Source organism: Triticum urartu, chromosome 5, assembly GCF_003073215.2.
Source record: "Triticum urartu cultivar G1812 chromosome 5, Tu2.1, whole genome shotgun sequence".
NCBI lineage: Eukaryota > Viridiplantae > Streptophyta > Magnoliopsida > Poales > Poaceae > Triticum > Triticum urartu.
Window position 1 is genome coordinate 632,641,752 of NC_053026.1, and position 72,089 is coordinate 632,713,840.

The 72,089-nt window shown below is 46.6% G+C and overlaps 1 protein-coding gene across 1 annotated transcript; it reads right to left on the reverse strand.

Moving 5' to 3' along the window:
* Positions 1 to 27,411: 27,411 nt before the first annotated feature.
* On the reverse strand, positions 27,412 to 28,527 carry LOC125506393. The gene is made up of 2 exons (XM_048671213.1): positions 27,764 to 28,527; positions 27,412 to 27,637 (listed from the first exon to the last, which is right to left on the reverse strand). The coding sequence occupies exons 1-2, from the start codon at positions 28,481 to 28,483 to the stop codon at positions 27,596 to 27,598; spliced, it is 762 nt and encodes a 253-aa protein (XP_048527170.1). The 5' UTR covers positions 28,484 to 28,527; the 3' UTR covers positions 27,412 to 27,595.
* Between the last annotated feature and the right edge of the window lie 43,562 nt (positions 28,528 to 72,089).

Below are 72,089 nucleotides of genomic sequence, written 5' to 3' on the forward strand. Positions count from 1 at the left end.
TTTATTTAAAACCTTTCAGATCTAAGTATTTTATTAAAACAGCAAGCAAAATGAAAATAAAATGACATTCTAAGAATAGCACAACTCATGTGAAGAAGCAAAAACTTACGCTCAACCGATACTAACCGATAATTGTTGAAGAAGAAAGGTGGGATGCCTACCGGGGCATCCCCAAGCTTAGATCCTTGAGACTTATTGAAATATTATCTTGGATGCCTTGGGCATCCCCAAGCTTGAGCTTTTATGTCTCCTTAATTCTTCTCATATCACGGTTTTCCTAAATCTCAAAAGCTTCATCCACACAAAACTCAACAAGGACTCGTGAGATAAGTTATTATAAACCAATGCAAAAACCTTATCATTCTCTATTGTAGCAAATCACTAAAATTATTATTCAACATTGCACACTAAATGCCTCTGCATATTTAATACTCCTATCCTCAAATAGAATCATTAAACAAGCAAACATATGCAAACAATGCAAACATAACAGCAATCTGCCAAAATAGTATAGTCTGTAAAGAAGGCAAGAGTATCAATACTTCTTTAACTCCAAAAATAATGAAAATTTACCACACTGTAGAAATTTATCAGATATCATTATGCAAAAAAATGCAACATGTTATCACATTATGACTTCTCTAGGGAATTTTTGCAACATCGATAAACTTTCTGTTTTGAAACAGCAACTCATATACTTGCAAGATAAGCATGGTAAAGGCTATCCTTGACACTTTTATTGAAATAAAAGATTAAAAACATTATTCTAACTAACATCAAGCAAATCCTAAAAAAATTAAATGACGCTCCAAGTAAAAATCATATCATGTGACGAATGAAAACATGGCTCCAAGTGAGGTTACCGATAATGTTGGAGACGAAAGAGGGGATGCCTTCCGGGGCATCCCCAAACTTAGTTTCTTGGATGTTTCTTGAATATTACCTTGGGGTGCCTTGGTAATACCCAAGCTTAGGGTCTTGTCAATCCTTATTCTCCTCATATCGACATCTCACCCAAAACTTGAAAACTTCAATCACACAAAACTTAACGAAACTTTGTGAGATAGGTTAGTATGATAAAGAGCAAACCATTTCACTTTTGGTACTGTAAAAGGCAAGATTCATAATTGTTCTCACCCAATTCCTACTGTAGCATATCATTTCCACAATTTATATTGAGCAATATAAGCCATGGAAACTAGAAAACAAGCAAACTATGCATTGAAAACAGAATCTGTTAAAAACAGAACAGTCCGTAGTAATCTGTACTCCAACCATACTTATTCTACTCCAAAAATTCTGAAAAAATAGGAAAGCCTGGGAAATTTGTCTATTAATCTTCTGTAAAAAGAATCAGCATTTTATCGTGCTTCTGTTAAAAATGAGAATTGTTTTCCTGAGCGCAAAAGTTTCTGTTTTTCAGCAAGATCAAATCAACTATCACCGTAAGCCATCCCAAGGTCTTACTTGGCACTTTATTGAAAGGAAAGCAATAAAACATGATTACTACAGTATCCTAATCATGTTAACACACAAAAATAGTAGGTAAAAGTGTTGGGTTGTCTCCCAACAAGCGATTTTCTTTAATGCCTTTTAGCTAGGCATGATGATTTCAATGATGCTCGCATAAAAGATAAGAATTGAAACACAAAGAGAGCATCATGAAGCATATGACTAGAACATTTAAGTCTAACCCACTTCCTATGCATAGGGATTTTGTGATCAAACAACTTATGGGAACAAGAATCAACTAGCATAGGAAGGCAAAACAAGCATAACTTCAAAATTTTCAACACATAGAGAGGCAACTTGATATTATTGAAATATATATGAGCATATCTTCCCCTCTCATAATAATTTTCAGTAGCATCATGAATGAATTCAACAAAATAGATATCACATAAAGCATTCTTTTCATGATACATAAGCATAGAAATTTTCTCACTCTCCACATAAACAAATTTATTCTCATGAATAGTAGTGGGAGCAAACTCAACAAAATAACTATCATGGGATTGAAAATTAAAATCATGATGACAAGTTTCATGGTTATCATTATTCAATATAACATACATGTCATCACCATAATTATCATAAATAGCAACTTTGTTATCATACATGTCATCCTCCAAAATAGGGGATTCATCACTAAATAAAGGCATGACCTCTCCAAATCCGCTTTCATCAATATAATCATAATAAATAGGAGGCATGCAATCATTATAACTAATTTGCACATCAAATCTTGGGGGACTAAAAATATCATCTTCATCAAACATAGCATCCCCAAGCTTATGGCATTGCATGTCATTAGCAACATGGATATTCAAAGAATTCATACTATCAACATTGTAATCATGCTCATCATTAATACCAAACATTCTATTGAATTCTTCTTATATCAATTGAGCACAATTTTCCTTTCCATCATTTTCATGAAAGACATTATAAAGATGAATAATATGATGCAACCTCAATTACATTTTTTGTAGTTTTTTTTTACGAACCAAACTAGTGATAAAACAAGAAACTAAAAGATTCAATTGCAAGATCTAAAGATATACCTTCAAGCACCCAGCTCCCCGGCAACGGCGCCAAAAAAGAGCTTGATGTCTACTACGCAACTTTATTCTTGTAGACACGTGTTGGGCCTCCAAGCGCAGAGTATTGTAGGACAGTAGCAATTTTCCCTCAAGTGGATGACCTAAGGTTTATCAATCCGTGAGAGGTGTAGGATGAAGATGGTCTCTCTCAAACGACCCTGCAATCAAATACAAAAAATCTCTTGTGTCCCGAACACACCCAATACAATGGCAATTGTATAGGTGCACTATCGGCAAAGAGATGGTGATACAAGTGTAATATGGATGGTAGAAATATATTTTTATAATCTGAATAAATAAAAACAGTAAGGTAGCAAATAGTAAACGGGCACAAAACGGTATTGCAATGCTTGAAAATGAGGCCTTGGGTCCATACTTTCACTAGTGCAATCTCTCAATAGTGCTAATATAATTGGATCATATAACCACCCCTCAAAGTGCGATAAAGAATCACTCCAAAGTTCCTATCTAGCAGAGAAAATAAGACAGAATTGTTTGTAGGGTACGAAACCACCTCAAAGCTATTCTTTCCGATCAATCTATCCTAGAGTTCATACTAAAAATAACACGAAGCTATTCTTTCCTATCGATCTAACCAAGAGTTCGTACTAAAATAACACCAAAGCAAATTCAGATTCATAATATTCAATCCAACACAAAGAACTTCAAAGAGTGCCCCAAGATTTCTACTAGAGAAACAAAGACAAGAACGTGCATCAACCCCTATGCATAGATTACCCCAATGTCACCTCGGGAATCCGCGAATTGAGTGCCAAAGAATATACAAGTGAATCAATACGATACCCCATTGTCACCACGAGTATTTAATTGCAATACATATATCAAGTGTTCTCAAATCCATAAAAGTATTCAATCCGATAACAACAAAATCTCAAAGGGAAAAACTCAATTCATCACAACAAGATAGAGAGGGGAAAACACCATATGATCTGACTATATTTACAAAGCCCACGATACATCAAGATCGTGACATCTCAAGAACACGAGAGAGCGAGAGAGAGATTAAACACATATCTTTTGGTACAAACCCTCAGCCCCGAGGGTGGACTACTCCCTCCTCATCGCGGTGGCCGCCGGGATGATGAAGATGGCCACCGGAGATGATTCCCCCCTCCGGCAGGGTGCTAAAAAGGGTCTACATTGGTTTTCGGTGGCTACAGAGCCTTGCGGCGGTGGAACTTCTGATCTAGGTTGATACGTCTCCAACGTATCTATAATTTTTGATTGTTTCATGCTATTATATTATCTGTTTTGGATGTTTAATGGGCTTTAATATGCAGTTTTATATTATTTTTGGGACTAACCTATTAACCGAAGTCTCAGTGCAAATTGCTGTTTTTTTTTGCCTATTTCGGTGTTTTGCAGAAAAGGAATATCAAACGGAACGAAACCTTCACGAGGATCTTTCTTGGAACAAACGCAACCCAAGAGACTTGGAGTACAAGTCTCGAAGTCCGCGAAGCTTCCACGAGGCAGGGGGGCGCTCCCAGGGGGTAGGCGTGCCCCCCACCCTCGTGGGCCCCACGGAGCTCCACCGACGTACTTCTTTCGCCTATATATACCCATGTACCCTAAAAACATCCAGGGGAGCCACGAAACTACTTTTCCACTGCCGCAACCTTCTGTACCCATGAGATCCCATCTGGGGCCTACTCCGGCGATCTGCCGGAGGGGGATTCGATCACGGAGGGCTTCTACATCAACACATTAGCCTCTCCGATGATGTGTGAGTAGTTTATCACAGACCTTCGGGTCCATACTTATTAGCTAGATGGCTTCTTCTCTCTCTTTGGTTCTCAATACAAAGTTCTCCTCAATGTTCTTGGAAATCTATTCGATGTAATACTCTTTTGCGGTGTGTTTGCCGAGATCCGATGAGTTGTGGGTTTATGAATTTGATTATCTATGAATATTATTTGGTTCTTCTCTCAATTCTTATATGCATGATTTGATATCTTTGCAAGTCTCTTTGATTAATCGGTTTAGTTTGTCCTACTAGATTGATATTTCTTGCAATGGGACAAGTGCTTAGCTTTGGGTTCAATCTTGCGGTGTCCTTTCCCAGTGACAGCAGGGGCAGCAAGGCACATATTGTATTGTTGCCATCGAGGATAAAAATATGGGGTTTATATCATATTTCTTGAGTTTATCCCTCTACATCATCTCATCTTGCTTAATGCGTTACTCCGTTCTTATGAACTTAATACTCTAGATGCATGCTGGATAGCGGTCGATGTGTGGAGTAATAGTAGTAGATGCAGAATCGTTTCGGTCTACTTGACACAGACGTGATGCCTATATTCATGATCATTGCCCTAGATATCATCATAACTATGCACTTTTCTATCAATTGCTCGGCAGTAATTTGTTCAACCACCGTAATACATGCTATCTTGAGAGAAGCCACTAGTGAAACCTATGGCCCCTGGGTCTACTTTACATCATATAAGTTTCTGATCTATAATTCTAGTTTACTATTTATTTTGCGATCTTTATTTTCCAATCTATACAACAAAAATACCAAAAATATTTATCTTATTATCTTTATCATATCTCATTTTTGCAAGTGGCCATGAAGGGATTGACAACCCCTTTATCGCATTGGTTGCAAGGTTCTTGATTGTTTGTGCAGGTACTAGGCGATTTGCGTGTAGTCTCCTACTGGATTGATACCTTGGTTCTCAAAAACTGAGGGAAATACTTATGCTACTTTGCTGCATCACCCTTTCCTCTTCAAGGAAAAACCATGCATGCTCAAGAGGTAGCATAGGTTAACCCTGAGGGTTTTCAGAATATTTGTGAATTTATAGGGTAAAGAGGGGGTGTGGGAGGCCACCAAGGTGGGCACAGCCCACCTGGGCACGCCTGGGCCCCCAGGCGCACCTGGTGGGTTGTGCCCCCCTCGGGGCACCCCCCAGGTGCTGCTCTGGCCCTTCCTGGGTGTTCTTGTCCATCAAAAATCTCCAAACAGTTTCACAGTGTTTGGACTCTGTTTGATATTGATTTCCTCGATGTAAAAAACAAGCAAAAACAGCAACTCGCACAAGGCACTAGGTCAATAGGTTAGTCCCAAAAATGATATAAAGTTTCTATAAAATGATTGTAAAACACCCAAGAATGATAATATAACAGCATGAATACTTCATAAATAGATACATTAGAGACGTATCAATAATAGGGATCAAACGCTAACAAAACTAACTCAATTACATGATAAATCTCATCCAACCCATCACGGTCCAGCAAGCCTGCAATGAGATTACTCACGCACGGTGGTGAGCATCATGACATTGGTGATGGAGGATGGTTGATGATTACGATGGCGACGAATTCCCCACTTCGGAGCCCCGAACGGACTCCAGGTCTGTCGTCCCAAGGAAGAACAGGACTTGGCGGGGGCTCCGTATCGTAAAACGCGATGAATCCTTCTCTATGATTTTTTTCTCCCTGAAAGTGAATATATGGAGTTGAAGTTGAGGTTGTTGGAGGTCCAGGGGGCACAAGGTTGGGTGGCGCGCCCCCCACCCTTGTAGCCAAGGTGTGCCCCCCTTCACTTGATTCTTTCACCAATATTTTTTATTAATTCCAAAAATGGTCTCCCTGAATTTTCAGGTCATTCTGAGAACTTTTATTTCTGCACAAAAATAACACCATGGTGATTCTGCTAAAAACATCGTCAGTCCGGGTTAGTTCCATTCAAATACTACAACTTAGAGTCCAAAACAAGGGCAAAAGAGTATGGAAAGGTAGATATGACGGAGACGTATTACCATGGAAGACGCCCACTGGATGCTCTAGCTGAGGACCTGGCTGGGCAAGCACTACTACTATTGTTGCTTCTACTGGTGGCGACGGCGAGCATGATCCTCGACGGTGATGGCGATGGCGACAAGGACGACGATGACGACGTATATTTTTGTAGTTAGGGCTTGAAAACAATCTTATGGTCTGTATAATTTGGTGAGGTGGTATATACTAACCCCTCATGATGATCCTCGTGGTGATCACGAACTTGCGGTGGTAGGATTACACCCTCTTTTGGATGTGGTGGTAAGATGACACCAAAGTACTGGTAGGTTGAACTTGTTATGCGGTATGATCATGCATGCTTACTAATGTTCTTCTGCTCCATTGCTTTTGTGCTTCATTGCTTTCTCCTAGAGTGCTTCATTGCTTGTTGTTTGTGTGTTCCAATGCTTGTTGCTTTAACTTACTGCTCATTTGCACTGCTAGGGAAAGTGGTAGGTGCTCGAAGGGAGGGTTCTAGAGGTTTACAGTTCATGGGAAGCTTGCAACCAACAAGTTTCAGGGTACAGCGACAACAGCCATATAGGGTTTAAGACTAGGCAGGCGGCAGAAGATGCTTACCCTAAGTATGTGCGAGAGCAGTCATGCAGCAAGGTTGAGGTTGGCAAGGTGGATCGTCCGTTAGGGCTGAAGAACTTCATCATCTTCGTCAAGTTCATCATCATAGAGTTGTGGCATTGGTGTGCTCGGTGTGATCATGTGTAAGGTGTGGTAGTATTGGTAAGCTCACCAAGCAGGGTACAAGGTGAGCATAACTCTATGCTCATATGCAACCAAACAGCATGCACTCATCTGAACACATACAATGCAAGCAACCAAACGCGATGCACAGAGACAGAGGCGTCGTGACGATGTTAAGGAGAGGATATGCGGGCAATTAATCAACATACAAATGTTGGTTTTTTGGCTGCATATGCTCAACCAGACCCAACTGGCACAAGTATGCAAATGGGCAAAAAATGATATGAGCAACCAAATGCATCCTAATATCATATGCATGATTCTAATATATCATACTTCCCACTACGACCAGCCTTATTTTCCTGCAGCTAAATTTCGGAACGGCCGTAGCAGCGGCACACCCTGGGTTGCATGATGCGTGCATCTAAAAGTCTTTGACTTGTGCTGCAATGATGCATGTGAGATTTGATGGCTTCTGAAGCTGTGTCTAGTGTCTAGTGTGCAGTCAACTGTAAACCAAGTCATTTAAGGCATCTCCAGCCGGACGATACAAACATGGCTGCCGGTCACTAACCGGACACAAAATTGTCATCCAACCGGATATGACAATTCAATCCAAATGCCCGAGCTGACTGGAAACCTCTATATCCAGTCCATATCTGGAGCAGATATGGAACGCCAAGACGTGACCTCCACGTCGGATTCAACCCACTGTTGCCCACCCGACCCCATATATATTCAATCTTGTCCGCACTCCGAAGGAAATCCTAGTCGCATTCCATCCCCCCTCCATTCTTCTCCGGCCTTCTCCGGTATTGTGGGCAGCGGCTATGAGTCCTTCACCTCCCGATCTAGGGACTGGGAGATCATCCCATGCAGCCACGAGCAGGAGATGGATGTCCGCATTGCGCTCCGCCGCTCCCGGAAGGAGATGGTTGTCCGCATTGCGCTCCGCTGCTCCCGCGAGGAGATGGTTGTCCGCATTGCACTCCACCGCTCTTGGGAGGAGTCTACCCAATAGCGTCAGACTCCATCCGGCGGGAATCCATTGCATCTGCCCAAATGGAGCATCGATCCGGAGTGAGGTGCGTACACCGCGCAGCCCTTCGTTGGCGTGCCGAGTTGGAGGTGCACAACCACTTCGCGTCCAACGCAAATATGGCACGGCGTGCCCGCCGTGCAAAGGAGCACGCATAGGAGGCTGGGGCAGATGTCCGAAAGGCGGAGTTGCACTCTCCGGTGCCTCTATGGGTGACCGGCAACCCTTGATGCCGCCCAACCGCGTCATGGTGGACGTGTCGGGCTCTAACCACGATGGATCCATTGTCGGTCTCATGTCCACCGGCAACATGCAAGATCCAGGCTTTGACGAGGAAGAGTAGGGCATGGGAGACGTCGGCACCTCAAGTGTCATGAGTCAGTGCATGTTTCATGTCCTACTCTATCTCGCCGACGACCGCACCTCCACTCTGAGGAGGGCAGCTGGCCGCCGGCCATGGATACGGCCGGAATAGCAAAAATTTAGAGTTGTTTACATTGCATGTAATCGTATGGATTTAATGACTTATAAATGGGTATCCCGTCGTGAAAATAAATTTTTCTGTCCTGACCGGTCATTGTCCGCGAACGTGCCCAGACACATCTGCGGGCATTTGGAGGGTCAATTTTTGTGAGTTGTGGTCATAGATGCTCTTAGAGCATCTCCAACGGATGCTAGAAAACACTTCCATCAAGTAAAAGTAATCGTTTAGGGCTGAGCAAAATTTTTGCTTCAACAAATGATGTATATGCAAACGGAGGTGTAAATTTTATTGCGCACCCAAAATATAGTCCCCAACTATCGTATATTTGCAGCGCCCCTACCTGCTGCCGCAAAGCAAAATTGTAGCCACACAAAGTCAACTACCCTACGGAAGTTTTCCTGTCCCGCAACATGACGCAACTCAAATCCGATTCCGGGTGTATCTCGCCGCTCTGGCGAGTCCGTCATCCACCCCTGCCCAGCCGCCATCCCTCTCTCGCCCATTCCTGCCACTTCGGACGGCCATGACCACGATTCCAGGTCGATCTCATCACCATGGTGAGTCCATTATCTGCACTCGGCCTAGCCGCCGCTTGCTTCTCGACCATTCCCGCCTCTCCAGACATCTAAGATTGTCCTTGTGGCCGCCACCGGTCAATTTGCATCAATGCCGACAGCTTCTCGCCCCTTTGGTGCTTGATATGGTTGCTGTAGCACCTGGGCTCGCCCTTGATGTCGAATAGCCATTGCCCTCCCCCAAGTGACCGCCGTGGCCAACGCCAATCCGCTACTCTTCCAAGATCTCGGATGTCAGCCGAAGCGACGACAATCGCTCTAACCAAGATTCATGGCTTCTCAGCGGCAGCAGGAGTGCCACGACTGCATTCCTAGCCAGCACAGCGACCGCCTTGGCCCCACGTGCTATGGTGGCCATATTTCATCTTCCGTCGACTAGGTGTTCAGAAAAAAACCTTCTCTGATCATCACTCTTTGCACGATTAGAAAATGGGGAGGCACCACCCATAGAGTTTCAGGTTAACGGCCACGGATTCTCACACAGATCTTCAAAGAGATCTCATCGAGGAGTGGTGGATGTGCAATGGGCAACAAGATCAATAGCTGTGTTTCATGTCATTTGTGATGAACTTGAGCATGTCGATTGACGAACTATATAATAATTAGTACTATTTGTAATTAGTTTGTCTCGAATTCATTTGACATGAGTCTTAATGATCATATCATTTTTTGTTTCAAGATGTACACGATTGTGGAGTAAAATAAAAGAAGGACAAAGAAAATTAGAGCACCTGTTTTGTATCATCTGTTAAAGTAACAACCGTCACGGTGATGAAAAAAATTATGATCTTCCAAGAGACAATAGTCATGTTAAACCCGTAGATGAAGCACTACTACTCGCTCCTCTCTAGCCTGGTGTGTTTTTAAAAGAAAGAAATAAACTACAGCCCTCACTATGCAAAACTTTAGCACGGGAGCAACTCATGCCATGTGTTTCTTTGCAAACCACCAAACCGTGGAGGTGTGGTGGCTGCTCTATATAGAGCCAATCGCGTCTCCCAAATTCCTCAATTTCCTTCTCCAATATCTAAGGGCATTCCAACTCCGACTCTTAAACTGCCTGCATCCATTCAGATCGCGTTATCCAAACAGCAGAAGTGTCGGGGTACTGATCCACGGGCACCTATGGGACCGGCGGACCGGGTCCCTTTCGGTTCGGCGGGGGCGGAGATCGTGCAAAGAGCGGATCGAGGCGAAGCACGCGAGCGATTTACCCAGGTTCGGGCCGCACGGATGCATAAAACCCTACTCCTGCTTTGTGGATTGTATTGAGTTCTTGCTCGGGAGCGCGGAGTGCTACAGTACACACCAGCAGCTAACAAGACCGAGCATGAGAGTTCTCTGAACTAGCTAACTTCCGAACCGGAAACCCCCTCTACGTTGCACACGGGCCTCCTTTTATATGCTCAAGGGGTCACCGACAGATGGCAACGTAGACAAGGGTAACAATGTAAAAGGTGCTGCGGTTGGTACAGCTACCTGCTACAGTGTATCATACCTAACCCTGACGGCAGGGGACAAGGGCATTAAATGCCCGTCTGTGTCGCCTAAACAGTAAAGGGACCGTCAGGGACGCCACCGCTCGCCACGATGGCCAACTTGTCAGCGCCGCTTGCCACCGCGCGCCGCTGGCTGCACAGCCTCCCGCCACGTACGCCTGGAAGGGCCCCAGAGCGACACGTTGGTGGATGTGCTGGAGCGCGGGCCCAGAAAGGTGGCTTGACGCGGCAAGCGCCTTGCCGCTGTCGTTGTCTTGTCGCATCCGGAAGCTAGTCGCTCATCGGGCCTTGCCGGGACGCGTGGCGCGCCGCGGCAAGTTCCTTGAAGCGCCTTGGTAGGCCTTCCTGGCAAGCTCCTCTTGCCGGGGTCTTGAGATGCCTTGGTTTGGATACTTTGTTCTTGAATGGCTCCAAAGGAACCACGGAGGACCTTGGCGGTCACCCGGCAAGCCTTGCCGCGGGATGCTGCAACTGCCCGTGCACAAGTTCGGGATACTAGGGTACCCCTACTCTAGTACACCGACAGGAGCCCCCGGGCCTGGGCCATACACGGTGCCGAGCGCTGTTGGGCCAGGCCCAAAACAGGGCACGGGCACGCGCGGCCTAGGTTACGCCGTATCTCTCTCCGTATCCACCGCGCCCTCCCCGAATGGCACGCGTTGAATGCGGCATCGTGGGAGAGATCGTGGGTGGTTTCTTTATTCGGAAATGTGGAACGTCCGCCCCCTCCCTCTTTATAAGCAGGGGAAACAGGGGTAGTTCGCCCATTCGCCCATTGCTGCTTCCAATCTCAGAAATCTCCGCCGCTCCCTCATCTTCCCAAAGCTGAGAGAGAGAGAGAGCAGCGCTCCGCTCCCCATCGCCACCAGCACCACCAACGCCGTCGACCTCCTCCACCATTTCCGCCATGGCTCCAAAAGCCGACAAGGGGAAGGTCGTGAAGTCGACCGAGGCGCAGCGGCTGGCGGCGCTGCGAAAGGAGCGGGAAGTCTTCCCCCCAAAGCTTGCTGCGAAGGAGCTGAGGGAGAACTACTACCTCTTCTGGTCGACGGAGACACGAGCGCATCCGCGCACGAAGGTACTCCCCGCCGCCGCTTGGAAGAAGGCTCCAAACGGATACCCTTTCTTCGCCTTGTTCTTCTACTGTGGGCTCTGCCCGCCTTTCTCTGAATTCTTCTGCGACATCATGAATACCTACGAATTCCACCTCCTTAACTTCACCCCCAATGCCGTTCTGACCATGGCAGTTTTCGCACATCTCTGCGAAAACTTTGTCGGAGTCCATCCCAACGTAGCCCTCTTTCGCCACTTCTTTATACCCCGAGTAGAGAGAGGAGAACCTCTATCCAGCGGAATCGCCTGGATCTCAAGGGCCGGCAAGAAGGAAACGTATCTGGAGGGAGAATTCCGCGGCAAGTGGGAGGAGTGGAGAGCAGACTAGTGCTGGATTGACGAGGAGAACCCGCAGCCATTCACCACCAGGCGCCAAACCCCAGTAGCACGCGGCAGCGATTGGAGTGACGTGGCCCCGAAAGACGACAGGCTGAATATTGCTGTCACCCGGATCCTCCGCCTCAGGCTTGCCGGGCTTACTGTAGGCGCTGTTGGCGCAGACTTTCTTCGCCGCCGCATCGCCCCCCTGCAGGAACGGGGGAGGCCCACTTGGGAGTTCAAGAATGCGGCAGATATCATGAGGCTGCGGCCGGGCCTCAACTTCAACTTCACCGTTCTGGAGCTCAACGCGATGCTACAGGAGCTCTTCAAGTATGACCCCCAACATCCCGAAGTGTTCAGGTTGCCGGGGGGCGTCGTTCCGTTGTGCGACAATTCCGCGCTCGACCGCATCCGTGCAATGATGCCGCTGTGCAACTCGCATGGAATTGTGCCAACTTGGCAGGAGCCTGCAGACGACGTCGTGCAGCAGTTCTTCGATGACTTGGTGGAAGTGCCGATCCGCTCCGACGAGAAGGACAGCCTCACCCGCGACACCATGGATGCGGAGATGGCACTCATCGCCACTAGGCTGGAAGAGGCGGCGGCAGTCGCAGCCGCGGGCGAGTTTGGATTCACCGTGGAGGAGGCAGATGCGGCAGAAGCGGCAAGCCGTGCCAAGCGAGGGGAGCCCACCGGCAAGAAGGAGCTTGCCAGGCGTGACGCCGAACCGAGCGAGCCCGCCAAGGACACGAGCAGCTCGTTGGAAATCAACTCCTCTTCCTCCTCATCTTCGGGTAGCTCGCCGCAAGCAGAGCCTCCATCCCCACCAAGAAGGCGTCTCCGCAAGGCCGGTGACATGGCGGAGCGGCAAGCGGGTCAACAGTCGCCACGCCGCGTGACACGCTCCACCGCGGCAAACACCGTTGCTGCGGGAGCGCCTCATGCTGCGACGGCAACTAGAGCGGAGTCTAGCCGGACCATCGCTTCAGTTCCTGCCGCTGCTCACGCCGCGCCGGCAGCCGAAGCGGGGTCGTCTCAGACCACCGCCACTGCTCCCGCCAAGCGGCCAAGGGAAGCTTCTCCTCCGCCTCCTCGCGTCGGGCGCGCGCTGGACTTCGACTTCTCCGCGTTCAGCTCCGACGAGGAAGAAGAAGAAGAGTAAGCTTCTCTTGCTGTACTTGCATTTCTTCAATCCTTGCTGTTTGTCTTGTTTCTCACTTGCTTTTCTCTGAACTTGTTCCTCTTTAGGACTCTGGCCCAGAGAGCAGCAAAGAGGGCCAAGGTCCCGGTGATCGTCATCAAGGACGAACCCACCGCGACGGCGGGGGGCGCGCCCGAGACAACCTTGCCGGACCCGGCAACCCTTCTCCAGAGCAGCCCCCAGCGTAAGTATATGATTTGCTCTCCGCTTGTGAGGTGTGCATGGATACTCTGTCTTTGCTGACATTTGATTGCTGATTTGTGTAGGAGCAGAGCAGCCCCACCAGGAGCCAAGGGAGAATCCCCCGACAAGGGAAAACTCTCCGACAAGGGAGGGCTTTCCGGTAAGGGAGAAGTCTCCGGCAAGGGACAGCACCAGCAGCCCCCCGACGGCGGAGACCACAGCAACAGAACCCGGTACAGGTAACCCTTTTGCTTCAAAACCTCCCTTGGGTTCTTCTTCTCTTGATCTTCTTTTTGTTGGATTTTTGCTTGACTCTTCCCCCTTTTCCGGCCGTCAGACCCATCCGCTGCGGAGCAGATGGAGACCGAGGTTGCCGCCGAAGAAGCGGCCGGTGCTGACGATCCCGCCGGCGTAGAGGCCGCCAAGGCTGCCGCCGCGGCAACTGGCGAGGGGTCTGGCGATCGTACTGACGGCCCTGAGGCTGCAGGAGCGCCAGGCGCTACACCGACCGCCGACCTGTCCGCCGCTGCCGCAGCGCCAGGCTCCAAAGAGCCCCAGCCAGGCGTATACTTGAAGGCCGGCGAAGGCGTCTTCATCAACCTCCCCTGGGCGTCAAGCTCCAGGGCGCCGGTCGAGGGAGAGATCTTCGGCGGGGAAGTGCTTGCCTCCGCGGGACTGACGCTGGTCGACGCGCCGAGCAGCAGCAGCAACGAGCCTGAAGAGGAGCGACTGCTGCGGAAGCTGTTGTCGCTCTACCGCGCGCGGCAAGCCAAGCTGGAATCCCGCGAGGCGCTTCTCGCGAAGGCGGGAGCAAATATCGAGAAGCGCGCGGAAGAGCTCGGGGGTTTCCACCGGGAAGCCCTCCGGTCCCTGGCGGAGGAGCGGGAGCAGCTTGCCGAAGCGCAGAAGGTCTTCTTCCTCAAGAAGGCCGAAGTCGAAGAGCAACAGCGGCTTGCCGCTGTGAAGGTATCCGCGGAGGAGGGCGAGCTGGTGCAGCGGAAGGTCAATCTTGACGCCCACGAGGAGGAGCTCGCCGTGCGCGAGGAAAAACTCGGCGGAGCCCTCAAGCAAGCAGAGGATGCCGCCGCCGCCGCTGAGGCCGCCAAGAAGGAGTTGGAGACGAAGGTGGTGCAGCTAGAAGCCGATCTTGCTGAGAAGGGCAAAGAGCTCAGCGCCGCCAAGGACTCCAACACGGGTCTTGAATTAAAGTTGACCGCTTTGACCAAGACGCTGGACAGCGCCAAGAAGCAGGAGGCGGCCTTGAAGGAGGAGATCAAGGCCGACAAGGCGCTGCTAGAGAGTGTTGCCGCCACCCAAACGCCTTCAGGGAGACTGTGGAACATTGGATGGAGAGTCTTGTAAATGCTGCCACAGACATTGACAGGGAGCTGGCGCAGCTGGGGATGGAGGACCTTGGGTATCCCTTCGACGAGAACCTCCAACCCAGCGCCAAGCTCGTCCTGTTCTTCAAGGGCGTGGCGACGGCCCTTCAGCGGCTCTGGGAGAAGATCCCAAGGCAGCTAGCCGACGAGTCGCGCAAGATTTGCGCGGGAGCTCTCCAGAAAGTGTTGATGAAGGTGGCCTTCCGCAATCCGGGCCTCAACCTCACCAACGTCCTCAAGACCCTGCCGCCGGATGCTGATCTGGAGGCGCTCAAGACCCTTGTCGCACCCATTGTGGACAAGGTGAGCGGGATCAAGAGGATCGAGGGCGATCGCGTAGATTAGGCCGCCCGTTTCTTCTTTTCTTGTCGCTGCTTGTCATGTTATGGAAACAATCTGTTAGAGCCGCGACAAGCTATCTTTGTAATATAACTTTATTCTGGGTAATGATTGCCATGTTATTCCCTTTACTTGATTCCTCCCTTTGTATGTCTTTTTACCCTACGCTTTTAGGGAACTTGCCGGTGCAGGCACCTGAGCCGCGAGCGCTGAGTGCGGGACATCAGCAGCCTGCTGGCGGTGCCGCTACTGACAAGAAACCTTGTCGCAACTAGTTGCAGCTCACTTAAATTGTTGAGCGGACTCAAAACAAAGTAAGGGCGCAACTAGCTACGAGTTGGTTCCTCCGCGCACAGGTTTTCCATACAAAGTGCGGTCGTTCAAGCGAGATAACTTAAAAATTTTAAAAATCTGATTGCTCAAACTTTGGCAACTTAGCTTTTCTGTTGTTTGCTTCCCGGCAAGACGAAACTTTCTTGAACGACGCCTGGTCCATACCATTATCTTCTCCTTCCCCCCCCCCCCCCCCCCCCCGGCAAACTTGTGGGCGAGGGAACCTTCCTTTCCTTGAGCAAAAAAGAAAGAAGAGAAAACAAAGATATGGAGCCTTACGGCTCGTTATTGCTTACCAGGGCGTAGGTGCTGCACAAAGTGTCAGATAACACATGCATAAAATAGAAAGCATGAAATTGACAAAATGTGCGGAGCACATGAGATTTACTTATGCACGGGGTCTGCGCCCAGCTTTGTACAAAGGATTACATGCAACAGCGGCAAGACTTGTACAAAAGGTGGTTGCCGGAACAGGTTCCGGCAACCGCGCCTTACGGGTAAAACTTACGAAGATGCTCAATGTTCCAGGAGTTGCTCACCGGAATGCCATCTTCGGTCTCAAGGCGGACAGCGCCAGGCCTAGTGACTCGTTTCACCCGGTAAGGGCCTTCCCACTTCGGCGTCAACTTGTTGGAATTCTTGGCGGACTGAACACGCCGAAGAACAAGGTCGCCTTCCTCGAGACTTCTGGCGTTAACTTTGCGGCTATGGTAGCGGCGCAAAACTTGCTGGTAGCGAGCAGCTCGCACAGCAGCCTGAAGACGGTCTTCCTCAAGGAGCAGCGCGTCATCTTGTCGCAGCTGCTCTTGCTCAAGCTCATCATAAGCGAGCACTCGAGGTGACCCGTATACGAGTTCCGTGGGGATAACTGCCTCTGCTCCATAGACTAGAGCGAAAGGTGTCTGTCCAGTGGCTCGATTTGGCGTCGTCCTGATCGACCAAAGAACCACCGGCAGCTCCTCGATCCAGTTTCTTCCGCACTTGTGCAGCCTGTCGAAAGTTCTGGTCTTGAGCCCGCGCAGCACTTCAGCATTTGCCCTCTCCGCTTGACCGTTGCTTCTCGGGTGAGCAACAGAAGCGAAGCAGACCTTGGCGCCAAGATCTTGGACGTACTGCATGAAGGTGCGGCTCGTGAAATGTGTACCGTTGTCGGTGATTATCCTGTTAGGGATCCCGAAGCGGCAAACAATCGACCTGAAGAACTTGACTGTTGACTGTGCTGTCACCTTCCTCACTGGTTCCATTTCCGGCCACTTTGTGACCTTGTCGATTGCTACGTACAAGTACTCAAAGCCCCCGTCTGCTCGGGGAAAGGGGCCGAGGATGTCGAGCCCCCAGACCGAAAATGGCCAGGATAAAGGGATCGTCTGGAGAGCTTGAGCTGGTTGGTGTATCTGCTTGGAATGGAACTGGCACGCTTCACACTTGGTTACTTGTGCAGTTGCATCCTGGAGGGCTGTTGGCCAAAAGAAACCTTGCCGGAATGCTTTGCCGACAAGTGCTCTTGCGCCAATGTGGTGACCACATATGCCTCCATGTATCTCTGCCAACAGCTTTTGTCCGTCTTCCCGGTGAATACACTTCAATTTCACACCATTGAGTCTTCTTCTGTACAGTGTCTTGTCGACAAACTGGTACATACTTGACTGCCGGGCTACTCTTTCCGCTTCTTCTTGATCTTCGGGAAGTTCTCCTGTCTGAAGGAAACGGACAATCTGCTGCGCCCATGCTGGAGCTTGTGGCTCGACAACAAGGACTAAAGGCAAATCTGCTGCTGCGGGAACATCCGCTTCTACGGCGAGAACCTGCGGCTCTGCCGGAGCTTGACGTTCCCCGGCAAGCTTGCCGGAGCAAAACTTGTCGGGAGCTTCTGCTTCAACGGAACAAACCCTAGGGCTTGCCGGAGCAGACTGCTCCTCAGCGCTCTTGGCGTTGATCTTGGGGACCTTCTTGGCGGCGGCTTCGGGAAGCTCTGCCAGAAAATAGTCACCAGAAATCAACTTCCTCTTCTTGCTCTGTCCAGTTGATGGCGTTACGGACGGTTGAGTCAGCTTGAGCACAAAGATCTCTGGTTCCACAGGTAACTTAAGTGCAACGCACTTTGACAGGCCATCGGCAATGGCGTTCTGAGCTCTTGGAACATGCTCCATCTGTAGGCCGTCAAAGTGCTCTTCTAGCTTTCTCACTTCGTCGACGTAAGCTTCCATCAACAGACTCTGATAACTCTTGTTCACTTGGCGGACAACAAGCTGCGAGTCACCCCTGACAATGAGCTTCTTGATCCCAAGGTCTGCCGCGATCCTGAGACCGGCAAGCAAGCCTTCATACTCTGCAGTATTGTTCGTTGCTTGCTCCTTGGGAAAGTGCATCAGGACTACGTACTTGAGGTGCTCTCTGGTGGGTGCGACAAGCAGCACGCCAGCACCGGCGCCTTGCAGCGAAAAGGCACCATCAAAGTACATCATCCACTCTTTGCTTGCTTCCTTGACGGGGATGCTCGTTTCTGGAATTTCTTCATCTGTTGTTGGCGTCCATTCTGCTATGAATTCTGCCAATGCTCTGCTTTGGATAGTTGAAGTACTCTCAAACTTAAGGCCAAATCTTGACAGTTCCAGTGCCCACTCAACAATCCTGCCTGTCGCTTCTGGATTCTGTAGTATCCTCTTCAGCGGAAAGCGAGTGACAACTGTGATCTCATGTGCTTGGAAGTAATGGCGCAGCTTTCTCGAGGCCATGAGAAGGCCGAAAAGCAATTTCTGCACACCAGAGTACCTTGACCTAGCCCCCTGCAGAAGGGAACTGACAAAGTAAACTGGGCGCTGCACCATTTTCTTCTGTATCTCCTCGCGCGTCTGCGCAGATCCATCCTTGTCGGGACCAAAGCTTGTCGGAGAAGCCCCCTGCTTGTCGCTGGATGCGCTTGCCGTGGTTGCTGGCTCGTCTAAATCTTGGATCAGAGTTGCCTTGTCCTTGCTCTTGACCACTATATCATCCATGTAGGCTTCCACATTTCTATGCATTTGCAGCTCAAGAGCGATATGGACTACTCTTGCAAATGTTGAACCAGCATTTTTTAATCCGAAAGGCATCCGTATGAAACAGTACGTGCCACATGGAGTAATAAATGCAGTCTTCTCCTCATCCTCTTCTGCCATGAAGATCTGATGATATCCTGAGTATGCGTCAAGAAATGAAAGCAAATCACATCCGGCTGCTGAGTCAACAATCTGGTCAATGCGCGGCAAAGGAAATGGGTCTTTGGGACAAGCTTTGTTAACATCGGTAAAATCGATACAAAGTCTCCATTTCCCGTTTGCATTGCGCACGACTACAGGATTGGCCAACCACGTAGGATGGAGCACTCCTCGGACAAGGCCTGCTGCTTCCAACTTCTTGATCTCTTCTGCGATGAATTCTTGGCGCTCCACTGCTTGCTTCCTGACCTTCTGCTTGACGGGCCGCGCATGAGGACAAATGGCAAGGTGGTGCTCAATTACTTTCCTGGGAACATCGGGGATGTCAGACGGTTGCCACGCAAACACGTCGACATTCGCCCGCAGGAAAGCAATGAGCGCGCTTTCCTATTTAGGGTCGAGAGTGGCACTGATGGTGAAGGTACCACCAGTGCTGTCCTCCTTGGCGAACACCTTTTTCGTCTCTGGCGGAGCTGCCATCGTCTTCTTACACTTGCCGGTGGAGCTCGATGGTGCGTCCTCGACGGCAGCGCAGCACTCCGAAGAGGTGCGCTTGCCGGAGTGGGCATCAAAACTCTTGCCGGACTTGGTCTTCTTTCCCCCGGGAGCTTCAGCGGCAAGTGACTCGCGATCTGCTGCGGCTGCTACTTCCCGGTAGATCTTGTCGGCGCGATAAGAGCATCCTTCTTGTCACCGGGGACAGAGATGACGCTTATCGGGCCTGGCATCTTCATCATGTTGTATGCGTAGTGAGAGGCTGCCATGAACTTGGCGAGTGCTGGATGGCCAAGTATCCCATTGTAAGGTAATGGAATATCGGCAACGTCAAAAGTGACCCTCTCAGTCCTGAAGTTTAGCTCGCTGCCAAATGTAACTGGCAACGTGACCTTCCCCTTCGGCTTGCTCCTTCCCGGATTGATACCTTGGAATGTGTCGGTCTCTTCAAGCTCGCTGTCAGGGATCTGGAGTTTTTGGAGTACAGCGGAGGAGATCAGGTTCAAGCCGGCCCCGCCGTCAACTAACATCTTGGTGACCTTGAGGTTGCGGATAGTTGGTGAAACCAACATCGGCAAACACCCGACCGCAGTTGTGCAATCAGGGTGGTCCTCAATATCAAAGATGATAGGCGTGCTGGACCATTTCAGAAGCTTGCGTGATTCGACGGGTGGTTCTGCTGCATTGACTTCCCGCACCCACTGCTTGAGCTGGCGGTGCGAAGTATGCAGAGAAGCACCACCGTCAACGCACAAGACCTCTGTGGCTTTCTGGAACTCCTGCTCACTGGTCTCGACATCATCCATGTCTTCGTCGTCGTCATCGTCTTCATCATTGTCGCGGCCGCGGGGAGGTCTATCTCCTTGTCACTGCTTGGCCTTGCCGCGGCGTCCTCCCCGGCCGGCGCGCTTCTTGCCGGATTCTCCAGCACCTCCTTGGGCCCTCTCCTTGTCGCGTCGCTCGTATTTAGCCTTTTGCTGCTGAACAAGCTGCTCGACTTTCTTGCAGCTCTGGAGGTCATGGCCCTTGGTGCGGTGAATCTTGCAGTACTGCTTGTCGGTGTCGTCCTACTTGTCGGCGACCGCCACAGCCTGGCAGTTGGCGCATGCGGCAATCTCCTTGCCGGAGCTACCAACTTTGGCTTTCTTGGCGCCACCTTCGTTGCCGGACTGCTCAACGACTAGCACGTCTTTGCCTTTCTTCTTCCTGTTCTGCCGCCGGTTTCTCTTTGCCGGGGCGGCATCCTCGCTGTCAGATCCTTCTGCTCCGGTCTTTTCTCCGGGGAGTTTCCTCCCTTCCTCAGCACGTGCACACTTATCAGCCAGGGCATACAGCTCACTGACGTCTCTGACCCTGCACATCGCCATCTCCTCCCGCATCCTGCGGTTACGCACGTTCTGATGGAACGTGACCGCGGCGGGGTGGACGTCTGGGATGTTGTACTGTACACGGCTGAACCTCTGAATGTACTTGCGCAGGGGCTCTCCTTCCTTCTGGGCGAGCAGATGAAGGTCACTCTCTTGGCCATGAGGTTTGTGGCTGCCTGTAAAGGCGCCGACAAACTGATGGCATAGGTCTGCCCAGGAGGATATGGAGTTGTCCGGCAAGTACATGAGTCAGGACCTGACGTTGGGCTTGAGCACCAGCGGGAAGTAGTTGGCAAGGATCTTGTCATCCTGCCCCCCGGCAGCCTGCACCGCGATGGTGTAGATGCTGAGGAACTCCGACGGATGCGTCTTGCCGTCGTACTTCTCTGGCACATCTGGTTTGAAATTCTTCGTGCTGGGCCACTGGACTTGCCGCAGCTCACGAGTGAACGCAGGACAACCTACCGCGTACGGCAAGTCGCCTGGTTCCCCTGGCGCATGCATGTCGACAGAGGGCCCAGCGCGCTGGTCTGATTGACGCCGCGCTTCTCTTCGGCGCTCGATGCGAGTACGAGCGTCCTCTTGTTGTCGTTCTTGAAGAACTTGGCGCTGATCGCGACGAGCTCGCGGATCTGATGACGCGGTGGAGTCGCTGTCGAGGTGAATCCGGCGAGTCGGCGATCTTGGCCTTCGGGGCGAAGAGTGCACAGAGGTTGCACCCCCACCGGTCTTGTCACCACCGGCTCGTGCCTGGCTGACTGGCTGCGGCTGCGACGTGCTCAGCTGCCGTTGAGTGTCGCCGTTGGCGAAGCCGATGAGACTCTGAATGGTGGCCCTCCAGTCGTCGATCTTGTCTGCTGTTGGAGGGTAGTCTAGGAGCAGTTGAGCTCGCGCCAAAGCTTCTGCTGCAGTGGCGGGTGGTGGTGGCGAACGGTGCGAGGAGCGGGATATGCTCGGACTTCTAACTACGTTAGAAGGAGCAGTATCCCGTCCAGGCGACCATGTCTCGCTCGCGCCAGCATGTTGGCGTGCATGGTGGTCCTGAGCGCTCCGAGATCCACCAGCTCGATCTTGGTCTAGCAAACGCATGGTACCGTGAGTACCATGACGCTGCCGGTCCCGCGCCTCCTGAGATGGGCGCGGTGCATGTACTGACGCCGAGGTCTTGGAGTGAGCCCGGTCGTTGTGGGAGCCGGCTACGCCGCCGATGGGCAGCGCAGCCTTGTCCTTGGACCTGGCAGCACCGTGAGCTCCCTCGTCGACGCGCGTTCTTCCGCCGGCGCCTGCCCCATCAGCCGTTTGCTCCGGCGAAGGTGGGTTCGGCGCGGACGGAGCAGCCACCTCCGAAACCTTCTTCTTCGGCGGCATGTCGATGAAGATGATGAAGATCTAGCTCGCGAGAACGCCGGATCTGGTTCACACAACCTCGACGCCCCCCTACCTGGCGCGCCAAAGATGCCGGTGTACTGATCCATGGGCACCTATGGGACCGGCGGACCGGGTCCCTTTCGGTTCGGCGGGGGCGGAGATCGTGCAAAGAGCGGATCGAGGCGAAGCACGCGAGCGATCTACCCAGGTTCGGGCCGCACGGATGCATAAAACCCTACTCCTGCTTTGTGGATTGTATTGAGTTCTTGCTCGGGAGCGCGGAGTGCTACAGTACACACCAGCAGCTAACAAGACCGAGCGTGAGAGTTCTCTGAACTAGCTAACTTCTGAACCGGAAACCCCCTCTATGTTGCACACGGGCCTCCTTTTATATGCTTAAGGGGTCACCGACAGGTGGCAACATAGACAAGGGTAACAATGTAAAAGGTGCTGCGGTTGGTACAGCTACCTGCTACAGTGTATCATACCTAACCCTGACGGCAGGGGACAAGGGCATTAAATGCCCGTCTGTGTCGCCTAAACAGTGCAAAAGGGACCGTCAGGGACGCCACCACTCGCCACGATGGCCAACTTGTCAGCGCCGCTTGCCACCGCGCGCCACTGGCTGCACAGCCTCCCGCCACGTACGCCTGGAAGGGCCCCAGAGCGACACGTTGGTGGATGTGCTGGAGCGCGGGCCCAGAGAGGTGGCTTGCCGCGGCAAGCGCCTTGCCGCTGTCGTTGTCTTGTCGCATCCGGAAGCTTGTCGCTCACCGGGCCTTACCGGGACGCGTGGCGCGCCGCGGCAAGTTCCTTGAAGCGCCTTGGTAGGCCTTCCCGGCAAGCTCCTCTTGCCGGGGTCTTGAGATGCCTTGGTTTGGATACTTTGTTCTTGAATGGCTCCAAAGGAACCACGGAGGACCTTGGCGGTCACCCGGCAAGCCTTGCCGCGGGATGCTGCAACTGCCCGTGCACAAGTTCGGGATACTAGGGTACCCCTACTCTAGTACACCGACAAGAAGCCATCCGGGCGTACTTTCTTCCGTAAACCGGAGACAAATATGGGGGTTTTGCGAGTGTCCGGACACCACCCACGCATGTTTCTGACCACACTGGCCCATTCAAACCCCGTCCTCCCTCGCCCGTGTGCGTTCCTGCTTGGTGCCAGCTGCCCGCATTCATACTACTGTAGAGTGCGCTGTTGTACATTGAAGACGGCTCAGGATGGACGCGACCTCTCACTGCCTCCGCCATTGAAGCGGTGCGTCAGCCGAGGGCGCGGCTCGCGACGCGTCTTCGGTGCCCGCACCTATTCAATGTCGGAGATGCGTTACTGGACGGGACGGATATCTACCATGCCCGTTGAATGCCCCACCCATCCGTATGCCGCCATTAAGCAGGCTCGCCAGCTGAGAAGCCAACTCCGGCGCCACGCATTGACGCACCCGGACGTCTGGCCTCACTGGAATCCACTATTTAAAGGCGGCCATACCCGACTAACTCCACTCCACAACACAAGACGCTCCTCATCCTCCTCCCTTGCACTGTATCTGCAATGACTGCAGGCGACGAAGCTCTGTGGAAGAGTCTTTCCACTGAGATGAAGCACGTGGTGACCGCCCTTGCCGCTGCCTGGCAGAGCCGCCGTGCCGGCTAGCTCGCTTGAGGTCTCCGACGACGAGGACGGCACCATGATGGAGATGGGCTCCGACGACACCGCCCCGGCTCCCACGCCTCCTGTGCACGCTGGCTTGACCATGAAACACGCAGACGCACTACAACGCCTCCATGGTGGAGGTGCAGTCTGTGCCACCTTTGTCGGAGTTCCAGCAGGCGCAGGAGGAACATTGGTACAACCTGTTCCTCCTGGAGCAGCACCGGTTGGCGGAGGGCTAGATCTACAGTGAGCGCGCGAGCGAGGAGTCCGTGGCGGCTATGGCCGCGGTGAACCCCATCTTCGTCATGGAACAGGATGCCATCTATAATGTCATCCGCGCTCAAGCCACCACTCGCCAGGAAGTGGCTGCCGCCGAGGCGCAACTCCAGGCGATCTTGGAGGAGAACAACGCTAGTTGCGTTTCCTACGCGCCGCCAACAAACTATCCGGTGGCTTGATGAGACGACGATAGTGCGGGCGCCATCATTTCCATCATGAACCTCACGTCCACCTGCCACAAACAAGGCGCAGACTCCTCCGAGGATGAGTAGGGCACGGGAGACGGCAGGGCCTTGTGTCCCATGTGGGCCGGTACGTCTCATGTGTTCTACTCTTCCTCGCCGGAGACCGCAGCTTCACTTCATCGGTCTTATCGCCGGTGCCCATGAAGATGGCGGATGGAGGACGAAACAGGTTTGGACGTCGGGCGTCGTCGTTGAAGGATAGGTTTAGGGTCGGGTCATTTTTTGTTCTAAATGTTCAAAATTTAATAAAAATCTGTATTTGCATGAATGTTGTACGGTTTGTATGAAATCCTCTCATGTTTGCATAAATTTTATCCGATTTGTTAAAAAAGAGTTTGCAATATATGCGGGCAGCGTTGGATGACGGCCTCTCACGTTTATCTCCATGGACTGGTTTCCTCTGTCCGTGGATGAATGCGGAAGAAAATTTGCGGGTTGCCGTTGGAGATGCCTAGCCCTTATATACTCTTGTTCGTATACCGAGTTTCCCCAATTCCTACTCCTTTGTCCATGTTGTTCTCCGTCAGTGATGGCCACCGAAGCTTGTGGCCTGAGCTCGAGCCCGATCCTTGCCCTTGTTATGTACTACATCATCATTCCGCGTGGCTCCCCTTGTTTACATCCATGCATCATCATTCCTAGGATAAGCAGGCGTTTATTACTCGCTTGGCGTCTTGCAGACTTGGAACAACTTGACCTTCTTCCTCGGTTTGCAGAAGTCGGTGTCGTCTCGTCTCGCCGTTGTTCGCCACACATGTTCCTCTCACCACCCTGTTTACGATAACGCGGCTTAGATGTCAGAGCTCACCCTGACGCGATCCATTCGAGCTAGCCACAGCACGCGACGACAGCCTCCTCATTCACCCTGTCGACCCCCCTGTGCTCTGTCTTTTTTCTATGTCCTGTAAGTGGCTGTGTAGTTTTACATTATTATTACTATTATCATGACAACGTGTAGAGTGTTGTTTGGCCTCCGCCTTCCGGAGAAGCTGTTGTGTTATATATGAACGGCGCTGATGGGCTGTTTAGTAAACTTCGTGATTTGGCTGACTATAAGTGTATTTTGTTGTTGTTCCCATGGATATTGGTGTTTAGCATTTCGACATGATCCTAGTGACCCCACCGAGCTTCATTTCATATGAAAATTGTCACTGACTCCAGCTCCAGTTTAGTTAGAGTACTAAACCTCCAACTGAACACTTATTTGTAAACTATCTCAGCCTAACCAACCAAAACACAAGGGCGTAATTAAACGTGTCCATCTCCGGCATGCAGTGGCCCATGCAACATGCAACGTCTCTCATGCATGCACATAATGTGCAATATTTCATGTGATGTAACAACGGATGAGCCAGCGCACCTAACTAGAGAGAATTAGACTCAAAAAGAATATAGAGAGAATTAGAGCAAGGCTAATATTAGATCCAGCAACCAGCTATATATATTAGACTTTCATGTCATTAAGAGAGCATTATTATAATGTTGTATATCGAGTTGATCGTTGTTTTGCTCGCTTCAGCTTTTCCTTTTTTCCTCCCTCCGCATGGCATAGCTTCAGTCTTCTATGACTTTGTTCTCTGCCCGCGTGATTTTTTGCATATGTGCATTGTTGTTGGCTATATGCATTTTAATTATGCAGAGGCCTGATGTGCTCATTATGGTTGTATCACCGTGATCCTTCATTATCAATCAATAAAAGACAACCTTTATAGGAAAAAATAGGTTAGTTATATTTTTTTTCTATTTTCTCTTTCTCTTTCTCTCGTTACCCTTTTACCTTGGACCACATGTAGAGATTAGCTCTCTTATGACAGCCCACTCTTTTCCTTTTCTTTGTCCCTCCCCTCCACATAGACAAACATGTCATATAAATAGCCCTATAGTGCCTTATTATAATTACTCATAAAGAGTTGGTGGAATATAGGCGTAAATTTTTGGATTTTTTAACCCTAGTTTTTGGATTTTTCAGACTTACAATGGGGTCTAGGCCTAATATATCATCTCATTCAATGCCAACTAGGAATATAACTGACAATCATATCATGATACTATATATACCATAATAAATTAAGTGCTACTATGAGTCATACAAAATAATAGATGATGGCATCTAAAATACCAATATATGATATTGTGCGGTGTATAGATGGTATAATACACTAATATCATATGCATGATCCCATACCCGTCTATGATTATACTAAACAACTCTTTCAAATAACCGTACCCAATCATGTATACATGGAGAGCGTTTTTTTCTACCATGCAAGCTATATATATAGATAGTGTGTGTTGATTCGTCACTCAATGTGTTGGAGATTCCTCTGGCTGGATTATTCTTATATAGTTATATATACATGAATAAACATCAAGATACAATGGAAAAATAATAAAAGATATCAAAGTATATAGAAAATTAAGAAATATGCTCTCCTTTTCGCTGGTACACAATAAATTACTCCGTCCATCCCGAAATGTAAGACGTTTTTGATACTATGGTAGTGTCAAAAAACATCTTACATTTTGGGACGGTGGGAGTAGAATTTAAAATAAAATAGTGTAATTTTTGAGAACAAGACAAACTTTTTTTTAACAAAAGAAGCAGTGATACGAAGAGCTAGGTGATGACAGTCGGTGGATGTGCTACAAAACCGTCTCTCCTCTGCATACATCATATATACCTTGTCTTACTGTCACATATATCTTTTCCGTACAACTCACTTAGAGGCGTCCAGTAATTATTAACAAAATATATTAAAATAATAAAAATGGTATAATTGATTCATAGTACTGTGGGGGAATGGGAGTACAGACTCACATAGTAACGAATCATTTCGTAACACACATGCACACGTACACACACGACCACTTAAAGAACACAATACAAAGACCATACCATACTCTTCCTTCGTATCACAAAGACATGACGTTTTGAATATGGCCTCGGTTAAAATTTTACAGAAGCATGCAAGCACTTTATTGCTGCCTTTGTGGCATCTGTCCCCTAAGTTTTTACAACTATAGGTTACAAGCATTTTATTTCTCTTTGACCCTACCCAAAGTGGTAGTAGTTGGCAAGCCTTGTAAATGTGTACATTGTTCTTTGATTCATTAATACATATTTTTCAATCAAGGCTTCCAATACCATTTTCATCAAAAATAAATAACATTTTGTTATACAGATTAGAAATTGAAAAAAAATCATATGTATAATCTTACCTCAAAAAAATATTGTTAGGATATTTTATTTTCCTTTTTTGTTACATGCTACCTCCATCTTAAAATATAAGATGTTTTTGTAGGCTAAAACATCGTGTTAATATTTTGAGACCGAGGTACAGTATAGAAACCTCCAAAACGTCGAGTTTTTGCGATACAGGAGAAGATAACCTGTCACGGATTTAGAAGATCATGTGGCTGACATGCGATTAGTCTCCTGCACACCTGATCCCTGAAACAGCGATGAAATTACTCATTAATCAGCAAGCGCGAATCCCCGCAAAAAAAGAAGAAAAAAATCAGCAAGCGCGAATGAGCGCGTGTGCACGTGCGCGCGCCACTGTTGAGATGCACTTACGCTGGACTTGTTGCAATAGAGGATGGCGTCATGGACGTCCGTGTCGGCCCTGCCGTGGTACCCGACGCTCGACGTGGCCCCGCTCGCCGGGCTCGCCGCCAACGTGAACCTGCTGTGCCTCCCCGCGATAGCCCTGACCTTCCGGTACAGGGGCATCAGGAAACGCAGCACCTTCCATGGCGACGACCCCGCGCGCCGCCTCCCGGCACACAACGCTGCCGGCCGCGGCCTGGCGTGCTTGCTCGTCGCGATAGAGCACGCACTCAGCGAGACTAGCGTGCTCCGCGCCGAGTGGGAGACCGGCGACGAGAAGGCTGACAACCACGGCGCGCTCGGGGCGTCCGCAGAGTGATGATACCGACTGGTGATCACCGACACCGACTCGTCGCCGTCTTCTTGCGCGCCGGAGCCGCCTCCGGGCTCGCAGGGGAGGAGGCGGCTCGCGCTGATCTGCGGCATCATCGGGGACGGCGCGGGATCGTCTACTACCGGCAGGTCGAAGTCGAAGTCACTCGCCGCCGTGGTTAAGTCGATGGAGAAGAGATCGTCGCGGGGGTACAAGTCGATGAAGGAGGACGACGTTGAGATTTGGAAGGAATGACCGACGCCGTGAACGAGGTGGTCCAAGGACGGCGGCGAGTGCCGTGCGCTGTCGTCGAGCCACCCGAAGAAGAAGTCATCGTACTCGGCGAGGTGCTGCAACGACCTGCTACTCTCCATGCGCTCAGGCTCAGCGTGGGAGCTTGACGAGTGGACGGGTGTGGTGGTGCATGATGCATCGGACTGGGGCTGAGCACGGGCATGACACGCATATATGGGCAGCGCAGCGCATGCAGGTGAGTCGTGTCGTCTGGTGAAAATCCACTTCTTTTTTTCTTTTTTGGATTGGAATCTACTACAGCGCGACGCCATGATCATGCATGCTCGTGGCCGCTAGCCAAATCGAGCGGCGCACACCACGTCGCGCCAGATGCATACATTTTTTTCTTTTGAGTAAAGCCAGAAGCATAGATTTTTTATTTTTTGAGACAAGCCAGAAGAATGGGGAAGTTCCATCGATAGAGGACCGGCCCAAGTACCTTCCTGCAAGATCGTTCGTTTTTCTTCTCTGCTTCTTCATTAGTTCCTTTTATTTGTTTTGCTATTTTCTTAATCACATTGAAATTATACTAAATACATATTTTCAGAATTTAATTTACATATAAATTTTAAAAGTGTTCCAAATGTATTAGAAAAATATTAACACAGCATAAAAGTCTTGCACACGAGACTTTTAGAAAATGTTGATAGCATTAAAACAATGTTCATGACATTTAAAAAATGAAATATGATATTTGGCACACGTGTGCCATATAAGCAAAATTGCCACACATCTACTTCTTTCATTTTAAAGTACCACACAATCCTCCGTCCTTTGACCTCGCCTCCTCCCAAATGACCCCGGAGGCTCGCCCGAGAAACTTGTTTCTCCCGCACATCTCGCGCGCCCACCTCCGAGAAAACTGTCACTTCTTCACGTCTACCACATGATTTCTCCTCAGGACAAAGTTACCATGATATTCGTATGCAAGTTATCAGGCCTGTGTTGCGTAACTTACCATACTATTTACATAGAACGTACCAGGTACTATGCTTCAACAACTACACCCCTTCAAAGTCACCACTGTATTTTATACACAAGTTAGAAGATTTTCGATGTGTAAAATACCGTGGTACTTACACATAAGTTATCAGGGTATATGTACATCAACCTCCCCCTGGTCAAAGTTACTATGGGGAATTGTACATGAGTTACCGGGTCTACAGTTCGTATATTATCATGTTACTTGCACCTAAAAACCTGGGTGTGTTTCGGTAGCATTTTCCATAGGTCAAAAATTACCACGATATTTTTGCGTAACTTATCACACCTATAGCACGTGTGCCCCTCATGACACTAAACATTATGTCACTTTCTCGTGGCACGCCATGTGTTGTGTTCATCCAAAAGGCCCACGCGCGAGGCGAGTGTATGTCTTTAACAAATTATTTTCCTTTGATAAAAAAAGTTACCATCATGTTTATATTGCAAGTTATCGGTTATGCGGTGCTTATATTATCATGTTATTTACACGAAAATTATTAGGGATGTTTTGAACAACTTTTTCCTGGGAGAAAAAGTTATCATGGTGATTTTAGGTAACTTATCAAGCCCGTAGTGCTTAAAATATCATGTTATTTACACAAAATTTATCAGGGGTATGTTTCAGCAAATTCACCCCCACGGGTCAGAAACTTATCATGGTGTTTAGTTATCGCATTGCATATATTTTCATACTATTTACATATAAAAATGTCAGGGAAGGGAGGTATACTACCGTGCTATTTACACAGAAAATATCGGAGTATCTTTTCAAAAAAAATCTCTACGGTCAAAGTTACCATGGTGTTTCTACCTCAGTTATCAGATGTGCGCTGCGTATATTACCATCTATTTACACATAAATTATCGGGTATCTTTTCACATTTATCTTCCCCAATGGTTAAAGTTACCACGATGTTTGTATCTAAATTATCAGGTCTATAGCGTGAATGTTATCGTGCTATTTACAGAAATTACCGGGGGGCGGGTTCAACAAATTTATTCCTAATGATCAAAGTTACCATGATGCTTGAAACAAAAAAAATTCAGTGCTAACATATTAAAGGCAAAAACATGTCAAAAACAGTATTTTTCTTAGCTTGTTCAACAATCAATGTCATAGGTGAGGTGGTTAGTTCCCTTTGTTGATTACCTGCAGATTAGAGATCAAATCCTAGTCCAAGCATTATTTTTGCCCGAAAATTGGGAAGTCGTGTGGGGCCATAATTGACGTGCAGGAAAGGAAAGAAATCGGGAGGGAGGTCGGGGAGGACGTGCGGGAAAGAAAGGAGATCGGGAGGCGTGTGACAGTTTCGCAATCTGGCACATGGTTGCCATATACATATTTCGTTAAAAAATAGTCATGTGTTTCAAAAGAATGTTCGTGCCAATTTTTTTAACGAAATTATCATGTAATTCAAAACTATATTTTACACCATTCAAAAATATATGTGGCATTTGAAACTAAACTTCACACGTTTAAAAAAATGTTTGGGACAATTTAAAAATATAGAAAATGTGAAAAATGTCGCATAGTTCAAATAATTAGCTTCATATCATTCAGAAAATATTCAATGTGTGTTTGAAAAAAATTTAACATGTATTTTTGAAAAACTTCATCATGTATTTAGAAAAAGTTCAATATGTATAACAAAAATCTTCTAGGTGTACAAAATTGGAAAACAAATGTATTGAAAAAAGTAGACATATACTAAAAAAAGGAAAACCAAGAAATCCCAAAGGACACTACTCCCTTCAATCCTAAATATAAGTCTTTCTAGAGATTTCAATAAGAACTACTACATACGAATATATATAGACATAGTTTAGACTGTAAATTCACTCATTTTGCTCAATATGTAGTTCATATTGATGAACTTCTTTGTAAAGACGAGCATTTCAAAATTGTATGAACATTTTCAAGTTTTTTTTGTGAAAAGGACTCGTATTATATTAAAAGTAAGTGGTGGTACAACACACTCCACAAGATAAGGAAATTACAACAAACACTCTGGAGATCCAATCCAGAAACATCGCCGACACGAGATGAGGGCGCGCCGCCGCCGCCATCGCCACCGCTCCCTCCCGGAGCCGGTGATAACCTTGGTCATGCACACGGACTGTTGACGACGAGAAGTCACCATCTTCCGCAGTAGGACCAGCACGCCAGAGAAGAACTGGATCGGCAAAGCGCCACCACTTGCGCCCGCATGAAGAGCGACGAGCACGTCGAGGCGCCCATGCCAGCGATAATGAACAAATCCGAAATCCACAAACCACGCATATACCCGCACGAACTTCCAAGCTTGACGGCAGCGCCGAAAGGGCCACCGTCGTGACGAAGGGGAAACTAGAAGAACAGAAGGCCTGGCAACACCGGCTCCTCTGTCTCACCGATGCAACCTGGCCAGCCGCACAACCCGACCGCCGGCTCCGAAGATGACGACGAGATGGAGACGGAGCCGGAGAACCCTTATTCGACACACCTCCGCCACCTCCATCAAGTCGGCTGCACGCGCAACTCTACCCCTACTAACCCTATATACACCAACCGAGCGCAGATCCAAATTCCCTACCCCCTCCAGCCGCCAATGGCGAGCGGAGGAGGCAGGGGCCTGCGACCTTGCCGGCAGGATCGGTGGAAAAGGGAGCGCTCCCTTCGCCTCCTTAGTTGCAAGAGAGAAGGGGCAAAAAGGGAACTACTGCCCCGGTAATATAGGCACTTGAACATTTTCAAGTTCATGAGCATTTTTTTTAAACATATTTAAATCTTCGAAAAATGTGTACCTGGTTTGTAAGTCTGACTAGCTGCCAGTTTTTTATCCAAAAGCGGGAGGGCTACTTGGGTTGCGCCATCCACGCGTTCGTCCACTATCCATCTCTAAGGATCGCTACGGTGAACAGGCCTCCCTGCCACGCGAGAGCTATATCCCGATCTGTTTCGCAGTTGCCGATCACTAGCTGGGCCGGCCCAATTTGTTTTTCCTGGGAGCGGGTTTTCGGAAGATTCTGTGATCTGTTCAAACGTGGCTTAGAAGCTTAGTATTTTTTTTTGCATGTTTTAGTTGCCAGTGTTTATTAGTTTTTCTTTTCATTTTTAAATTGCGGTACTACTCCCTCCATTCCTAAATATAGGTCTTTTTTATATACAAATGTTCATTAATTTTCAAATTGTTCAGAAATTAAAACAGAAAAATGGAAATAAACGCATACACTTAAAAATGATAAGGAAAATGAAACGAGAAAATAAAATAAAATCAACAAAAACCCATCAAAAACCGGTAAGAATTAAACAGAAAAAGGGGGAAACCACAAAAGACCGCAAACGAAAATCATTGGGAAGAGTTATGGTTTACAGATGAAGCTCCAAATGGCATCGTCCCATGGTGGGAGAGGTGCGCAATGTAGAGATTATTCATTGCTATGAACAATGAATAGCATTTCCCACATGGTTCCTTTAGGCTTTGTTCGGTTGCCTCATGGTAGAATCCACGTGTTTGATGATCCCCGCCTTGTCACCCAACCCCCACCATTCCCATCCATATGAAATCCCTGTGTGCATAACCTGTTCGGTTGCTCCCCTGCTAATCCATACACAAAGACAACACTGTTCCATAGAATTAAAAGACCACACAACCTACACGTTTTTTTGCAGTACAAAAATATGACAGAACATAAGAGAAGAAACTGTACAAGATATACGGATGTTACATAATTTATTTATCTCAAATAAACAGTAAAATCGGTGAAGATATAATACAGATGTTACATAATTTATCTCAAATAGACAGCAAAATAATTCTAAAAATTCTCAGTTGTCCCAAACTGGAATCGGTCACTTTCAGAATATGGTTTAGCATCTCTGCAAAATCATGCAAGACATAATACAGATGTTACATAATTTATCTTGCCGATGTCGCTTCTGTAGTGATTGATGCACTGCATTGGCAATAAAGGCAGTTAGTCCATATCAAAGGACTAATATGAGAGCAGTATACATGAACAAAGAAATAAATGAGATGTCTTACTTTTGGCAATCAACAATCAAGTGAGCAAAGAAATACTGACAAGATATATATTGACCAGCTAGCAAAAAAAGATCAAATGGACAGCAACATCGTATCCATATGCACCAAACAGATCACAACTATATGGTAAAAACTTAAAACACATGCATTGATCCAGGCACAGAAAATTGGAGTCTTTGCTTAGTTATCAAACAGCATCGGCACGATGAGAGGCATCAACAACCATAGTTAAAAGGAAGAATAGTTAACAAGTTGCAGTAGTTATAGAACTTTGTTTTATTATCATCAACAACCAGAATAAGAAATGGACCTTTTGATGTGAGCTAGTTGAACCATCAGCTTCAGGTTACTAGATGAACAAGGCAGGTTCATGTGAGCTAGATGAACATGCGAGTCCTAGTAGGGGTACCATGAAAACCAAGGTTGTACATCAAAACTACATGCTAGCAACGGGCATATTAAATAGAAGCAGAATTTGAGTACCTGACTTATTCCTTTTCAGCTCTCAGCCACATAAGAGTAGTCTCTGGTCTGGCACTCATGAAAATCTCTCGGTTCTTGGGGATCTTGAAGACTCGGAAAGCCTTGACTTCTTCCTCGGGTGTGATGTCCATTGTTTTCAGCAGATCGATGCAGTTTTTGATAGAGTACTCATCCACAACCCTTGGCTTATTCCTCTCATCCTCCACCTGCTCCGCCCTTATTTCCAAGTACTTCTCCATCATTGCAGCCACATCACCATTCGCTCCCCTCCGTCTCTTTGGTTCTTTCTCTTCTCCATTTCTTGAGGGTGCAGTAGCCAAATTTGGTTGAGTTTGCTGGGGCTCCACAGCAATGTTTTCTTGCACGTACACCTCCTCAACGTCTGAAGGAAATATGCCCTAGAGGCAATAATAAAGTTATTATTTATTTCCTTATATCATGATAAAAGTTTATTATTCATGCTAGAATTGTATTAACCGGAAACATAATACATGTGTGAATACATAGACAAACAGAGTGTCACTAGTATGCCTCTACTAGACTAGCTTGTTAATCAAAGATGGTTATGTTTCCTAACCATGGACAAAGAGTTGTCATTTGATTAACAGGGTCACATCATTAGTTGAATGATCTGATTGACATGACCCATTCCATTAGCTTAGCACCCGATCGTTTAGTATGTTGCTATTGCTTTCTTCATGACTTATACATGTTCCTATGACTATGAGATTATGCAACTCCCGTTTGCCAGAGGAACACTTTGTGTGCTACCAAACGTCACAACGTAACTGGGTGATTATAAAGGAGCTCTACAGGTGTCTCCAAAGGTACATGTTGAGTTGGCGTATTTCGAGATTAGGATTTGTCACTCTGATTGTCGGAGAGGTATCTCTGGGCCCTCTCGGTAATACACATCACTTAAGCCTTGCAAGCATTACAACTAATGAGTTAGTTGCGAGATGATGTATTACAGAACGAGTAAAGAGACTTGCCGGTAACGAGATTGAACTAGGTATAGGATACCGACGATCGAATCTCGGACAAGTAACATACCGATGACAAAGGGAACAACGTATGTTGTTATGTGGTCTGACCGATAAAAGATCTTCGTAGAATATGTAGGAGCCAATATGAGCATCCAGGTTCCGCTATTGGTTATTGACCGGAGACGTGTCTCGGTTATGTCTACATTGTTCTCGAACCCGTAGGGTCCGCACGCTTAAGGTTACGATGACAGTTATATTATGGGTTTATGCATTTTGATGTACCGAAGGTTGTTCGGAGTCCCGGATGTGATCACAGACATGACGAGGAGTCTCAAAATGGTCGAGACATAAAGATTGATATATTGGAAGCCTATGTTTGGATATCGGAAGTGTTCCGGGTGAAATCGGGATTTTACCGGAGTATCGGGAGGTTACCGGAACCCCCCGGGAGCTATATGGGCCTTAATGGGCCATAGTGGAAGAAGAGGAGAGGCAGCCAGGGCTGGGCCGCGCGCCCCTCCCCCCTAGTCCGAATAGGACAAGGAGAGAGGGGGCCGGCGCCCTCCTCCTTCTCTCTCTCTCTTTTCCACCTCACGAATCCTATTACAACTAGGATTGGGGGAGAAGTCCTACTACCGGAGGGAGTAGGACTCCTCCTGGCGCGCCTCTCCTGGCCGGCCGGCCTCCCCCCTTGAGCCTTTATATACGGAGGCAGGGGCACCCCCTAGAGACTCATGTTGATCCACGTGATCATATTCTTAGCCGTGTGCGGTGCCCCCTTCCACCATAGTCCTCGATAATATTGTAGCGGTGCTTAGGCGAAGCCCTGCGACAGTAGTACATCAAGATCGTCACCACGCCCTCGTGCTGACGGAACTCTTCCCCGACGCTTTGCTGGATCGGAGTCCGGGGATCGTCATCGAGCTGAACGTGTGCTAGAACTCGGAGGTGCCGTAGTTTCGGTGCTTGATCGGTCGGGCCGTGGAGACGTACGACTACATCAACCAAACGCTTCCATTGTCGATCTACCCTGGTACGTAGATCATACTCCCCCCTCTCGTTTCTATGCATCACCATGATCTTGCGTGAGCGTAGGAAATTTTTTGAAATTACTACGAAACCCATCAACATCTTCATCAATCTGCACCCTTTCTCCTCCAAGATTCTCACCATCAACTGATGTTTCTCCTTGATTCTCGCCAGCTCCTCCAAGATTCTCGAGATGTGGTTGGGTTGAGCAATGTGATGACTCGATAGAGGTGAAGTTATATGTCCCTTCAGCAGTTTGGCCTACAAGTTAAAGTGACAATCAAATATAAGATTTCAAACTAAAAGAGTAAACAAACATAAAACAATGACATGAGTATATGAATGAGCTCAAATTCTTCAACAACTACAATGTCTAGTAATGTCAGATATTAACATAGCTCTCAGCTTACCAAAAAAGAACAGTTTGTAGCACAGATCTATTGACCAAGCAATAATAATCTACAGTAATATGAATAAGGAGAAGATTAAAACAAGAGGATTAATCTACCTTGTCCTTCACGATGCTGCCCAATTCAGGGTCTTGCCGCAGCTGTGAGGCGACGAAGCTAGCCTCTAGAAAATGAAGACAAAATGCAGATTTAGCTATATTTTCGTTATGTACATACTGCACTATGTGTATTTAGATAATCAAGAACAAGAATCAAGAATAGATGATGATCACACCATGAAGAGAACAATTTATATAATATACCAATGATCATACCAAAAGTATCTTATGTTCAGACATCAAAACAATTTAGAAGTATGTGCTCTGGTGCTAACAGAGATTAGGTTCATATACTATATTTTGGGACGAACATCATACTGTACTATCAGCAGCAAGCAGCAAAAACTACATGCATTTTTGTTCCTTCGGATTAGTTAGTCCTTCTTTATACCAAGAAATAGACTAACGATTATACTAATTCTGTCGAGAAAAATAAAATAAACTGATGATAGTCTAGGAAAGTGCACTGGCTTTGCGTACAAGTCCAATCATGCAAATCGAGATGGTGACCCTAGTGACAATCCTCTCCATCTCTCTCGACCTGTCATCTGTCTGTCTAACCACAAAATTAACACTGAAGCTGGAGTACTACCCACAAATCACAACAGACATATACAAACAAATTACTGACACCAAATTGTACTACTGACTCCAATACAATTTACTAACAACGACATATCAGAATAGGTAATCTGGCTGACCTTCCTTTCTCATTTCTACCTATCTAAATAACAATTGATGGTAGTTCCTAGGAAACCCCAAGAAAGTCTCGACCTTGACGACCACATTCTGGAAGACAGATAAAGACCCGGCTAGGTTTTCATGGAGGGGGCGAATCAGTGCTGCTAGAGAGAAAGACAATGGGAGGGGGAGGAGGAGCGAGAGCGAGAACCAACCAGAGATCTCCTCGCCTACAGCAACCACTCCAGAGCTAGGGTTCCGGCCGCGGCAAGGGGGTGGCGGGGGAGATGGGACAATCGGAGGCAGGGTTCCGGCGGGCTTCGTGGCGGCTCGTCGAAGCAGGAGGGCGCCCGCTTCGTCCGGGCAGGTTGCGCCGCCGCTGTCCACTAGTGCCCGCCTCTACTTCTGTCGCCTCGCTCGGGGATTCCTTCCACGGGGTGCTGGTCGATGATTTTTTCCACGTGGGTTTGGGGAGGTTTGGGCCGAGGAAATACCACACGGGGCTTAACCGAACGAAAGAAAACTGGGTGGGCCGGGTTTATTCCCCGGCGGGGGTAATCCCTGCAGACCCGCGTGGATTGGACCCAAAACCTCGTGGGGTTGGGCATAACCGAACACAACCTTAAAGATAATGTTCCGGGGAAATTAAGTTGCGGTGGGAACTGGTAAACACGGAGGGAAAAAGTATGTTTTGAAGTTTCAGGCCATGCAGCAAGGCACGCCTAGGAATCACATGAAAACTTCCCGGATTTAGGTAGAAAATGGCAAAAAAAAAATTGTGATTTTTCAGAATCTGCTATTTCTACCCGTCTCAGGCCGGATTTAGGCCGGTTTTAGGCAGTTCGCTCAATCTGAGGCCAAACTTTGGTACTGCCTTGCTGGTACTCTCAATCTCAGGCATGCTTTCGTCTGCATGTTTTCTCCATCTTTTGATGCAAGTGCTGCTCGCTACAGCCATGTCTTTCCCACACTCGGCTCCGCCATTGCACCGTCGGCCTCCCCTCTAACAACACCGAGCTACTATAAAAACATGAACCGCGGCTATGGCTACCTCGACAACTCCTCGCCGTGGCTATGGCTATCTCGGCAACTTCTCGCCGCTGTCCGTCAGCGGCACGATACATGCAGCTTCCAGAGGCAAGAGCGTTCGCCAAGGCATGTTCGCAGAAGAAGCGACATACATAAATTGTGAGTCGACGTACGAAACGCCTCCTATCCTATTTGACGTTTGTGGCCATCAAAACGTCGCCGCTTCGCAGAAGGCAGCGTTTAGACGGACGGCTTTTTCAGACCTTTCGTTTAATTTCCTTTTCCTTTTCAATGCTTTTTTCCCTTTCGTTTTTTATGCTTTTTTTCCTTTCCTTTTTCTCTCTCTGTTTTTCATAAGTTTGAATTCTTAAAAATCAGAATTTCAAAATTACTCAAATTTTAGAAGATGTTTGCTTCTTTTCAGAAAAAGATTGAAATTCCAAATTTTATTCATGTTTTCAAAAATTGTTCGCGTAATCAAAAAAAGTTCACTGTATTGAAAAAAAAGTTCACCATACATTTGGAAATTCTTCACTGTATATAGAAATGTTCATCATGTATAGGAAATTTGTTTAGTGTGTATTCAAAAAAAACTCACCATATATTTATAAAGGTTCAGTGTGTATTTGAAAAATGTTCACCATATACTAAAGACAAATTCAATGTGTAGAGTGCCAACTATTGGGACCGGAACGAAAAGAATGCCATCTGTTATAGTGTATAAATATAATGTAGCAGACACGGAGTTTGTAAGCCCGAGCTCAAATGTGTTTGGGTGAACAGTAAAACAAAAAAAATCATAAAAAACTAAAAACAATTGTGGCAAACATTGACAAAAGTTTCAAATGCTTGCAAAAATTCGTCATGGAATCACATTTCTAGAAGGCGTGGCAAAAAAAATCAGCACTCTGAAAAAATTCTACTTTCAAAAGCATTTTGGAGCACTGAATTTGTTTTTTTTTCACGCCTTACAGGAATATGATTCCATGACGAATTTTTGTAAGCACTTGAAAAAATTTAGAATTGTTTTTATTTTACTGTTTACCGAGCTCATTTGAGCTCGGGAGGAGGACACTTTCGCGATCTAGCTCATTTTATACCATGAGAGTCGACTGGCGTAGTTGGTTAATCTGGTGGGATTTGCACCTCACATCGCCAACGCACATTTTTTGCTGCTTTTCCACACAAAAAAAAAGAAACTCCAGTAAGCTTAGGCCCATGAGACTAGAGCGTTCGCCAAGGCCTGTTCGCGGAAGGAACGACGTTCAGAAATTGTGACTCGACGTACGAAACGCCTTCGATCCTATTTGACATTTGTGACCGTCAAATATGGTCGCTTCGCTAAAGGCAACGTTTAGACTGCCGGCTTTTACTGACCTTGTGTTTCGTTTCCTTTTTCTTTTTTTTCTTCTTAGTTTTTCCTTTCCTTTTCTTCTTTCTATTTTTTCATAAATTCAAATTCTTCAAAAATGTTCAGAATTTCAAATTTTGTCCTTTTTACACAAAATGTTTGCTTATTTTCAGAAAAATGTCACAATTCCAAAATTTATTCATATTTTCAGAAATTGTTCACGTAATCAAAAAAGTTCACTGAACAGAAAATAAAAGATTCACAGTACAATTCAATACTCTACACTGTATATAAAAAATGTTCATCGTGTATAGGAAATTCGCTGAGTGTGCATTTTAATAATCACCGTATATTTAAAAATGTTCACCGTATACTAAAAAAATCTGCGTGTATTTTTAAATTCACCTTTTTCAAATGTTCTTCACATTTTGATAAAAATGTTCTGAAATTTGTTGCCAGTTAATTTTTTAAAATTTTATAAAATATTCGCCGTATACTACTTTATCGGTGTATACTTAGAAGTCAGCGCTACTTTCAGTCATCAAACCCCATCTGGTCGAGTGGCTAGTACATTCATTCGAAATCTGGAGGTCCCGTGTTTGATCCTCCCCCGCGCACCAACTTTTTTGCTTTAGAAAAAAACAGGAATGTAACGTTCAATGTATATTTATAAACCGGCGCAGCATCTAGTCACCAAACACCATCTGGTCGAGTTGCTACCACGTTCGCCCGAAACCAGAGGGTCATGTGTTCAATCCTTCCTCGCGCCCACACTTTTAGGCTGGTTTTTCAAATAAATAACTCAGGAACGACCTACGGAAATTATGACTCGACGTAAGAAACCTGATATAGATATAAATATGACCTGGATCTCATTTTCTCATTTTTACGCAGGTCCAAATGGTGGCATTATTGTATGACCAGTAAAGTGTTTGTGCGTTGCATTGAGTCTAAAATAGACTAATACATGTTCATAAACTTGGAAAAAAATCACCCTATTTTCGATATACTCTATCTATGCTTAAATATAAGTCTTTTTAGAGATTCCAATATAGATTACATACAGAGCAAAATGAGTGAATCTACACTTTAAAATATATCTATATACATCCGTATGTAGTTCATACTAAAATTTCTAAAAGAACTTATATTTAGAAACATAGGGAGTGTGTCACAATAAAGATGTCGGATTTCACCCAAAAATTATTCATCTTATTTGTTTGTATATGAGCTGCCGGAGTGATGGGCTGAATCTGAAGAAACCACAGGTTTTCAAAATCCTATTCTTACATAAAGTCTCTGCAAAATCTGTACGTGCTGTTGTATTTGGATCGGTAACTAGTACTTCCCTAATTATTTTTTAGCTAACTATCGTCAGAATGAACTAAGTACGTAAAACTTTTTGTGGAACCCGCATGTAGAAATAGCATCGCTCGTCTCCAAATGTGAAGCACAGTTGGGGGGAGGGGGGCGTCTTTTTGAAAAATACCATAGCTTACAACGACCCGGATCCAATGGAGAATGCCTGTATAGGCGCTAAGGAAATTGAACAAATATTGTAAAATCAGAAATCCATATGAGAGCCCATCGTTTCCAATGGCAGACGCCACAATAGACACTATGAAAACCGTCAGTTTGTCTCAAAAAAAAAAAAAGAAAACCGTCAGTTCCGCTGATTATTCTATCATGCGTAATGGGAAATACCGAAGCGCTCAGTTCCTAATCTTGTGCTGATGCCGTACCTGGCGCCAAGATTCTACGGCTAACGGCCGATCGAGAAGGAAATCAATCCTGGCGCTCTCTACAAGCGCCCCCCATTGTAGATGCTCATATACTCCAGTATTTTGTGTCCCTGCCCTTATTAATTTTTTATGTACAATCATCATTAATTCTGCGTCAATCCCCTTGTTTACATCCATCATCATTCCTAAATCTAAGATAAGCAGACGTTTATTTCTTGCTTGGCGTTTTGCAGACTTGGAACAACTTACTTTTCTTTCTCGGCTTGCAGAACACACACCCGTCGGCGTCGTCCGTTGTTGGCTATACACGTTCCTCTCACCACCTTATTTACGATAACGCACAACCTTGACACAATCGATTCGAGCTAGCCACAACAGGCGACGACAGCCACCTCACTCACCCTGTCGGCCTCCTGTGCTCTGTCTTCTTTTCTTTGTCCTGTAATTAAGTGGCTGTGTAGTCTTTCATTATTATTGCTGACAACGTGTAGGGTGTACTCGACATAACCTCATTGAAGGCAGGGACGACGCAGCTCACCATGGCTTCACCGCTATCATCGAGCTGTTGCGCCGGTGGTGACACACTCCATGATTTGGTTGACTGAGTGCATTGAGTATTGAACCTCAGTTCAAAGGTATGTGGAAACTAATCATGTTGGACAGAGTTCCAATGGCAAAGAAAGTTGACTAAGACATTTAGTAAGTACTCCCTTCATCCCGAACTAAGAAAAATTGAGACACTTATTTTGAAACAGAGCGAGTAACAAATTGGATAGTAAATGGAGAGATGCTCCATTAATTAGGCGCCAAAGCTGACTTAAATCCTACTCTCGCGGCGCCATGACCATGAGACACGCGGCGCGATCATACGGTATCTTTCAGGAAATGCCCTCCTGCATTATCATCGCTGCTACTATCATAGTTAATCGGGATTCTCAATCATGTTCCCGTTGTAGAGTTGCTTTCTTACATAGGATCATGCTGATCGATCGATGGCGACGCTAGTTCTCATATCGTATGTATAGTCCCTCACTAGTCTTTTTGAGATGCTCCTGCGTAATTCAACCTGGACATTTTTATTTCTGATAAAGGGTATTTTTTATTGACTCATAATGTAGCATTGATGGATACGATAGCAAATGAAATGTAAGTCATATAAGACCGAAGCTATGCCAAGGTGATGAGGGGAAAAAACTGAAGTGATAAAAACAACGGTCTGAGTTGGGTTGGTGGGTATAATCTGAGTGACGTCCCAGCTAGTACTCAACCATGACCTTATTGGAGGCAGGGACGACGCAGCTCGCCATGGCTTCACCACTATCATCGAGCGGTTGCGCCAGTGGTGATGCACTCCGTGATTTGGTTGACCGAGTGCATTGAGTATTGAACCTTAGTTCAGAGGTATGTGAAAAATAAATAGGACTCTACCATGTTGGACAGAGTTCCAATGGCTAAGAAAGTTGACTAAGACATTTAGTAAGTACTCCCTCGATCCTAAAATAAGAAAAATTGAGACACTTATTTTGAGATAGATGAAGTAACAAATTGGATAATAAATGAAGAGATGCTCCATTAATTAGGCGCCAAAAGTGGCTTAAATAGTACTCTCGCACGCCATGATCCATGAGACACGTGATGCGACCAGCCGGTATCTTTTAGGAAACGGCCCTCCCGCCTTGTCACTACTGCTACTATCATAGTAAATCAGGATTCTCGATCGTGTTTCTGTTGTAGAGTTGCTTTCTTACGCAGGATCATGTTGATCAATCGATGGCGACGCTAGTCCTCATATCATATGTATAGTCCCTCACTAGTCCTTTGTTGAGACGCTCATGTGTAATTTGACCTGGACATTTTTTTCTAATATAGGTGTTTTTTATTGACTGGTAATGTAGCATCGATGGATACGATAGCAAAGAGCTAAGTCATATAAGACCGAAGTTATGCCAAGGTGACGAGGGAAAAAAACTGAAGCGATAGAAACAACGATCTTTTTTTTTGAGGATATAAAAACAACGACCTGAATTGGACTGGTGAGTATAATCTGAGTTCCCATCTAGTACTCAGCCATGACCTCATTGGAGGCAGGGACGACATACGCCATGGCTTCACCACTATCATCGAGCAGTTGCGCCAGTGGTGATACAATCCGTGATTTGGTTGACTGAGTGCATTGAGTATTGAACCTCAGTTCAGAGGTATGTGGAAAATAAATAGGACTCTACCATGTTGGTCAGAGTTTCAATGGCTAAGAAAGTTGACATTTTAGTAAGTACTCCCTCCATCCCGAAATAAGAAAAATTAAGACACTTATTTTGAAACAGAGGAAGTAACAAATTGGATAATAAATGGAGAGATGCACCATTATTAGACGCCAAAAGTGGCTTAAATCGTACTCCCGCGGCGCCATGACCATGAGACAAGCGACGCGATCAGCCGGTATCTTTCAGGAAACGGCCCTCCTGCCTTGTTACTACTGCTACTACCATAGTAAATCAGCAGTCTCGATCCGTGTTCCTGTTGTAGAGTTGCTTTCTTACACAGGATCATGCTGATCGATCGATAGCGACGCTAGTTCTCATATCAAATGTATAGTCCTTCACTAGTCTTTTTTGATATGCTCCTGTGTAATTCGACCTGGACATTTTTTCTGACATGTGGTGTTTTTTATTGACTCATAATGTAGCATCGAGGGATACGATAGCAAAGAGCTAAGTCATATAAGACCAAAGCTATGCCAAGGTGACGAGGGAAAAAAACTAAAGCGATGAAAACAACGATCTGAGTTGGGTTGGTGGGTGTAACCTGAGTGACTTGCTGTCAAAATAACATTCGTTCTAAAGGTCAGGACATACATGGTTGTTCCCATGCATATTTGGTGTTCAGTATTTTGACATAATCCTTTAGGAAATTTTCCTACTGACCCCACCGAGCTTCATTTCATATGAAAAATTGTCATTGACTCCAACTCCAATTTATTTACGGTACTAAACCTCACCCGCAAAAAAAAGTTCGAATACTAAATCTCCAACTGAGTATCATAGATTGCTATTTTAGATGCCATCATACACTAGTAGAAAAAGGGGCTTTCGTTCGGGCCTGTCCAGCCCATTAGTCCTGGTTCTTCCACGAACCGGGACCAATGGATGCATTTGTCCCGGTTCGTGAGCCTAGGGGTCGGCCGGGGCCTCGTGGGCATTGGTCCCGGTTCGTATGGACCCATTTGTCCTGTTTCTAGGCACGAACCGGGATCAATGGGCCTCGCTCCTGGCCCACAACCATTGGTCCCGATTCTTGGCTCAAACCGGGACAGAAGGCTGGGCTTTAGTCCCGGTTCCAGCCACGAATTGGGACAAATGACTTACCTATATATACCCCGTCGCCGCAGCAGAGCACTCCACAGTGCTATGTTTTTTCTGGCCGGCGAGGAGAGGGCATTTGGGTGCTCTAGCTCACCTCCTATGCACACGAGGTGTTCGATGAAATGCCCGAGCCACGCTAGTTAAGCTTTCTCCTCTCGAAGCTCGACCTCCAAGCTTCATTTCCCCCGAGATTTGTCTAGGTTTAGCGGTCCGTCACGTCCCGTCCCCGTCTTCACCACCGTCGATCGCCCGCGCTGATCTCGTCGCCTGCACCACCGTGGTGAGCCTCTTATCTTCTTCTGAAAGAAAAAAAATTCTTACTTTAGATAGATACTTGTCTAATTTTCTTACTTTTATTATTGCTTGTTATTATATAGTGTGATGGTTTTGGTATCTGCCCCCGTCGGCCCTCGTCCTGGCTATGATTCGGATGTGGTATATATTATCTTTTATAACTATTTGGTTCATTTATTGTTTATGACAATTATGCCCATCAAGTTGACATAGATTTTATTTATGTAGGAGGTAGTTGAACCGGAAATTCCAACCGACCCTATTGTCGAGAGGTTAAATTTAGTTGAAGAAGAAAACAATTACTTGAAGGAAAAAATAAAAAATTGAGGAGGAGAAGATGATATTGGAGTTGCATGTTGCGGATGTCGTCGATGATCACAAGATCAAGATGGATGCAATGCGGTTGAAGATAAGAAAGATTAGAAAATATGCCATTCATACCGAGGCTTGGTATCATTATGCCGTTGGATCAATTTTTACCTTGGTTGTGATTATGATCGCATTTATTGTTGCATCGAAAGGTTTCACATAGTTTCAATGTATGGTTTAACTAGATGCTCTGGAGAGCTATATGTTGTTCAGTGAGAACTATGTATGTACTTTGTTTTTAATGTGAATTGTAATGGTTTTTGACACACATAATGTGATGATGAACTTCTATTATTTGGTCACTTATCTACCCATGTGGCTTTGAATGGTGCATTTTGAACACACAAAAAGTCTGGAGTTCAAATAAGTTCAAAAAAATGAAATCCCTTTGTAACAGATGAGTTTTCGTCCGAACCCCCGATACTTCGAAAGAGATTATCCATTTTGTACACGAAGTGCATCCAGTTTTTGTCGTAACCCTCTCAACTTTTTAGTACATGCTATGTGGGTGAAATGATGATACCATGTCAACTTTCAACCTTTTTAGAGTTCATTTGTAGTGCTTTTCAATTTCAAGGTCATTCAGCTCAAAAAATCAGTAAATGCATGAAAAATAACAAATGAAGTCAGAAAGGGTTAAAAATTGATGATGTGGCTTTGAATGGTGCATTTTGAACACACAAAAAGTCTGGATTTCAAATAAGTTCAAGAAAATGAAATCCCTTTGTAACAGATGAGTTTCCGTATGAAACCCTTATACTTCGAAAGAGATTGTCTGTTTTGTACATGAAATGCATCTAGTTTTTTCTGTAACCCTCTCAAATTTTATGCACATGCTATGTGGGTGAAATGATGATACCATGCCAACTTTCAACATTTTCAGAGTTCATTTGAAATGCTTTTGAATTCCAGGGTCTTATATCTAAAAAAAAATCAGTAAATGCATGAAAAATAACAAATGAAGTCAGAAAGGGTTGAAAATTGATGATGTGGATTTGAATGGTGCATTTTGAACACACAAAAAGTCCGGAGTTGAAATAAGTTCAAAAAAATGAAATCCCTTTGTAACAGATGAGTTTTCGTCCGAACCCCTCATACTTCGAAAGAGATTGTCCATTTTGTACACGAAGTGCATCCAGTTTTTTGCCGTAACCCTCTCAACTATTTAGCACATGCTATGTGGGTGAAATGATGATACCATGCCAACTTTCAACCTTTTTAGAGTTCATTTGTAGTGCTTTTCAATTTCAAGGTCATTCAGCTCAAAAAATTAGTAAATGCATGAAAAATAACAAATGAAGTCAGAAAGGGTTGAAAATTGATGATGTGGCTTTGAATGGTGCATTTTGAACACACAAAAAGTCTGGAGTTCAAATAAGTTCAAGAAAATGAAATCCCTTTGTAACAGATGAGTTTCCGTATGAAACCCTTATACTTCGAAAGAGATTGTCTGTTTTGTACACGAAGTGCATCTAGTTTTTGCCGTAACCCTCTCAACTTGTATGCACATCCTATGTGGGTGAAATGATGATACCATGCCAACTTTTAACATTCTCAGAGTTCATTTATAGTGCTTTTCAATTTTAGGGTCATTTAGTGCAAAAAGAATGAACTAATAGCAAAAATAATGAACTTAAAATACTCAATTATAATATTATGTTATGATCAACTAAAACAAAACTATAATATTCTTCAATACAAAAAACAATAAACTAAAAAGTTTTTATAAACCTCTAGTATTTTTTAAACTAAAATTATATAAAATTTATGCAACTAAAATATCAAAGTATTTTCTGTTCAAAACATTAATGGCAAAAAGAATTTTCATAAAGAATTTTTTTTGTTAAAAACTTTAATAGAAAACTAAAATAACAAAATCTGTTCTTGACTAAAACAGAGATTTAAAATTACCTAAAAATTACCAAATTTAATATAATGATAAAACACAATAATGTCAAATAGCTGGAAAAAGAATCACTCAAAAATCTATTATTTTTAGTAAACTTATTCACAAACTAGTAATTTACACTAATTTAAAAGAATTCAAATTTGAAAATTAATGGCACTAATAGAAAGTCTATAATTTTAGTGACCCTACAGCAAAAAAAATTAAAGAAATAAAGCAAAAAAGAAAATAAAATAAATAATGCAAAAAACAAAACAAAAAACTAGGAAAAAACACCACCTACTAGGCAACAATGGCCTGAATACGACTAGAAACCCCATTGGGCCAGGATTCAGGCCCGCAGCTGGCCCAGCAGGCCCACACGCACAAGTGACAGATTAGGCCCGAAAGCCTGCAGTTGAGAGGAGCTCGAGAGGGTGGGCGCAGCAGCGCTTATAAACCACTCTCGAGCTCTTTCAACTAGCGAGGTGGGACTAAACTTTTGACGCCGGCAGCAACCGGGACTAAAGGGGGGCATTGGTACCACCGGTACCAATGCCCCTCCTTTAGTCCCGGTTGGTGCCACCAACCGGGACCAAAGGCCGCCGCTTCCCGCCCTTTGGGCTGCTGAAAAGAGGCCTTTGGTCCCGATTGGTGGCACCAACCGTTACTAAAGGTCGCATTCGTCCCGGTTGGTGTCACGAACCAGGATCAATGCTTCGTATATATAACTAGCACTTGTGAAATTCTTCATTCAGTTCGTCTTCCCCGCTGAAAGTGCTAGTGATCGACTAGAGGGGGGTGAATAGGCGATTTTTATGAAAGTCTTCAAAACATGGAAGTTTCGAAGACAAACGATAGAAATAAACCTATTACCATGCAGCGGAAGGTAGACTACACTAGGCAAACCATAGTCAAGTATTCAATGAAGTGAAGGCACAATGACTAATAGTAGCTAGGCAGTAAAGATTAGGTAGGAAGATACTGTGAAGCCAATCGGAAACAAGTAGTCACACAGTGAAGACAAAAGATAATGCAATCATACAATGACTTCACAAGGACCAACAGTAAGTAAAGGGAAGGGAAGGATGAAACCAGTGACTCGTTGAAGACAATGATTTGTTGGACCAGTTCCAGTTGCTGTGACAACTATACGTCTGGTTAGGGAGGCTGAGATTCAACTCAGAAGACCTCGTCTTCACCTTATTCCCCTTGAGCTAAGGACACCCAGTCCTCGCCCAATCACTCTAGTAAGTCTTCAAGGTAGACTTCCAAACCTTCACAGACTTCGTTCACCGGCGATCCACAATGACTCTTGGATGCTCAGAACGCGACGCCTAACCGGCTGGAGGATTCACAGTCCTCAAGTGTAATAAGTCTTCAGATCACATAGACAGGAAGACTTAAGTGATGCCTAACACTCTTTGGCTCTGGGTGTTTAGGGCTTTATTCTCGCAAGGAATTCTCTCTCAAAGGCTTCGAGGTGGGTTGCTCTCAAACGACAAAAGCCGTACTCTAACTCTGAGCAGCCAACCGTTTATGGTTGTAGGGGGTGGGCTATTTATAGCCACTGGGCAACCCGACCTGGTTTGTCCGAAATGACCCTTGGTCACTAAGGAACTGACACGTGTTCCAACGGTCAGATTTCAAACACACACGACAACTTTACTTGGACTACACGCAAAGCTGACTTATCCAACTCTGGACAAGATTTGCTCTCATAGTCTTCACTCGAAGACATAGGATTTTGGTTAAGCATCACTTCAGTCATTCTGACTGGTTCTCTTGGACCCCACTTAACAGTACGGTGGTTCCTATGACTCAACAAAGAAAAACACAGAACGACGAAACTGCTAAGTCTTCGCGCTCCATAGTCTTCACGCGATGTCTTCTCTTATCATAGTCTTCAATGTGAATGTCTTCACATACCACCTCTGACTTCAATGTCTTCATGCATTTTTAGGGGTCATCTCTGGTAGGAAAACAGAATCAGTGAGGGACTTCTACCTGTGTTATCCTGCAATTCTCACAAACACATTAGTCCCTCAACTAGGTTTGTCGTCAATACTCCAAAACCAACTAGGGGTGGCACTAGATGCACTTACACCCGCCCCAACAACGCCATCCCGCGCTGCCCAGACGTCGTTGCTGCCCCGCGCCCCCTGCCTCCTCGTCGCCCGTCGCCGTGCCCCTCACCCGCCCCCTGCCTCCTCGTAGCCCGTCGACGTGCCCCTCACCGTCGCCGTCCCCTGCCTCCTCGTCACCTGTCGCCGCGCCCCTCACTGTCGCCCCCGTGCCCTGCCTCCTCGTCGATCGCCGCCCCCTTAGTGAGCTCTCATATGAATTTTCCTAATTTAGATGTGTAGTTAATTGAGTTGTTGTAATTTGTTCATAAATGAATATGCAAAAGTTAGATTTTTTCCATATATAATGTAGATGTACATGTATGTGTATGTATGTATGGATGGATGTGTAGTTATATTATTTTAGTTTATGTTTAGTTCAGTTTTAAGTTAGGAAAATTTCAGATGTGTAGTTATATTTATTTAGATGTATAGTTAACTTAGATGTTGTAATTTGTTCATAAAAATTGTGCACTTTTGTATAGAAACTTTTTTTTCATATATGTACGAAAATGTAGAATGAAAACGAAAACAAACATATAAGAAAAAACAAAGGAAAAAATGAAGAAGGAAAAGAAAACCGCCCGGCGCGGCCACCACTGCATTTTCATAAAGTGTTTCCACCGAGTCCACGTCGCACTGATCGAGCACCCGCGTCGAAGCAAGTCTTTTTTAAGGTAGTTCTTTGTTAAAGTGAGGGGGGGACGCCGGGAGCACCCCCCGGCCCTCTCGCTCGACCAAAACTCTCGAGGACACCCAAACCCTAGAAAAAAACGATGTCGGTCTCCTACCCCCTCCCGCCGCGCCCCTACCTGATCGACAAACTCTCTCGAGGCCACCAAAATTTACCAAGTTAAAAGAGCGTTGTCGTCGAGGTCACCCCGAACCCTTGAAGCATTGTTGAGGCCACCCAAGCCCTTAAAGCGCTGCCGAGGCCACCTCAAACCCTAGAGAAGCGTCGAGGCCAGGCCACTAATATAATTCCTTATTGTGCTTAGCTAGCTAGTTCTACGTTTGCCACTAATATATCCATCTGTCATGTTTGAATAATAATTGCCATGTTGTAAATATTTGCAGAAACTATGGATCCACACCCCCGAGACGAAGCAACAGAAGCGGTGTTGGGGGAGATAATCGCACAAGGAAGTGATGCCGTCTTGTCGCTTCTCAACGACACATGCACCGATGGTCTGGAAAGACAGGATGAAGAAGCATGCTACGACGATGATCAAACAATGGAGGAGGAAGGACACCGTGATGACGGCTCCGGTGACCGAATGGAGGGGGGAGGACACCGTGATGACGGCTCCGGTGACCGAACGGAGTCCGGCCAGGTATATATATATATGTATATATATATATTAATTAAGCATGTGCTGACTATAGCTGATTGATGCATTAATTGTTTTTGGTATGTACACATATTAACTCTCTTCTTTTTCTTTTTTTCTAGCCCTCTGGATCGAGCAACACTTCGGTAACAAGATGAGGCCCGAAGAGAAAGTTGCACGCGGATGAAAGATACACGATCATCGAAATTGATCGCGTTGGCCAACCGATTGAACCCCTCTGGACGAAGCAAAAATTTAATGCTCAGTGTGGGGTTCTAGTTAGGGACATGATCCCGATCAGCATCGAGCAATGGTTGAAGCCTAAGGACAAAGACTCTCAGGTGTCTTATGTCAGCGATAGGCAGAAAGCTGATCTTTGGACCGCGCTGCAGGAAAATTTCACCTTCCCGCCAGAGGAGGATCCAGAGAATCCAGTTAAAAAGCCAATGATCAAGGCTTATGCTCTTAAGAAGATGGCTGAGCTATTCAGGAGGTGGAAGAATGAGTTGAAATCATCGTTTGTCGACCACAAGACTCCAGAATTCATCGGCCGATTTGAGAAGATCAAAGATCAGTGGCCCGCATTTGTCACCAAAAAGAAATCTGAGAGAGCAGCGAAGATGTCAGCGACAAACAAGAAAAATGCTGCAAAGAAGAAGCATCACCATCGCACGGGGTCAAGTGGCTACCTGAAAGCCCGGCCGTTGTGGTACAAGGCTGAGAATGACCTCATTGATAAAGGGATCAAACCAGAGACGCGACGCTGGCCAGACCGTTGCAGGACTTGGTTCTTCGGGGTTGGGGGAAAATTAGACCCTGTAATAGGGAAGTGCATTTGGACCAACGAGCAACTGAACACACCCATCGAGAAGCTTCAGGAGTATATCGAAAAGGCGGAGCAAGGGACGTTTGTTCTGGACAGAGAGAACGACGAGCTCACAGAGGCCCTCGGGAATCCTGAGCACCCCGGACGGACCCGAGGCACGCCAGGCTCCCTTTCGTGGAAGGCTGGATTTCCCGACGCAGGCGGTTACAAACGCCGGGAGAGGAAGAATAAAAAGGAGTTGACCCAACTACATGTGCTGCACGCAAGGGTACAAGCGCTAGAGGAATGAGACGAGGCCCGCAGCACGCGACCTGCCGAAGCTACCCCGCCATCTCAGCGGAGAAGCAGCGTGGCTTCCATGGAGCTGCTTCAGGAGCCTGTCTTCACGGCTCCTGCTAGCTACCCCGTGGATGCTATCACGGAGTCTCAGAATTGCCACCTTATGACGTAGTGGATGGAATTTAAAATCAAGGCAGTTGTTGGCTCTGTTGCACCACCTGAACCTGGCGCAACTTTTCACTACCGGCCGATTCCAGAAGGATATGCTAGGGTGATGGTGGATGAAATCACAGAAGGATTTGAGGACCTCCGGCTTGACCACCCTACGGGTGACGGGGAGACTCGGTTGGGTTCTTGTCTGAAGACTCCATGCCTATGGCGGAAGGAGCTCATCAACCTTCCGAACTAGACGCCTCCGCCTCCTCCTCCTCCGGTGAGTCAGGGCACTCCGCCTCCTCCACCGCCTCCTCCTCCGGTGAGTGATCAGGGCACTTAGCCTCCTTCTCCGGCGCGTGGCGGCACTCCGCCTCCTTCTCCGCCTGCGCCGACGTGCCCGAGCAGCCACCAGCCTCCTCCTTCTCCGCCTCGCCAGCAAGGGCAGAAGAGACCTGCCGCCGCCCCGTCTGCTCTGGTGCGTCATAGTCCTCCTTGTAAGCAAGGAAAGAAGACAGCCGCAGCCGCTCTGTCTGCTCCGGCGTCTAGTAGTACATCCAGAGGCGGGAGGCAATACAGATTTGGTCCTTCTCTGAAGACTCCAGAGAAGTTACCATACGAGATGACCCCGGAGGAAAACAAGAAGATCATGCGACACGAAGTGAGGAACTTCTTTGAAGGGGTGAAAGCAAAGAAACATCCACCTCCAGAGGAGAAGGTAGATCCGGTGAAAGCGAAGCGCACTCTGGAAGCCCTGAAGAAACCACCAAAGTCTCCGCCAAAAGGCAACTATGAGCGCATTATTGAAAGGTCATTTATCGAAGCGGAGCGGTCAGGAAGTACTGTCAGTGATCAAAGGTTAGCGAAACAACGAGCTGAGAAAAAAATTGCCCAGCTAGGCGAACAAGCGAACCAATCGTTCCCCCTGCTCAAGGTGTCTAGCGATATCATCGCTAACGATTCGAGGATGGTGCCCGTTTATAACAATTTTGATGATTACCTGCCCGACGATGTACATTATGAATTCTTGGAGGTGGAAGAACACAGATACGAGTACGAGAAGCCTCTCGTCAAATATGAAAGGTCACTAACAACGATGATGCGAAGATTCCATGATTGGTACATGAAAACCTGCAGAGAGTATGGGGGAGGAATACTTTGACGCTGAGAGTTAAAGAGGAGCATGACCTCGTTGGAACTAATCTGTTGAATGTTCCATTTGAGGAGTTCTTCCAGTTTTTCAATCAGAGGGCCCTCGATAAATTAAGGGTCACTTGGTACTGTCTGTAAGTACTACTTCTGTCATTAAGTCTCTATATATAGGTCAACTCTTTCATTGCATGTATTTATAATTATCCTCACTATATTATGTAGATTGAAGATCGCCGAATTGAAGAAAAGACAAATCGGTGATATTGGGTTCATTAACACAAATATCATAGATGCATTTTCGGTTGAATTTAAGAAAAAAGAAACCAAGGCCAACTTGCTATGATCGTTGGTATTAAATCAAAACAAAGCTATAATACTCTTTCCTTACAACTTCAAGTGAGTGTTACTTTCTTGTGCATATTCGGTTTCCCTTATTAGTCGAGGTTATAGTAATGTAATTGATGAGTTATGCATGCGTGCGCAGGTTCCACTATATTCTCCTAGAGATTAAGCTCGAGCAGGGACTAGTAACCGTCTTAGACTCGAGACGAAAAGATCCCAAGGAGTATGTGGACATGACTGAAATTCTCGAGAAGTAAGTTAAATCGATCATTATTGCACCATATTGGCAACTTTGTTCACTTCCTGATATCAAGTAATTGTTTTCTTTGTCTGGCAGGGTTTGGAAAAAATTCACCTTAAAAGCTCCGGGACTGCCGAAGAAGCTGGAATTTAAACACCCGAAAATAAGTACTACTAGCATGTTCCGCGCATCTCCTAGTGATTCAAGTGCTAGTTTCATCAATACCATTTTAGCATGCTTTCTTATCAGTTTGATTGACCTCTATTTCTTGTAAATTGGTTGTGGCAGGAAGCCAGGAATAATTACTGTGGATACTACATTTGCGAGTCCATCTGCCACACGACCCGTGAGCGGGGCTACACTAAAAAACAATATGAAGTGCGTAAGCAATAATATTCAGAATTTAACTTTATTTACCATCTTTTGTGTTGAGTTTCATTCATTCATATATATGTATTGACCCCCTTCTTCAAATTAGATGTTTCGGATGCGGGATGAACTCCTAGCACCAGATCGCATGCGAGGAATTCAAGAGGAATTGGCGGCATTCTTTCTTGACCACGTGATTGATAAAGACGGATGTAAGGTCATATTTATCCCTAAGGTGTTTTGGTGATTGATGACAATGCTTTTGCGGACTAATCGTGTGCCTTGAGTTTCCCAGACGTTTCATCGCTAGGCACAAGATGGTTTGGTGCCCCTCGAAGACTATTGAAGACGGTGTTTTTCTATGTTTCTTTTTGGTGGTTTTGAGTCGTAGGAAAGCCGTACTATTAAGAGGGGGTTCGCGTCGGAAAGGTTCGGGTGGAATCATCACATACACGTTTTCTTCCTTGTCTCCACCTTTCCCCTGCACTTTGGAGCATCCTCCGTTTTTTCCCTATGCAAGTGTCCGGGCTGCTGATGTTGGGCTTGCGGTAGTACTGCTCCCCGGAGCGGTAGTACCACAGGCACCTGCGGTAGTACCATACTTCGGTGCGGTAGTACCGCCGGAGCCGACGGTAGTACCGCTCCTCTGGAGCCGTAGTACCATGGCCCCCAGGCCAAGTGCCGCTGATTTGCGGTAGTAGGGGCGGATGTAATTTTTTACATCCACACCTCTGCGGTAGTACCGCACCTCGTGCGCGGTAGTACCTCGCGCGGTCTGGTTCAGCTGCCATGCGGTAGTACTGCTCCCCAGCGGTAGTTCCGTGTCGGATTTTTGCATCTTCTTGTTTCCAGCGGAAGTAGGCACGGATGTATTTTTATTCATCCACGCCCTTCCCAGGCTAGGACTTTCCTGCCTTGCGGTAGTACCGCAAGCGGGAGCGGTAGTACCACGCATGCGGAAGTACCATTCTCAGTCAGGCCTGTTCTAGTCCCTCTCGTTGCCGCGGTAGTACCGTGGCCCCTCACGGTAGTACTGCATGGCCTTGCGGTAGTACTGCTTTTCAGGAGCGGTAGTACCGCATGGCCTCGCGGTAGTACCACTTGTCAGGAGCGGTAGTACCGCAAGTCGCGGGCTGGTTAAGTGGATAACGGTTGGATTTTGTCCATAGCTATAAAAGGGGTGTCTTCTTCCTCTAGTTGACCACCTCTTCCAACCCTAAGCTCCATTTTCGCCCGATCTCACTCCCTAGCCAATCAAACTTGTTGATTTGCTCGGGAGTGATTGAGAAGGCCCCGATCTACACTTCCACCAAGAGAAATTTGATTCCCCCCACTAATCCCTTGCGGATCTTGTTACTCTTGGGTGTTTGAGCACCCTAGACGGTTCAGGTCACCGCGGAGCCATAGTCCATTGTGGTGAAGCTTCGTGGTGTCATTAGGAGCCTCCAATTGAGTTGTGGAGATTGCCCAAACCTTGTTTGTAAAGGTTCGGTCGCCGCCTCCAAGGGCACCAATAGTGGAATCACGGCATCTCGCATTGTGTGAGGGCATGAGGAGAATACGATGGCCCTAGTGGCTTCTTGGGGAGCATTGTGCCTCCACACCGCTCCAACGGAGACGTACTTCCCCTCAAAAGGGAAGGAACTTCGGTAACACATCCTCGTCTCCACCGGCTCCACTCTTGGTTATCTCGTGCCTTTACTTGTGCAAGCTTATTTGCGATATATCTCTTGCTTGCTTGTGTACTTATCTTTGTTGCATCATATAGGTTGCTCACTTAGTTGCATTTCTAGACAACCTACTTTGATGCAAAGTTTAAATTGTTAAAGAAAAGCTAAAAATTGTTAGTTGCCTATTCACCCCCCTCTAGTCAACTATATCGATCCTTTCAATTGGTATCAGAGCCTCGTCTCTTTTTTAAGGACTTTACCGTTCGAAGAGTATGTTTGACGTTGTAGAAGGTGAGGAGGAGCACTCCGGTGCAAATCCGATATCTTCTACGGGAGATGGGGGAACTGCGGTCTCTCGTGAGGAGTTCAATGTGGCATTGGACACATTGAAAACCTCCATGACGACTGAGGTCAAAGGCATGTTTAATGAATTCTTAGAAGGGCTTAAACTTTCCACCGCACCATTGAAAGTGGGTGATCCCGCCAACAAGGTGACGGATGCTACCTCCGACAAGGGGGAAGCTACTAGCGAGAAAGCCCTTCCTTCTAGTGGTAAAAGTGGCACCGGCATCTTTTCCCATGTGGAACCTCCACTTGTCTATGGTGGACCTCTCCCTTCCACTCATTTGAATCATGCCGTCCCGGCCCCTAATATTGAGAAGAATGTAGAATTTGATTCTTGGGTCTATCGTTTTAAGCGTCATTTAAACCATGTGAACACTAACCTTTGGAGAATCATTGAAGAAGGTTTCTATCCGCATGACCGAAGCAACTTCACTCCTAGAGAAGCCGTGGATAATCAATTCAATGAGAATGCTCTCTTCATCATTCAAGAAGCAATCCCACCCGAAGACCTTCCTCATCTCCGGTCATACTCCTTGGCCAAAGATGCTTGGCGCCAAGTGGTTTCCCTCTACCGGGGAAGCGCAAGCATTCAACGCTCCAACTATGAAGTAGTGCAAGATGAAGCCGATTAGTTTGCAATGAAAGAAGATGAAGAACCTCGTGAGCTCTATCGGAGGGTAACTAAACTCGCGGTCTCTCTCTGAGATCATGGAAGCAAGGACACGGATGACAATTGGATCAAGCGCAAATTCCTCAAGGCAATGATGCCCTACCACAAAGCCATGTCCTTCATCATTCGTCAAAGGCCGGACTTCCACACCTTGTCCTCAAGTGATGTGTTGGATGAGTTCGTTGCTATGAGCATCTTGGACAAGACAGCCGACAATGCGGTACTTCACTCTCAAAGAGTAAAGAAACCCAACCTTGCTCTAAAGGCCAAGGTTAGTATGGAGGAAGAGGATGAAGAGGAAGAAGAGGAGAGTAACCTCGAAGATACAAAGTATGACTATCATGAACACATGGCCCTTGCTTCAAGGCAATTTTGGAGCAAGAAGAACTCAAGGCCCAACTTCAACAAGAACAATTCAAGTGGCGCAAAGGGCAAGCAACGAGTGAGGACTTGTTTCAATTGTGGCAATGTAAGCCACTTTTTTGCGGAATGCCCTTATGAGAAGAGGGAATACAATGGTGGCAAGCTCATCCGAAAGGACAAGGCCAAGTCGTTCCCCAACAAGAGCAACTTCACCAAGAAGACTCCTCCCAAGGCAATGGTGGTACAAGAAGAGTACAATGAGGATGATGACGATGATGAAGATGGTGAGTCGGTTTCCATGGCCTCCATTGCCATTGCGACGACTCCACGGGTGTCTCTCTTCGACTCACCCAATGAGAGCATCACCGCCAAGTGCCTCATGGCTAAAGCCACCAACAAGGTAACCCCCAACATCAAAACTACCATCATTAATCATCCTTCTTCAACGGATAGCATTGATGAACATGAGGGAACTAATGTGGGGGTGAATGAGCTTGAGGCCTTTATGCGTAAACTCAAGGGTAAATCCAAGAAGCACTTTGTTGCTCTCTTGGAACAACTTGGTGAAGCCAATGACATGATCGAGGCTCATGAAGATACCATATCTAAGATGGAGGGGCATAGTCGTGACTATGCCGATGAGATTTCAGATCTTTCCAATGCTCTTGAGGAAGAGTGTGGTCTTCCTTTGGCTCTTGAGGAGTCTCACAACGATGATCATGCTAAATTAAAGAAAGATCTTGATCATGCTCTTGTTGTTTCTCGTGTGCTAAACTCCGAGAAGGAAAAGCTTGGGGTTGATCTTGCTAGACTCAAAGAGGAGTTTGACATTCTCGACAAGGCTCACAAAGTCTTGAAGGGTGTTCATGCTACCCTCAAGGAGTCTCATGATCAACTCCAAGTGAAGCTAACCAAGGAGAAAGCCACATTTCCTCATATGGTATTAATTGATAATGCAAATGCTACTAACCCTTGTTGTGAGCATGTGCATCTTATTGAGGAGAATGTTAAGTTGAAGGAGCAACTTGAGAAAGGCCTTGTGTCATGCATACAAGGTGAGAAGAACCTAAACGACCTTTTGAGAAATCAAAAGGAAGTTGTGGCCAAGGAGGGGATTGGGTTCGCACCCAACCCCAAGAACAAGAAGAAGGATAACAAGACCAAACGACCTCCTCCTCTCAAGCAAACTTTTTGTGAAGGAGGGAGAGAGTGCTTCCAAGGAGAAGAAGAATAATGCAAAGGGTGGTGGTGTCAAAAATGGCAATGCCACCCCTCCCAACAAAGCCGGCGACTTTAATCCTTCTTATGTGTTATGCCGTGCTAGTGATGGGCATGTCTATGACAAATTTTTTGGTTCTCCTCATGAGTAAATTGAATGGTCTATTTGGGTTCCTAAGACCCTTTTTACTAACATCAAAGGATCCATTACAAAATGGGTACCTAAAACCAAGCATTGATCTCTTTTAGGTGTTTGCTTCCGGTGGGGGATCATGGTTGCTCGATAGTGGAGCTACAAATCATATGACCGGAAGCAAGGACTTGGTTGTGGATGTGCACAAGATTCCATCTATTCCCACCAATGTCGAGTGGGGTGATGCCTCATCTTCTAAGGTATTGGGACTTGGCAAGGTTGTCATCTCTCATGATCTCACGATCGAGAAGGTCATGCTTGTTGAGTCCCTTGCATACAATTTACTTTCCGTTCGTCAACTTGCAATCATGGGCTTTGCCACTTTATTTGATGTTGATACCGTGGCCCTCTTGTGGAGCAAGACTCTTAAAGTAGCCTTTGTTGGGCATGTCGAGAACGGTCTATATGTGATTAACTTTTCAGAGCGACCCACTAAGACCGCGACATGCCTAATGGCTAAAGTTGATGTGGGATGGATTTGGCATCGCCGTTTAGCCCATGTCAATATGAGATCTCTGCAAATTCTTCTCAAGGGGGACCATGTCGGTGGACTAACGAATGTTAGTTTTGCTAAAGATCGTGCTTGCAGTGCTTGTATCGAAGGAAAGCTTCATGAGAAGGCTCACCCTCCCACGACTATCATTTACTCAAAGAGGCCTTTGGAGCTCCTTCACTTGGATCTCTTTGGGCCTCCATCCTTTGATAGTCTTGGGGGTAGGAAGTATTACTTGGTGATTGTGGATGACTACTCAAGATATACTTGGGTGTATTTCTTCAAGAGGAAGAGCGAGACCCAACAAACTGTCATTGACTTTGCAAATGAAGCACAACATCAGCACAATGCAAAGATCTTGACAATAAGAAGTGACAACGGCACCGATGAAAAATTCAAGAACTACACCTTGGATGAGTTTCTTAGTGATGAGGGGATCAAGCATCAATATTCTGCACCCTACACCCCTCAACAAAACGGTGTTGCGGAGAGGAAGAACCAGACGTTGATGGATGCGGCAAGGACCATGATGGTGGAGTTCAAGTCTCCATACAACTTTTGGGCCGAAGCCATCAACACCGTGTGTCATGCATCCAATCGGCTCTACCTCCACAACGTCTTGAACAAGACTCCATATGAGATACTCACCGGCAACAAGCCCAACCTCAAGTACTTTCGGGTGTTCGGGTGTAAGTGTTTCATTCTCAAGAAAGGTGTTCGGTTGTCTAAATTTGAGGCTAGAGTTTATGAGGGCATATTTGTTGGTTATGATACAAACTCTCATGCTTACCGTGTCCTTAATAAATCCACGGGACTTATTTAGGAGACGTGTAACGTGGAGTTTGATGAGAATAACGGCTCCCAAGTGGAGCAAAGTGGCACTTTTGATGTAGGTGATGAAATTCCTCCTCAAGCCAAAAGAAGAATGGGTGTTGGTTTTATCCTACCCATTGAGGAACCCCTTGTGGCCGAAGGAGAAGGACAATGCTCCACTCAAGTGGAGCCATCACCAACCCAAGGCCCACACGCTTCCGAAGAACAAAGTGAAGGCCCTCATCCTCATGAACAAGACCAAGGGCAAGATCATGCTCAAGACGGTGTTGACACACCAAGTGATGCCCAAGGTCAAGTTCTCTCCTCGGAGCAAGTTCAAGATCAAGAACAAGCTCAAGACGTCTCTCAAGATGATCAAGTGACCGCTCCTCAACTCACCACCAAGGAGGAATTGGAGCGTCGTGCCGCCAAGATTGCTTCCAAGCTCTCCACCAAGGGTCATCTCATGAAGAATGTACTTGGAAGCATTAAAAAGGGGGTAAGCACTCGTAGACAATTGGCAAACTATTGTGAACATCACGCGTTTGTCTCTTGTGTTGAACCCCAAAAGGTATATGAAGCACTCGAAGATCCGGATTGGCTTAATGCCATGCATGAAGAACTCAACAACTTCGAGTACAACAAGGTGTGGAGATTGGTGCCAAGGCCAACGGGGAACCACAATGTCATTGGAACCAAGTGTATATTTAAGAACAAGCAAGATGCTCATGGGACCATCATTCGCAACAAGGCAAGATTGGTGGCACAAGTCTACTCCCAAGTCGATGGTATCGACTATGGTGAAACCTTTGCTCCCGTTGCTCGCCTTGAATCCATTCGTTTGTTGATTGCTTATGTTTCTCATCACAACTTTAAGTTGCAACAAATGGATGTGAAGAGTGCTTTTCTTAATGGTCCTATTAATGAGTTGGTCTATGTCAAGCAACCCCCTGGGTTCGAGGATCCCTACTTTCCCGATCATGTGTATCAACTCGATAAGGCACTCTATGGGCTTAAACAAGCCCCACATGCGTGGTATGACCACCTTACCGAGTTGTTACAAGATCATGGGTTTGAAGTTGGGCTAATCGACCCCACTCTTTTTACTAAGAAGGTCAAAGGGGAGTTGTTTGTATGCCAACTATATGTTGATGACATTATCTTTGGTTCCCCTAACAAAGCTTTCAATGAGGAATTAGCCGCTCTCATGACCTCAAAGTTCAAGATGTCTTCCATGGGAGAGTTGAAGTTCTTTCTAGGGTTCTAAGTGAAGCAAAGAAGAGAAGGAACCTTCATCAACCAAGCCAAATACACTCAAGACATGCTCAAGAGATTCAAGCTAAGTGATGTCAAGCCGGCTTCCACTCCAATGCCCACCAAGTGCCAACTCGACATAGATCCCAATGGTAAAGCGGTGGATCAAAAGGTATATCGCTCCATGATTGGATCCTTGCTTTACCTTTGTGCATCTAGACCGGATATCATGTTGAGTGTGGGAATTTGTGCATGGTTTCAAGCCGCACCTAAGGAAAGTCACTATGTGGCGGTCAAGCAAATCTTTCGATATTTGGCTCATACCCCAAACTTTGGCTTATGGTACCCAAGAGGAGCAAACTTCAATCTTGTAGGGTATTCGGACTCCGATTGGGCGGGAGACAAAGTGGATAGGAAGTCCACTTCCGGAGGGTGCCAATTCCTTGGTTGCTCTCTAGTAAGTTGGTCTTCCAAAAAGCAAAGTTGTGTGTCTCTCTCGTCCACTGAAGCGGAGTATGTAGCGGCCGGTAGTTGTTGTGCACAACTCTTATGGATGGGGCAAACTTTAAAGGATTACGGTGTCATTTGTGACAAAGTGCCTCTTTGGTGTGACAATGAAAGGCCATCAAGCTTTCTCTCAACCCGGTGCAACACTTCAAGACGAAGCATATTGAGATTCGGTATCACTTCATCCGGGATCACATAGGCGAGGGGAGATCGAGCTCAACTACGTCAACACTCATGATAACCTTGCAGATATTTTCACGAAGCCGTTGGATGAAGCAAGATTTCGCAAGTTAAGGCATGAGCTAAATATCATTGATTCGAGCAATGTTGCTTGAACCCTTGCACACCCCACCATACTCAACTTGTTGTCTTGTTTAGATGTAGGCATGGACATAGGGGAAGTGTTGTTCTCTCAATGAACTCTCCCTCTCCCCATTATGCATAAATTGATCAAATCTTTCACACTAGCCATTTTTGATGGTACTTGTGCTTCAAAGACGAGTTTTGGTCATGGGCCCAAGGATAATTCTTCGCGGTGCCATACCAATTGACTCAAACATAGGTGGCTCCGGTCACTGCCCTCTCTTTGGAGAGGTTGTGTCTCGTGGTCGTCTCTTGTTGTCGTTTTGCCCCTTCTTCTCTTCGTGTTTGAGCTTGTTGTGTGGTGTCTTGTTCGTTTGAAGTTTCCTTGCGAAGAACTCTCTTTTCTTGTATTTGGAAAATGCTTCTTCTTGAGCTCACAGTACTACCGCGGCCTGCCACGGTACTACCGTGCGTGGAGAGTACGGTACTACCGGCCCAGCACGGTCCTACCGCCTGGGAGAGCGGTACTACCGCTTTGGTGCGGTTCTTCCGCCCAAGCGGTACTACCGCGATGATACGCGGTACTACCGCGCTGTCGGAGGCGCGTGGGGGATAAGGACGGGAAAAGGGGGAGAGGGGGTTCTAACTCCCCCATACCCATTCGTCAGTTTTCCCCACTTCGTCTCTCTCTCTCTCTCTCTCGCTCAAGAACGGGGCCGGAGTCCCTCGCCGGATTTCCGTCTCCGGCTGCTCTCCTTGGATTCCGACCGGTGGGATCGTTCCCCACCACTTCCTCTTGCCATGGACCAAGGTTTTTCCCCAAATCCCTCTCTTTCTAGTTGGTTCTCTTGTCTCTAGGTTTTTGGGGAGATGCATGTGTTCTTGAGATTTTAGGCCAAATCTTTGCAAGAGAAGGTTGTAGGAGAGTAGTGTTGCGTAGAAATATTACTTGATATATTGCCCCGTAGTAGATTTGATCAACCGTAGTACCGCCGCGTTTTCGCGGTTTTTCTCAGATTCAAATGTTCAGATCTGACGCCATGCGGTACTACCGCCCGTCTGGGTGGTACTACCTCTTGTCCGGTACTACCGCCCGTTCTGGACGGTGCTACCGCACGTGCTGCGGCACTAAAACTCTACTACCGCTCCGAGCCCCGGTACTACCGTGTTCTCACGCGGTACTACCGCGCCTCGGAGCGGTACTAAAATTTTAGTACCGCCCGACCCGGCGGCCCTACCGTTGTTGTCCCATCTTCCTCATGGCATTTATCCCGTATGCTTTCTACCTGTTTCCCTTGCTTTGCCAAGGTCTTTGCATTGATTCTTCTCGCTCTTTGTGTGTGCTTTCTCGTGTTTCTTAGGTGGTGGCTCTCGTCGTTCCAATCCCAGTCGTGACACTGGCTCCAAGCGACTGCGCAATCCTCAAGATGAAGCACCAGAGGGCTCCAGTGCCCCCAAGCGCAATGTCAAGACCACCGCTAGCAAGAACAAGGAACCCGCTAAGGGCATGGACGAGATTCCCCTCGCTGAGTACATCGAACGCCGGAAGATCAACCCTTATGTGCATGCTCGTGCTATCCTCAGAGGTAGTGAATTGTTTTGGAACAAGCAGCAGACTCTCGTTTATCTGGATGTAATCAAGAACAAGCAAGACACCTACGTGGATGTCAAGTGGATAGACATGAATCACTTGAGGAAGGAAAAGTTTCGTGACTACTTTGGAGAAGCTCTGGACTTGGTGGAGTAGTTCGGTATTGAACATGTGATCTCTTTCCACCTTGACTATGACCCTGAGCTTATCTGTCAGTTCTTTGCCTCAGTTTAATTCCACCCCGGGGAGGAGCGGAGGATGACCTGGATGACCAATGGCCGTCAGTTGACTGCTACCTGGAAGGAGTTCATGGATCTGCTCCAAGTTCCTGATGACGGGCTCACCACACCCGTGGGTGTTCGCCCCCATGCCAATCCTGAGTCTGCTAGCAAGAACAAGTTACAGCCGTTCTATGTTGAGAAGGTGCTTCCAAGTGGCAAGTCGACATGGGTGCTGAACTCCTTTCTGGATATCAGGCATCGCTTCTTCTGCAACTCACTGTTCCCTCGCGTTGGCGACAAGGACAAGGTTCATGCCTATCTGGTGGATATGATGCTCCTGTGCGAGGAGGCACGAGTGTCTCAGACTCAGCCACTTGATGTCTCCCACATCATGTGGTGTGAGCTTCGGTTTGCGGTGTTCACCCGCAAGGTACCTATCTATGGACCATACCTGTTTCTATTGATCTCTGAGACTTGGGAGAAGTTGTACCCTAGTGATGAGTTCCTTGCTCCAGACTGGATTCGGCATGAGCCCATCAGTCTCCGTGTCAAGCCCAACTGGGCCAACACTACTACTCATGCTAAGGCGTCTGCTGCTAGGAGGGTTGTTGATGAGGAGGAGGCTGGTGTAGAGGATGTTGCTGAGGACCATGCTGCTAGGTCTTCCCAACCTTCCTCTGAGCCCTCGTGGGCCAAGAAGTTGAAGGACAAGATGAAGACTCTTTTCTGCATGCAAGCAAAGGGGCAGTACATGACTCACGTGGCATCCAAGGAGAGTCGCCGCCGCAACAAGAAGGTTATGAGGCTCTTTGGAGAGGACGTCTCTGGCGGTTCTGAGGATGCCATCATGCCAGAGGCTGCACGGATGGCGAAAAAGGCTTCAAGTGGACTAGTTCTAAGGAGGACATCGAGGAGACCGTCCCCGCCGCCGAGTCTGACGAGGAGCACGAGGAGAATTGGGATGATTTCTCTGCCTGAGCCACCCCTTGTGTGTAGGTGTCCTCTCTGCCTTTTTGGCGTCTCGATGCCAAAGAGGGAGAGAGTGTAGGGATTTGCATTCTTGCGAGTCGTGTGTCGTGTTTGGTGTGTTTGCTTTGTCGTTTGGACCTCATTTGCTTCGGTTTGGTTTGCGCCTTTGAGACTTATCCTTCATATGGTGTAATACATATGCACTCTATCCTATCTTAGTGAGATTATGATTGTGCTACTTATGTTATGCTCTTATTTGCTACCTTGTCTAGTGTTAGCATTACTATTGCAAGATATGCCTTGTCTCTAAAATATAGGAGGAGTTTTGATCCTAGTATGTGTGCCATGCAGTCCAAAGCACCCATCTAGTTTGCACACATCTAGGGGGAGCCCATCTATATTCTAGAGAGGAGGGGTTTGCGTTTGCTCAATATTATTTCCCTTGTGCAAATCCCGTATTGTCATCAATCCACCAAAAAGGGGGAGATTGTAAGGGCATATTTACCCCTAAGGTGTTTTGGTGATTGATGACAATGCTTTTGCGGACTAATCGTGTGCCTTGAGTTTCCCAGACGTTTCATCGCTAGGCACAAGACGGTTTGGTGCCCCTCGAAGACTATTGAAGACGGCGTTTTTCTATGTTTCTTTTTGGTGGTTTTGAGTCGAAGGAAAGCCGTACGGTTAAGAGGGGGTCCGCGTCGGAAAGGTTCGGGTGGAATCATCACGTACACATTTCTTCCTTGTCTCCACCTTTCCCCTGCGCTTTAGAGCATGCTCCGTTTTTCCCCTATGCAAGTGTCCTGGCTGCTGATGTTGGGCTTGCGGTAGTACTGCTCCCCGGAGCGGTAGTACCGCCGGAGCTGACGGTAGTACCGCTCCTCTGGAGTCGTAGTACCGTGGCCCCCAGGCCAAGTGCTGCTGATTTGCAGTAGTAGGGGCGGATGTAATTTATTACATCCGCGCCTCTGCGGTAGTACCGCGCGCGGCCTGGTTCAGCTGCCATGCGGTAGTACCGCTCCCCAGCGGTAGTTCCATGTCGTATTTTTGCATCTTCTCGTTTGCAGCGGAAGTAGGCACAGATGTATTTTTATTCATCCGCGCCCTTCCCAGGTTAGGACTTTCCTGCCTTGCGGTAGTACCGCAAGGGGGAGTGGTAGTACCGCGCGTGCGGAAGTACCGTTCTCAGTCAGCCTGTTCTAGTCCCTGCCGTTGCGGCGGTAGTACCGTGGCCCCTCATGGTAGTACCGCATGGCCTTGCGGTAGTACCGCTTTTCAGGAGCGGTAGTACCGCATGGCCTCGCGGTAGTACCGCTTGTCAGGAGCGGTAGTACCGCAAGTCGCGGGCTGGTTAAGTGGATAACGGTTGGATTTTGTCCATAGCTATAAAAGGGGTGTCTTCTTCCTCTAGTTGACCACCTCTTCCAACCCTAAGCTCCATTGTTGCTCCGAGCTCCATTTTCGCCCGATCTCACTCCCTAGCCAATCAAACTTGTTGATTTGCTCGAGAGTGGTTGAGAAGGCCCCGATCTACACTTCCACCAAGAGAAATTTGATTCCCCCGACTAATCCCTTGCAGATCTTGTTAGTCTTGGGTGTTTGAGCACCCTAGACGGTTGAGGTCACCGCGGAGCCATAGTCCATTGTGGTGAAGCTTCGTGGTGTCGTTGGGAGCCTCCAATTGAGTTGTGGAGATTGCCCCAACCTTATTTGTAAAGGTTCGGTCGCCGCCTCCAAGGGCACCAATAGTGGAATCACGGCATCTCGCATTGTGTGAGGGCGTGAGGAGAATACGGTGGCCCTAGTGGCTTCTCGGGGAGCATTGTGCCTCCACACCACTCCAACGGAGACGTACTTCCCCTCAAAAGGGAAGGAACTTCGGTAACACATCCTCGTCTCCACCGGCTCCACTCTTGGTTATCTCGTGCCTTTACTTGTGCAAGCTTATTTGTGATATATCTCTTGCTTGCTTGTGTACTTATCTTTGTTGCATCATATAGGTTGCTCACTTAGTTGCATTTCTAGACAACCTACTTTGATGCAAAGTTTAAATTGTTAAAGAAAAGCTAAAAATTGCTAGTTGCCTATTCACCCCCCCTCTAGTCAACTATATCGATCCTTTCAACGAAGAATACTATGTGGACCCTGTCTTCATATATAATTAGGGGATTATATTGTAAGAGATCTTATATTGTATATATGTAGCCAGTAGCGTCGGATTGATATACGGAAACTTGTTGTTCGACCAATCTCTCGGAGAAGGAGAGGTCGATATCACTTCTCTCTATATGCATATGTTATGAAGATCTTCTGTTTCCTTCATTTTTGCTTACTAGCTAGCGTGTCGAGTGCTCTCTATACGTATAGTACGTAGCGTCGACCAAGCACGGAGATAAGAGAGGACACTTTTCTCTATTAATTAATTAGCTACCTAACACAATATATGAAACACCTTAATTAACCATACAAAACCCCCAAACCCCCCCTTCAAAAAAAACGAAAACCCTAGCCCCTGAACAGTTGACGCGTGGATGCCTATTGGTCCCGGTTGGTGCCACCAACTGGGACCAAAGGGCCTCCTGCCTGGGCTCGCCGCACCGGCCATGTGGAGGCCCATCTGTCCCGGTTCGTGCAAGAACCGGGACTAAAGGCCAAGGGCATTAGTAACAACCTTTTAGTCCCGGTTCCCAAACCGGGACAAAAGGCCCTTACGAACCGGGACAAGTGGCCCTTTTTCTACTAGTGATAGATTGCTATTTTAGATGCCATCATAGATTGCTATTTTAGTACAAAGTTAGTATAAACTTGAGTCACTTATTTTAGAACGGAGGGAGTATGTCTCATAATAGCGCTTACTTTATTACTCCCTCCGTTCCATGTGTTATATAGACTAGCAAAAGAGCCCGTGCGTTGCGACGGGAGAGAAAACATAACATGCGCTCTTAACTCAACAATCATCACTCAAGACCACAATAGGTCCATCTCCTTTATTTTTGCGAGGCATCATATTTGTGTTGCCGCTTATCCTCCTTCTCACCCTCGCCGGCGATGGCCTCGGTGTTCACACAAAACAACAAAAAACGTGTGTTGAATATGATTAATCCTAAGGCGTCTCTATCTCCCTCTCTCCTCCCTCTCCCTCTCTCTCTCCCTCTCTCTCGCGATGAGAAATCTGTTGTTTTCCCCTGCAACATTTTTCAGAGGTATGCATGTGTAGTTATCGATGTTTTCTTTTCCGTATATGGTTATAGTTGGGTGTTTATTTGCAATCCGGATCACCGCCGGTATGAAAAAAAATGACTCCTGCACTATAAATTATAAGTTTGCTTCCATAACAATATTTTTAAAATATTTAACAGGTAAAATTAACATCATATTTAGATTCCACACATTTTTTAATAAAATTTAATATATAATATGTTAAAATCGAAGTTACGGTTTAAAAGATACAGATAATTTAGAAAATCATTTTTTGACTCAAATATATTCCAAAATAATATTTAAAAATACTTAACAGGTAAAATAATCTCATATTCATATTCTACATATTTTTTTAATCAAATTTCATATATAACATGTTCAAATCGGAGTTACGGTTTAAAAGATATGGATGATTTTAAAAAGCATTTGTTTGACTTAAATATGATCCGCGGATGAATTATCTAAAACATTAGGGGGGTTTTCGAAAAATGTAAAATAACGGTTTGGGTGTAACTTAAATCCAGACGGCGGGTTGATTTCAAGAAAAGACAAGGACTTTTGTGTAAAATACGAAAATAACGATTCGTTTTAACTTAAAAGAGGATTGCAGGTTGAATTCTCTGAAATAGAGGAACTTTTCTGAAAAATATCATTACGGACGAAAGAAACCCAATTTGCTTTATTATGTGTTAGTTATATAGATATACGTTGTTTCTAGCATCACTAGTAGAAAATAGGGCTTTGGTCCTGGCCGGGTCAGCCCATTAGTCCCGGTTCAGTCCAGAACCGGGACCAATGTGGGCATAGGTCCTGGTTCGTGAGCCCAGGGGGCCGGCCGGGCCACGTGGGCCATTGGTCCCAGTTCATCTGGACCTTTTGGTCCCGGTTGGTGGGATGAACCGGGACCAATGGGCCTTGCTCCTGGCCCACCACCATTGGTCCCGGTTGGTGGCTTGAACCGGGACCAAAGGCTTCCCTTTAGTCCCGGCTCATGTTACCAACCGGGACCAATGAGGTGCCTATATATACCCCTCGCTCGCGAGCAGCGCACCCCAGTGCTCTGTTTTTCTCTGGCTGAGGGGGAGAGGGCTTGGTGGTGCTCTAGCTCACCTCCTATGCACACAAGGTGTTCGATGGAATGCCTGAGCCACACTACTTAAGCTTTCTCCTCTCCAAGCTCGGCCTTCAAGCTCCATTTTCCATAATATTTGTCTAGGTTTAGCGGTCCGTCACGCCCCGTCCCCGTCTTCACCGCCGTCGATCACCCGTGCCGAGCTCATCGTCGGCACCACCGTGGTGAGCCTCTTGTTCTTATCTTCTTTCTGAAAGGAAAAATATTCTTACTTGTATGTTTACATAGATACTTGTATTATTTTCTTACTTTTATTATTGCATCTTATATAGTGCGATGGTTTTGGTATCCGCCCCCGTCGGCCCTCGTCCTGTCTATGATTCGGATGTGGTATATATATTATCTTTATAACTATTGGTTTATTTATTGTTCATAAAAATTATGCCGACCAACGTGACATAGATTTTATTTATGTAGGATGTATGTGAATCGGAAATGCCAACCGACCCTACTGTCGAGAGGTTAAATTTAGTTGAAGAAGAAAACAATTTGTTGAAGGAAAAAATAAAAAAAAATTGAGGAGGAGAAGATGATATTGGAGTTGCATGTTGCGGATGTCATCGATGATCACAAGATCAAGATGGATGCAATGCGCTTGAAGATTAGAAAGATTAGAAAATATGCCATTCATACCGAGGCTTGGTATCATTATGCCGTTGGATCAATTGTTACCTTGGTTGCGATTATGATCGCATTTGTTTTCACATTGAAATGTTTTACATAGTTTCAATGTATGGTTTAATTAATTAGATGCTCTGGAGAGCTATATGTTGTTAGATGAGAACTATGTATGCACTTTGGTTTTAATGTGATGATGAACTTCTATTAATTTGGACACTTAATTATATATAATGCACGCAGATGAACCGGCAATGGATGTACGGTGACAGACACACCCGCGAGTACATTAAGGGCGTGCATGAGTTTCTCGATGTGGCTGAGGCAAACAAGCAGAATGGTTTTATGTGTTGTCCATGCACTCAATGTGGGAATACGAGGTCTTACTCTAACCGGAAAATCCTTCACTCCCACCTGCTTTACAAGGGTTTCATGCCACACTATAATGTTTGGACGAGGCACGGAGAAATAGCTGTTATGATGGAAGACGGCGAAGAAGAAGAGTACGATGACAACTATGTGCCCCCTGAATACGGTGATGCTGCAACGGGGGCAGCTGGTTAAGATCAAGAGGAACCAGACGATGTGCCCAATGATGCTGCAACGGGTGAAGCTGCTGAAGATCAAGAGGAACCAGACGATGTGCCCGATGATGATGATCTCCGCCGGGTCATTGTCGATGCAAGGACGCAATGCGAAAGTCAAAAGGAGAAGCTGAAGTTCGATCGCATGTTAGAGGATCACAAAAAAGGGTTATACCCCAATTGCGAAGATGGCAACACAAAGCTTGGTACTGTACTGGAATTGCTGCAGTGGAAGGCAGAGAATGCTGTAGCTGACAAAGGATTTGAGAAGCTACTAAAAATATTGAAGAAGAAGCTTCCAAAGGATAACGAATTGCCCGACAGTACATACATAGCAAAGAAGGTCGTATGCCCTCTAGGATTGGAGGTGGAGAAGATACATGCATGCCCTAATGACTGCATCCTCTACCGCGGTGCATACAAGGATCTGAACACATGCCCGGTATGCGGTGCATTGTGGTATAAGATCAGACGAGATGACCCTGTGATGTTGACGGCGAGCCCCTCAGGAAGAGGGTTCCTGCGAAGTTGATGTGGTATGCTCCTATAATACCACGGTTGAAACGTCTGTTCAGAAACGAAGAGCATGCCAAGTTGATGCGATGGCACAGTGAGAACCGAAAGAAAGATGGGAAGTTGAGAGCACCCGCTGACGGGTCGCAGTGGAGAAAAATCAAGAGAAAGTACTGGGATGAGTTTGCAAAGGACCCAAGGAATGTATGGTTTGCTTTAAGCGCGGATGGCATTAATCCTTTCGGGGAGCAGAGCAGCAATCACAGCACCTGGCCCGTGACTCTATGTATGTATAACCTTCCTCCTTGGATGTGCATGAAGCGGAAGTTCATTATGATGCCAGTTCTCATCCAAGGCCCTAAGCAACCCGACAACGAAATTGATGTGTACCTAAGGCCATTAGTTGAAGAACTTTTACAACTGTGGAATGGAAACGGTGTACGTACGTGGGATGAGCACAGACAGGAGGAATTTAACCTTAAGGCGTTGCTGTTCATGACCATCAACGATTGGCCCGCTCTCAGTAACCTTTCAGGACAGACAAACAAAGGATACTACGCATGCACGCACTGTTTAGATGACACTGAAAGTATATACCTGGACAAATGCAGGAAGAATGTGTACCTGGGCCATCGTCGATTTCTTCCGACCAACCATCAATGTCGAAAGAAAGGCAAGCATTTCAAAGGCGAGGCAGATCACTGGAAGAAGCCCGCCATGCACACCGGTGATCACGTGCTTGCTATGGTCAATGATTTACACTACGTAATCTTTGGAAAGGGTCCCGGTGGACTAGCTGTTCCGAATGACGCTGAGGGACACACACCCATGTGGAAGAAGAAATCTATATTTTGGGACCTACCCTACTGGAAAGACCTAGAGGTCCGCTCCTCAATCGACGTGATGCACGTGACGAAGAACCTTTGCGTGAACCTGCTAGGCTTCTTGGGCGTGTATGGGAAGACAAAAGATACACCTGAGGCACGGGAGGACCTGCAACGTTTGCACGAAAAAGACGGCATGCCTCCGAAGCAGTATAAAGGTCCTGCTAGCTACGCTCTTACGAAAGAAGAGAAAGAAATCTTCTTTGAATGCCTGCTCAGTATGAAGGTCACGACTGGCTTCTCGTCGAATATAAAGGGAATAATAAATATGCCAGAGAAAAAGTTTCAGAACCTAAAGTCTCATGACTGCCACGTGATTATGACGCAACTGCTTCCGGTTGCATTGAGGGGGCTTCTACCGGAAAACGTCCGATTAGCCATTGTGAAGCTATGTGCATTCCTCAATGCAACCTCTCAGAAGGTGATCGATCCAGAAATTGTACCAAGGCTAAGGAGTGATGTGGCACAATGTCTTGTCAGTTTCGAGCTGGTGTTCCCACCATCCTTCTTCAATATCATGACGCACGTCCTAGTTCATCTAGTCGACGAGATTGTCATCCTGGGGCCCGTATTTCTACACAATATGTTCCCCTTTGAGAGGTT

Excerpts from the sequence above, each read along its gene's own strand:
- LOC125506393 (XM_048671213.1), bottom strand. The coding sequence starts at position 28,483 with ATGGAGAGTAGCAGGTCGTTGCAGCACCTCGCCGAGTACGATGACTTC. Across the intron at positions 27,638-27,763 it reads TCTATTGCAACAAGTCCAGC|GGATCAGGTGTGCAGGAGAC; the intron begins GTAAGTGCATCT and ends TCGCTGTTTCAG.